The sequence below is a fragment of the Hoplias malabaricus genome, chromosome 5 (genome assembly GCF_029633855.1).
Source record: "Hoplias malabaricus isolate fHopMal1 chromosome 5, fHopMal1.hap1, whole genome shotgun sequence".
Classification (NCBI taxonomy): domain Eukaryota; kingdom Metazoa; phylum Chordata; class Actinopteri; order Characiformes; family Erythrinidae; genus Hoplias; species Hoplias malabaricus.
The window spans coordinates 25,769,024-25,829,971 of NC_089804.1; the positions used below are offsets into that span (position 1 = coordinate 25,769,024).

Sequence of the window (60,948 nt, forward strand, 5' to 3'; positions counted from 1 at the left end):
ATAAGAAAATCAGAATTGTTCCACAGACCAATTTATGAAATAATTATGTAATGACATGTAATAACACCATAACAGAGGTAAGCTCTGTGTGACTTGGATATACTATAAATTTCCATGGCTGTTGAAGTGTGTAGAGAGTTTCTTCTAGTGGCCTGGAAGCACAGTAGCAGATATATTTCTAATGGATGCATGGAAAAGACGTTTCAACACTCAGTCCTATCCACATTAATTTTTTTTTTTGAGTGCACTTAATAAGGCCAAGCATCACTCAGGCAGCTCAGTGACAATCTTTCATATTCATCAGGACCCTGGTTCTGACTGGGATTGAAGAACTGTCCGGGGTACCTGCACTAATTGCTGTGAATTAGCATGTGACTGAAGCCCATGTCGTGTGGTGGTGTGGGTGAAGACATCATCCCTGGGACTGGAGGGCTGCTTTTAGGTGACAGCGAGGGTCTCTGTGAAATGCAAATGGACAGACGAGTGGGATGAGGGCTCTCCAACACGGATGCACATTCTGACATTTAAATGGCAGACGCTGTGACAGAGGTCACTGGCTCACTGACAGTGACATCACATGACCTCTAATCACCCCCGCTGTAGCCAATCCACCCACCACCTCCACCCACACTGTCATTTAGATTGAAGTTTCTGTCTCTTCATTTCACAGCCTGGGTTTCTGAGCACTAAAAGGCCTGTGGTAACATGCAAAAATTCACAGATATGGAAGCCTTTAATAACTATGTAATTACATGTAACAATATATGTAACAACAATGTAATCACTGGTGATGTATTGATGGTTACAGATGGATTGCTGTAGTACAACTTATGTAAATATGCATATGTTCCAAATTCAGATTAGCCCCCGTTGTTATGTAACAACTATCAGGATACACTTGTGTAATAACCCGGAAATAAACTAAAACTCAGAAAAATATACATTTATTCATACTAGACTTGTGCTATATGAATTTATTTCTTGACAGCAATATACGGTTTAGAAAAAGCATAACAGTTAAATTGACCAGAACTAATTTAAATAACTTAAACTATCACAAAAATAATGAATAATGAATTAAATTAATAAATAAAACCATAAATCCCTCTGGGTTGTCTACACATTGGAGTGTTTTTTTTCATGAAAGTGCTGACGGTATTTACAAAAATAAAACGATACCAACTATCCAGCACTGTAAGTATCCCCTGTCCTCAAAGCAGTATATTCAATATGCTCACACAATTCATATTTTAATATTTTGTCGCATCCTTATCAATTTAAGAGGCACTGTTTTCGCACAAGCTTTGGTGCTTTTTGTTTTTAAGCTGTTCCCAGCAACTGCTGCACTGTAAACTAATGGCGTTTTCACTCAGCTCATGACCCACCACCCCACCCTGCTCTCTCTCTTTTTATACAGACACAAGGTAGTTTCTAGCACCCTCTCACTGTCCATGGAATCAATAAAGCATTATCTCAATTTCTTAATTCTCTTGATCAAAAAAATCACAGTGCCAGCCAAAATGGTCAGTTTTTTGGAGAGTAGAAAACAATACTAATGCAAGCAACATGATGAGATGGACCACTCTGGCTTTATTCAGTTTTATTTTGAACATTTGAGCAGATATTTTAATGTATTAATTCTGAAGTAACATTTGATGTAATTCATTATTTTTTCACATTCATTACAATGTCATTGGAACTGGACGTTCATGTGGGGTTGGATCAAGTCACCATTTCACACAGTGCTAAGAGACTTTACATCATTGTCCTCTTTCTATTTGTGTTCCCAATTTCTTATTTTTAACATTTTCAAGAAGTTACAAAGTCAGAGAAGTAGCCCATTTCATTCGGAATGTGTGGCTATGTGCTTGGACAGTGATGTTGTTTATTTCTTTGCAATTTCAAACCAGGGGAAAAAAATGCATTAGCAATCAAACAGCTAAATGAACATGTACAGGGAGTGAATCTGTTTAATCCTGTGCTAATGTACCTTCTCTTGTCTATGCATTACACATGGCTAATTTCAATTTGGTCTCCACTCTTACGGGGCTCGGAATAATACGGCATCTCCGCCAGTGTAATGGCATTGTTTTATCTCTCATCAGACATAATGACAGTTTAATTGCTTGGATAAACAGCCGGAGCAGTTTTGACTCAGTGTGGCACTCGGAGCACACACACACACACACTCACACCGTGACTGACTGATTGTATTGCCGTCTTGTTTGACTAGAGAAAAAGCAATTAAACCAAGAGAGGGGTGACACCAGCTCGGCTGAAATTGTTTATTTATCAGAATAAGCAGTCGGATGGCGTGAGGCATGAGAACGAGTGCGGCCTCCCCATTTTTCTCACTCCTCCACTCTGTTCCCTACCGTTTAACCTTGACCTGGCCAGCCAAGGCCTTCTCACAGGGGCCAGCGGTGCAGGAATGATTAGATTTGTTGGTGGAAGTCATTTATAATTAGACGCCCAGCAGGCCACTTCTTCAAGACGGCGCTTGTTACTCTGCGGCTGTCTGGCAGGGAAGCACCGGTTGACAGTTCTTCACTCACGGCTGGGATACACAACAACTTTTACAGAAACAGTCTGGTGGAGCATCAAATAGCCACACCGCCCTCTATTGTCATAAACGCTCAGTCTGTCAAAACCAAAGGCCAGAGTTTGCTTCTGTTGCTTTGCCCTGGAGCTCTGAGCTTAACGCAGCTGATCATATCACTTAGCACCGTGTGTGATGTGCATACTCTCAAATAAGACCACACAGAGATGGGTGTGTAAAAATAAGAAATAGGTGTCCTTATTAGACCTAATTTGCAAAAGTGCCACGTAGCTGGAACAGCAGTAGCAACCGTCCTGAGGCTAGAATGTCATTCCTACTTGTGGCATTTATCTACTAAATATTTCTGTCATTTTAAATCACTTTTATTGTCATGTTATCTGATTCACACACGGGTGAGAGTGATTTAAAATGTTAATCTTTACATCAGTGCTGTACAGGGTGAGTGAAAAGTCGCAGGACACCATTTTATTTCAGAAATGAAAGGGGAAATGACATATCTGAATACCCCAGTGAGTAATACTTTAGGGGCCTATCTTTTAGGCTATGTCCGAGACATGGCGGCCATTTTGAAAGCTGCAATTTTTGATTAAGGACAAGATTTTCCAATGGCAAGCACATCAAAGAAGATGAGAATGGTCTCAGAAATCGATTGTCGTCATCAGATTTACATCATCTTTTGTGGTTCAAACAGCATCAACCCAGAAATTTCAAAACTTTTTTGCTTGTTACAGGCTCGACCAGTCAGAATGAATAGGAACACTCTGTAGCATTGTCAGGTAGCGCTGAGCTTCTTTAATGTGCTCCATAACCAACCACCATCCCATTGGAAAAACTTGCCCTTCATCCAATATGGTGGCTTTAAGGTCATGGCCATGTGCCGGACAAAGCCTAAAAGATAGGCCCCTCACCCATTACTTGCATTACTTGGGTATTCAGATATGTCATTTTCTCTTTTGTTTCTGAAACAACAGGGTGTCCTGTGACTTTTGACTCACCCTGAAAACAAGAACTCTAGGAACATGCAGTTGTTTGTGGTTAGGGAACTGGGCCTGTAATCAAAATGTTGCTGGTTCGATCCCCAGAGCCGGCAGGTCATGACTGAAGTGCCCTTGAGCTGCCCACTGCTGGGTATATGTGCTCACTGCCCCTACACTCTAAAAAATGCTGGGTTATTTTTATAACCTAATTGCTGTGTTGAGCATGTTGGGTCATGATGTTGGGTTATTTTGACTTTATTTGGGTTCACCACAGCAACCCAGCAGCATTGGGTTGTGTATGCGGACGTGAAAGGGAACAGTCACATCATGCGTCGGAATAGGCGGGAAGCCGAGAAGCTCGAGCGAGAAAAGAAGAAACTGAAGCTGAACACAAGAGAAAGAAGAATTTCTTTTGGCCGTGAGAATATTTGTACGTTTTTTTTTAATTTACATAATTTTAATCTATAGTCTGGTTTGACAGCTGTGACTAAAGTCTCCCTTCCACACCAAAACCAACACAACACACGGAGTAAAGTCAGTCACAGGCTCAAATACACACCGGCTCTCTGTGGTCCTAGTGTTAAAATTGTCACCAGTCGAAGCTGATGTTGCCTTCCTTATTTATTTTTCCCCTTTCCACCTTAAATGCCATTTTCGGAAGACGTTAGCTTCTTATTCTCCATTTTTCGTATTCAAATGTTTATTTCTACCTTAAACAGGTTAGTATATGAGGCTAACATTGGTGTAATTCACTAGCCTCTTGTTTGAATTTTCAATTCCAACTTAAAAAGGGTAACTGCGATGATTCTTAGCTTTTTTATAAAAAGTCTTTTTCCTCTTTTTCTTTGTTCAAAATACATTAAATAGTGCTCGTTATATTCGTAAAACCACAAACAATGAATATCTTACCTTTTAATACCCTTTATTCCTCATGTACCTCTTATAAAACATGCACTACATTAATTTTACACCTGTAATACTGCTGTCATTCCACTCTTCCTCGTATATATCACAAAAAAAAAACAGACTTAACGGCTTTAATACACGTGTCTGTACTTTACAGAAAATTGTAACACAGAGGTGGAAGAAATATTGTAAAAAAAAAAAATACTGGTTCATTGGAGTCAACGGTCTTAAAGGAGCTGTCTTTATATACTGCTCTGGGATAAACCAGGTTTAAAATAAACAAGCAAAAACAAAACACGATGTAAAGAATTTAAAAACTGTAAGTTCCAAAATACTTTACAAATAAATTACATAAAATATGTAATCACAAATTAACACTAAAAAAGCGCTTTGTCCAGCAACAGCACACCGAGGGAGTCGACTCCTAAAAAATCAATTCCTTGACTCCGAGATGCCCAGCAGTGTGTCGACTCTTTGTCACAATCTTAGTGCTAGGAGTCAGTTCGGTTGATTCCAATGCAAGGAGTCGAGATTCGGAGCCAATTCCAGAAACAGCGAAATTCTAAGTTTCAGTTTGAGCGCTGTCCGCTACAAAGTAATACTTGATAAAATAATCAAATAATATAGGATTGTAAAAGCATATAAACTATTTTAGAAAGAATGGAAGTAAGGTATAGCAGTGAAAATATGAGCAAATGTATTGTTGTTTGTAATAGAAATTATGAATGTTGTGTTTGTTGCCTTGGAAACGACGCCACGTTCAGGCAGTTGCTGACAGCGAATCCCTGCTGAAGTCTACAGCGCATTCTGTGTGTTTTGAACGAATGAAATGAGAAATAACAGCAGTATTATTACCTGTGCCCTCTGCAGACACACTCATTTCTAGGGCTGTTTTCAGAGCTGAATATAGCATTCAGCATACCAGCTTCTGTTTTAAGTTGCTTTAAAAAAACACTAACTTTTAAGTCCTTTTCTTGGACTTAAAATGGATCATTGGAAAGACCTTGCTTACTTGCAAGGAAAGATCTATCCGGTTAGTACTGATGAGGAGGAAGTGAGGAGGGCTTGGTGGAGGATTCTGGCAAACAGTATTAGTGTGAAGTTACTGATGAAGACTCTCAGTGAAGGAATAAAAGAACGAAGGCAGCTAGATTTACTGCAGAGGCAAAATTCTCAGTTGTTCGCGAGGATTGAAGGACTGGAAAGGGTGTTGGAGGTATTATTGGCAGAAATTGGAACAATGGATGAACAGATGGAAAAGATTACAAAGATGCCACAAGAAGTGGCCAAGATGGACTAAGATGAGCTCAGAAAGGAGATACTAGAAAAGGACAACCTGATAGATGAGCTAAAAAACAGGCGGTTAAACAGGCAGAGCACAGGGAAGCAAGGGAAGAAAAGGTCTTGGAGAAAAAGAAGAAAAGTTTCTGGAAGAGACTAACTGCCATGTTCAGAAGGAGGTCCTGAATACAAAAAAAAAATCCCTGTGTCCGGGCTGGTTTACTCTCAGGGCGGCTTCGCTCGCTAGCCTAGCTCGCTAACCTGTGGATACGCTGTGCCATGAAGAGGGTACGGTGTGTGCATGGGTTAAGCAGAGCTCCAGGGAGGCAGTTTAGGGTCTCCAAAAAAAAGAGAATACCTACAAAACACATGAATATCCAACAAGCCAAATTTTCAGGTCCAGCCCTAAAAACCTTGAAGGACACTAGACATTACAGCTTCAAAACCAAATGTTCTCTAGTGCTCCTTTAAGTGGTTTGATCAGAGGAGGATGGGTCCCCATTGTGAGTCTTGGTTCCTCCCAAGGTTTCTTCCTCCAGCTTTGAGGGAGTTTTTCCTTGCCACTGTCGCCTTTGGCTTGCTCACATGGGGCTATTTTCTTTTACAATTCTGCATCTACCTTGTGACTCCTCTATGTACTAAGAAGTGCTAAACCAATAAACCTGCCCTTGATTTGACATTCATGACTAGTTTGTGTGTATTTTGTGTTCTGTCTAATACCTTTAAGATGTGTTTAGGTATTTTTTTAAGATCCAGACCTAATTCCCCATCACTGGTAAATGACTGTTCTCATGTTGTTGGCTGAATGGCATCAGATCATCACTGCAATGTTTTAACATCCAGTGTAAAGTCTGTCCAGAAGAGTAGAAGTGGTACTGTGGCAAACTGGATCATCACAGTGTCTGTACTTGTAGCTGTAACCTTAGAAAAAATGTGGAATAAGCATTTGGCCAAATAGTGTATTGTTTAGCAATTATTATCCTTATAATTAACTATTAATAATACTTATAATAATGTTGAAAGTGTTGATTCTCATCTTTTGAACTGCACTGTGTTTGTCATGGACAAAGAAAAATGTTTTGCTAATTCAAGCTCTGCATATCTCTATAATAATAATAATAATAATAATAATAATAACAACAATGATAATGATAATAACAACAACAACAACAACAACAGCAATGATAATAATAATAATAATAATAATAATAATAATAATAATAGGCAACATTTATATAGTGCCTTTCTAATACCCAAGGTTGCTTTACAAACACACACATGCACACACACACACACACACCCACACACACAAATGCACACACACACACACACACACACACGAGAAATGCTAATCCCTGAAATCAGAAATTCCTTCAGCATAAAAAAGCCTCATAAATCTTCATGCTCAGAAACATCCACTAGTGTGTGTGTAAATGTGTGTTTCACTGCACGGATTGGGTTAAATGTGGAGAACAAATTCCTTTGTGTGCAAGCACAGTGGCCAATAAAATAACTCTAAAAAAAAATTCTAACAACCACAAATAAACATTCATAACTCTTGAATTTGAAGATATGTTGATACATAGTTATTTTACGATTGCTATGCAAGTTCCCATATTATACAGGAGGTGCTGTTTTGCTACAAATGTACACATAGAGATGTGAAGCCTCATATAGACAAAGACTGAGGGTAAAAAGGAGAAATCTTGCAATAAGTCACCCTCAGAGCAATTAACTTGTAATGTGGAATGGACCGTGTCAAAATAAAAGTCACTAATACAAACGAAGCAGTAACACAACATACCGTAGCGTCAACAATGGACTTAGGCGGGATCAACTGGGAGTCAGGTGAGCCACTGTATTTGCATGCCTCTGCCCCTTTCACACTTCGGGTTTGTTTGGGACTGTTTATAGTGTGTTTAGATGTATGTTCATAGTAATTTTGGCGAATGTTCAATAACAGTAATTGAACAGTAACAGTAACAGTAATAATTCAGTAATTTGGTGTGTTCAATAACAAAGCAGCTGTTATCTCAGCGTGTCACTACATGCAGCATGTTTTCACTCTGAATTCTCTATTCACAGATGGGCTCACTCAGGTAGATTTGTACTAAGGGGCTGGCGGGATAAAGTCTGAGTAATGTCTGTGACAACTGTTACATTTACAAGATTCAAATGTATGTTATTGCCACATGAATAAAATGTGATAGTAATGTGATTAGTAATAAAAACTATTACTAAATTAAAGTGAACAATCACACAGCTCCAGGGACCTGGACATTGTGGGTTCGAGTCCCACTTCAGGTGACTGTCTGTGAGGAGTTGGTGTGTTCTCCCTGTGTCAGCGTGGGTTTCCTCTGGGTGCTCCGGTTTCCTCCCACAGTCCAAAAACACACGTTGGTAGGTGGATTGGTGACTCAAAATATCCATAGGTGTGAGCGTGTGTGTAAATGTGTGAGTGTGTGTCACCCTGTCAAGGACTGGAGCCCCCTCCAGGGTGTGTTCCTTGTGCCCGGTGATTCCTGGTAGACTCCGGACCCACCGCGACCCTGAAATGGATAGACAGTTACAGAAAATGAATGAATGAATGAATGAATATGTTAATGGTGTGATCCATTTGCAACAATTAAATTAAATACCCCCATTTTCTTCAGTGTCCATCTCTTAACAAAAACTGGCTTTATACACTCTTAAGTGTGCTGCTCTGACCTTGAAGTTTTTCTTCACTGGAGGAGTATAGATCTGTGTTAAAGTGACACAGAGCGGCCGGCCTCTCGCTGCTGGCTCTATTGATCTCTCCTCACACTCAGCGGATCTATAGCACACTTCAATCACAGCTGGGCCACATTTCTCCTCACACAGCAGGTAGAGAAAGCCCCCAACCGCAGAAGCACCAGGCCAAATCTAAGGCCCCCCCCCCCCCCGACCCACCCATTACCAAGAGTTCCATTAGTGCACAGAAGCAACAAGACCCAGTAGGTGTTGGAGTAGAATTAGTGGGATGTACAGTTTTAAATATTCAGCTGCATGCCTTTACCCCAGCTCAGTGTCAGTGTTAATGGCAATGCGAAAAAAATGGTTGCAGGCTGAAAGCCATTGTTTGCTGGTAATGAAAGAGCACATGTGTGTATTCCAGCTTGGAATACAGGTTATACAAGCTGTTATCACATGGAATACCTGTGTGCACAGTGGGTGTGCCCTTTAAAGCCACTGTCCACTCTTTTTCTGGGCCCATGATCAACCCCTATAGGTCCCTCTGAAGTGTGCTGCCTGGGGTACGGTCTGAACTGAGTCATGTTTAAAGAAGTCATTCCGCTATCAGCTACTTTAGACGGAAGGGTGGGTTTAAGCCGGGGATTTGATTTAATTTGCTGCTCCATATAAGCATTACGAGCAGTAATCTGCCGCATCATTTCATCAGCACAGCGCAGGCCACAGAGCCACACTTCACTTTCAGGCCGGGACTGATTCACAGCTCCCTGATCACGGTTTGAATCAATCGGGTGGAAATATGAACGCTCAACTCAGCAGCAAGGTGGCGCTGCAGGTGGTGTCGCTGCCACACAGCTCCAAGGACTCCTTTGGGTGACTGTTGTTGTGAATATTCGAGGTGTGGAGGTGTGTTCTCCCTGTGTCTTTGCGGGTATCCTCTGAGCGACCTGGTATCCACCCACAGTCCAAAAATGCGTTATTAGATGAAGTGATTCATTCATACTTTAGTTTTACTCCAGTAACCACCTCATCTTGAACAAGGTCATCATGTGTCTAAAATAAACCTAGAATCATTGGTCAGAAGGTAGGAACACACACAGGGCACCAGCGCACTACAGGGCACCACACAGTCATGCAGTCAGTCACACACTCACACTTCTGGTTATTCCTTTGGAGCACCCAGGTGGGACCCACAAAGACACTGGGAGAACGCACCAGACTGTGTGTGTGTGTGTGTGTGTCTGGGTGAGTGTGTGTTGCCCTGTGATGTTAAAAGGTGAGTTAATACAGGACCATTCAAAGGTTTGGATACATCTTCTCATTTACATAAACATCAATTGTTTACCTTCATATACAGTGGAACCTCTACCTACGAACTTGTACGAACCCACCCCAAAAGTCACCCTTTTTGCACTGATATATATTTATAACACTCTCAAATTAGTAAAAAAAATGCATGTAGCGTTACTAAAAATAAAATAGAAACACAGTGGTAACGGTAATAAAAAGTTTTAAGTGGTTACATATCGCTACCTTGAAGACATGACGACTGGCTGGAGGAGTAACACAGGCACTGGCTGTATGACGGGGAGACGAAGCGTAGAGACGGCATAACTTTGCACAAATTTCGATGTCTGCTATTTACACAAATGCTAAATTGCTAAAGCTACAATTAGCTAATCTTAAAAGCTCACTCAAGTCTGGGCGCTGGGAGACTCGACTATTGGGGTCAGTGGTCATTTCCAGCCGCCGGCTCGGCGGAGGCTCAGGTTCATTTCTAGAGTCATGGTTCGTTGGTGGAGGCAAATAATATTCAAATGCCCGGTTCGTATCTTGGAAAGTTTATTAGTATAGGCGTTCGTTAGTAGAGGTTCCACTGCCCACCCTCTCCGTTCCTGAAAGGAGCGCCCACTAACACGGCCAACCTCCGTACAGGTCAGTCGAGGCTATTCTCATCTCTGGTACCACGCTGGTGGAACGAGCTTCCAAACACTATCAGAGCCACAGAAACCCTCTCTGCATTCAAGAAATCCTTGAAGACCCAGCTCTTCCGAGAGTATCTCTTGCATTGAAAGTCTTTCTTTAATGCACTTATTACTTCCAGGCATATTGCGCTCAGTGTAAGGTAATTTGTATGAATTGTGCTGTAGTTTGATCTTCTTTTGTAAGTCACTTTGGATAAAAGTGTCTGTCAAATGCATAAATGTAAATGTAAATGTATATGTATTATCTACATTGTAAATGAATATGGAAGACATTAAAACTGTGAAGGAAACATATGGAATTATGTAGTAAACAAAAAAGTGTTAAACGAACAAGAATATGTTTTATACTTTAGATTCTTCAAAGTAGCCACCTTTTGCTTTGACGACGTTTGCACACTCTCTGTGTTCTCTTAATCAGCTTCATGAGGTCGTCACCTGGAATGGTTTTCAGTGAACAGCTGTGACCTCGTCGAGAGTTAATTTGTAGAACTCTTCGCCTTCTTAATGAATTTGAGACCGTAGCTAGGGTTGTGCAGAGGTAGGGGCTGGTACACAGTTCTCTACAGTTCTCTACAGCCTTATTCCACCAATGAATAATGAACAGATGTGTCCAAACTTTTGACTGGTACTGTACTTTGCACCCAATGATTCCTGACCCAGCATGACCCCTGCTCAAGATGAAGCCATTACTGAAGATGAATGAATGAATTAATGAATGAATGAATGAATGAATGAATGAATAAATACAAAACCCAAACATAAATTCTGGCAATTTGTCCAAATATCTGTGTGACTACATGGTCAAGTCCGAATTAAACAAAGCCTAAAGAAAGTCAAACACCCAGTTAGAGAGGGAAACAAACACAGTATTTACAACTGAGATCTGTAAAAAAAACAGCTTGAAAATAAATCTGGCCGCCCAAAATTTGTGGCACATTTTATTCCAACATTGTATACGTTTTCCAATCATTTCAACTGAAAAGATTAGAACCGATAAGAACGCTGCCGTATATGAAGTCGGTTTCCTGTAGAAGATGTGTTCACTTATGTCATTTGACCAGGGGCACCCAAACTTTTGCTCACGACTGTGACGTCTGTCATTAAAGCTGGAGAGGTGATCAATGAGGCGAGATCAGTGTCTGCAGTGACCTCTCCTGGCAGGAACTGGTAGTGTCTGGCGCTGTCATCAACCTGTCACGTGTAATCAAGCAGCGTCCCGTCAAAACCTGAACATCTCTATCATCTCTTCCTTTTCTAAAGCAGCTCAGGCCTTGAGGGGGTGGAGTTGAACTCCCATCCCTCCCCCCACCCCACCCACTCCCTCCATCAGTGCCTCAGGCCTGTCTGTACAAGCCCTCCTCCACCGCCTTTCCAGCGATGCTCTGCAGCCCTCTCTCGCCTCTCTCCTCCTGCGCTGATGTAAGCCTCTGTGTAAACAGTGTAACTCGCCAAACAAGCAGACGCTAAACTCGGCCTCCAGGGGGGGCTGCAGAGCCCTTGATCAGCGGGATGTCCCGTGGCAGCGGCGGGTCTCCCATGGCCTTGTTAGCGCGACGCCTCGCTTGCGGGCTCGGTGGGCTTCGGGGGCTGAGAGAAAGAGGCTCGTAATCTGTCGCGGGGAATTAAAAAACATGAGGCTTTTGGGGTTGCACTAGGCAGGTAGCACCGGGGTCAAACAAAGTTCAACAGAGTCAATTCGGGACACTAATCGGAAGCAAAGGAGGCCAGGATCCGTGCGCTCGGCTCCACTTGCGCTGAGATAATGATGAGATGCTATTAAACAGGCTCCGGAATTCCAACTGAAGTGCGCATCTTAAGTAGAATCCATTGCCTCTGCCTCTTTTCTTGGCGCTAGTCATTAAATCGCTACCTCTGCACCAGCACGACTGAGCTCATTACGGCTTATGTTTTATGTGTTTGCAGTTGGGGTTCGAGCTCAGGCCGGAAACGATGCCGATGCCATGATTATTTCATCAAAAGAAGTCTGTTTTACCAACCTGAGAGGACCCCAAAACCCTGTTTTTTCCCCTCCTCGCTCTCATTGGCAGCACAGCATGAGGTTTGATGTCTTAATTGAATATGTTTATTTGCAGAAAGCAACTTCCTCTTGAAGCTCTCAGTAAGTGGGTTACCCCTGTTTAGGCAGCGAGGCGGCGTCCTCTGGTTCACCCCGAAAATCTCTCTCTCTCTCTCCCACTCTCACTCTCTCACACTCTCACACTCTCTCTCTCTCTTTCTCTCTCTCTCCCCACAGCCGCCCCCTCCCCTCTTTGATCCTTCTCAGCAGACGGCGGGAAAAGATGACAGCTCCTCGACGAGCGAGCGGCTGGAGGAGAAAAGAGGAGAGGGCTTTTTGAAATTTTTATCAGCGGGTGACATGTATGGCATCAAACAGCCTGCAGGATGGGTTAAGAATGCCTCAGCCTCCAGAGCGTGCACACACACACACACACACACACACACACATATATACATACATACATATACTGTTTTTATACCTTATCTGAATATGGAATCATGTATCCATAGCAATCCAATAATAGCTTTTACATGTATAATACATATGTATCTACCTATAAGTAACAACACGCTGGGTCTGAAAGGATGTGAAGCTGCCATAAAGTAGCTACTGAAACAAAGGAAACAGATCTTTAAAAGAAAATAAGCTTCAGAGACTGAATGGATATATGGAGTAATGTTTTAATCAACATCAAAAGGTTTCAATCTTCTGTTCTGGAACTGTCCATTCAACTCCATCCCATCCAGGGTTAGGAGGCTACGAATGTGACTGAGGTACTGAGATACACGAGATCAGAGGTGGGTAGAGCAGCCAAAATGTTGCACTCAAGAGTATTTTTACTTTAGAAAAATATGACTCGAATAAAAGTAAAAAGTAGTCCCCCAAAGAGTTACTGGAGTAAGAGTAAAAAGTGATATAAATACTGAGTAACCGCTGAGTAACCTCTTTGTTTAATAATCAGGACGTCACATAATACACCTCAATACACAGAAATATAAAACAGCAGTGAAAAAATCCAGAGCCGGAGAATATCTCTTAAACAACTAAAACAATAATAAGTAATTAAATCTTTACAAAGTAGCATAAATAGAAGTCCATCAAAACAACTTAATATTTAAAAATCGGCTCAATAGTTAGAGGTTACAAAGAATACAAACAAGAAGAAAAAGGCAGTCTGTACTTAAGTTAATCCATCCATTCATTATCTGTAAGCGCTTATCCAGTTCAGGGTCGCGTTGGGTCCACAGCCTACCTGGAATCATTGGGCGCAAGGCGGGAATACACCCTGGAGGGGGCGCCAGTCCTTAACAGGGCAACACAGACACATATTCTCTCACACATTCATACCTACGGACACCTTTGAGTCGCCAATCAACCTACCAACGTGTGTTTTTGGACTGTGGAAGGAAACCCACACGGACACAGGGAGAACACACCAACTCCTCACAGACAGTCACCTGGAGGAAACCCACATGGACACAGGGAGAACACACCACACTCTTCACAGTACTTTAACCATAAACCCTGTGTGTGTGTGTGTGTGTGTGTGTGTGTGTGTGTGTGTGTGTATGTATGTGTATGTGTATGTGTGTGTGTGTGTGTGTGTGTGTGTGTGTGTGTATGTATGTGTGTGTGTGGGTGTGTGTATGTGTGTGGATGTGGGTGTATGTGTGTGTGTGTGTGTATGTGTTTGCATGTTCACACCGCGATAGTGACGTTGTCATGTGACGGCTTGTCTCGGTCTGATTGATGAAACAGAGTCAAACGTTGCTAGTGGCTACATTTGATTGGTGAGACGTAGTCATATGACAAAGCCTCTGTTGGAAGTCTACACAAAACAAAACAAAACAAAGAAATGCTTTGGACGGATCGATAAAAGAATGTAGTTCAATGTAAGAGTAAAATTACAGCTTCTTCTTCACAAATTAAAACTACTCTTATAAATATTTTTTTTCTAAAAAGTTACTCAAGTAAATGTAACGAAGTAAATGTAGTGTGTTACCCACCTCTGCACAAGATACACATCTGAGAGCTGCTTCTTGCCGTGTAACTGATGGACACACACTTTTTGTAAGAAGAATTTCTGAAACCTTGGTCTGGAGTGCTGGAGGTCAAACAGTGCCTCATTACAAGCAGTTCTGGACGTTCTGATATGAAACATATGCAGTTCAAGTGCAACTAAAGACAAACAAAAAGATGCCTTTTATTCCCAGAGAGTTCAGGGGGAAATGGAAGCATGTCGATGGCTCAGATGCTGGTAAAGTTATTTCAGATGAAATTTAACATGTCCAGGACAGCTGTTAGTCCTGCTGTATATCAAGGCAGATGTTCAAATATTGTAATAATTGCTCAGGGGCTCCATAGTGGGTCAGGGCCCTGGACAGATGGCAAAAAAAAACACTACTTTATTCCAGGCCTAATTACCATCCATCGTTTCGAAATTGGTGATCAACCTGACAAGGAATAACTCTAAAGTTTATATATATATATATATATATATATTTTTTTTTTTTTCCTGATAGCCAAGAACAGCACAACGTTTAACTGCATTTAGCTTCTGTCAGTCTGTATCACTACATTCTAAACTGATGTTTAAAATACTGTAGGTTGTGGTGACACATACATGGAGTCATGGTTCTTATGTCACAGCCATGATGAATTCAAATGGGACTGTTTTTGCAGCCTATATATGTCCAGAGACAGGACCGAATGTTTTGAAAATGTTTAAACCTTGATTTAAAGCAAGGATAAGGGATATGAGTTGAAGAGGGTAAACGGTCCAGGTTTGGGGGCAGAGGAGGACGTTTACTGAGTCAGTTTGATTTTGTAAGGACAGGTTCAGGTGCAGGTTATTCTAAAGAAGTGTAAAGACCCCCTGATATTCCACTCTCTCTCAGCGTGATGCAGAACAGAACATAAAGGGGCTCCATGGCTCTGGAGACCCGCAGTGTCCCGCAGCTGAACTCAGCTACTGCGCTTCACTCAGCACTGTGGGGAGTTTATTCAAATCATCATCCTCGGCGGGGTCACATATCACACACACACACACTAAGAGGTTACTGTGTGTGTTGTGAGTCTTTTTTAAGTTGCATGTTTTATTACATATGAACAGTGCTGTGTAATGTATTTAGTGTTTTTAATTTCACAGTAATTTATTCCTTTTCTGTTTGAAGGGAATGTTGAAGGAACTAACTTCTAACAACCATGCATGACCTCATCAGTTAAAAAATAATTTAAAGCTTGTAACTTTGAGAACCAGTTGCTTTAGATCTGAAAATAAAATAACTGAGAAGTTATTATACACTAAAAAATAAATAAATAAATCAGGTCATGTGACCAGTCATGTGGCAGTTCCAGTTATTTTATCCTTTAGCTTGTTAAAGTAAGCTGCAGTGTAAAGGTATTTGGTTGGAATTTGTTGAGTTGGAATGAGCATTTTAATATTGAGATTAATACCTGTTGAGAACAACATAAACCTACCACTGAAAAATAAAAATGACTCATGACTCAGTTGTTGGTGTTTTGTTATGGAAGCAGGAAGATCATCAGGTGTCCATCAAAACACTGTGTCGCCAGCTTTCTGAACTGATCCTGAAAGTGCAATTACTAACTTTAAGTGTAAATCTGTGTACTTTTCATCTCTTTACTAAACGAATTCTAGTTAGTACATCAAGGTTTCAGAAGCATCTGACAATTTCACATAAATAGGTCCCTTTTTTATTTTATAAATATTCATTCATTCATTCATTCATTCATTCATTCATTATCTGTAAGCGCTTATCCAGTTCAGGGTCGCGGTGGGTCCAGAGCCTACCTGGAATCATTGGGAGCAAGGCGGGAATACACCCTGGAGGGGGAGCCAGTCCTTCACAGGGCAACACAGACACACACTCACACCTACGGACACTTTTGAGTCGTCAATCCACCTACCAACGTGTGTTTTTGGACTGTGAGAGGAAACTGGAGCACCCGGAGGAAACCCACGTTGACACGGGGAGAACACTTTTATAAATATATAAATTAATAAATAATAAACAGAAGCCTAATTGGGTTTTTTTCTAAATTCATAGTGGGGTGGCAGGTCGTATAGACAGTGGCAAATGTGGCAAGTCAAGTAGTCTAATTATATTCTTCGTTAACTGAAAATGCTGGTACCCATTAAATATTATCTGGTGCCCATCAGCTGTTTAACCTCAAAAAATAGAGATGACATTTTCTTATATAGTGAATACAATTTTTTAAGAATATTTATCATGATTATTTGTATTTACAAAGTCTAGTTTCAAGACTGAATTCTTATTATTCATAGTTATTTTGAATGAAAATATTTTATATATAAACAAGTGGTCTCTGACTTTTGAACGATGCTACACAGAAGGCATGTTGTACAAATACATTCACCTCCAGCACACAGACCCTCATGAATATGCATTCACGCAGAACACCCTGGAGGCATTTCGGAATGTAATACTACGTTTATTTACTGTACACGCATCTACTTATTTCCTGTAAGATCCCCACTGGGAAACGAGGTGAGATTTTCTTTCAGCAGATGGCAAAATAATAATCTCCCACTGCACACTGTGACACATTGCCATATTCAATTAAACAACTTGGTTATAATAATGATAAGTCTTAATAAAACTCATAAATCAATGGGAATTCAGTCTGACACCTTTGATAAATGACAGGCCGCTAATTTTCCACTTAACAATGGAGGAATTGGAGTTCTCTCAACCCATATGAAAGCAGATCAATCAGTGGACAGAGATTTTGACAGCTGATACGTTAAGACACCGTGTGGTCATGTGCCCCCTAAAACGCCCTTGGGGGACACCCACTCAGACACGGGGCCCACAGCTCGCCTACCAGTGAATACCTGGTATTGTTGGGCACTCCCTGCACAAGCAGTCAGTCCATCACAGGGCAGCAGATTAATGGTTTGATTTCATTTCAATGTTCTTTTGAACCAGTAGTGGGTGCTTTCAGACTCAAGATGGATTTCTGCTTCTGCATCCATGTGGATTACTCTGTGTGTGGTACAGATGTTTACATTTCCAGAGGTCCTTGCTTAATCTCGACTAAACTCGATTCGTTTGTTCAACTATGGACCTGTGTGGCGTGTAGATACATGGTTAAATATGAAGTCGTGTGGTGGTAATGAGTCCCGTTTTTATAGTTTTTGGAATGTTTCCTGAACTCTGATTTTGGAAACTCTTGCTTTTTCACTTTGACTTTCCTCTTCCTTATCTAAAAGGCCACTGATGGAATTCTAATCTGAAATACTGACGTATCCTGAATGCAGATGGAGAAATATCTTCATTTATGTATCAACATGAATATGTGCCTTTCCTTATGATCACTGGAAACAGTTTCATTCCATGATCTCCCCGCTCAAAGCCACACTCTTAAACCTTTACTGAATGAGCGTTGGTTTCTAATCAGCGACTCAGAGCTCCAGATGACTCGCGGTCGGACTTTCAAAGCAGCGCAAAGAAACGGCTAGAAATGGAGAAGCCAGCTTCCACACCCCCTGAAGACACTCATTTCAATAAGAACAAAGCTGCATGAGGGATGAAACATTTCTTTCAGCCAGGGGCCTTATATATTCTAGATTAGCTTTAAGTTGCACCATTAGAGTTCTTTAAATCAGCTTGAGCTGGGGTTCTTCCACCGGTCAAACTGCACAATGATTCAGCAAAAATAAAAATAAAGACTAATAATAATAAAGTAATATTTGTGGTATTGAAGAGACACTCTTATCCAGAGTGATACTGTGAGTGTCACAGATGCAAGCAGCATTACCATAAGGCTTGTAATACACAGGATAGTGCACCTAACCTCACGGCCACACACCTAACACCTAACCTCAACACTAGACATCACCCTAAACCTAACCCTACACTTTTAAAAACTCTTAAAAGTGCCACAAAGATTTCTTTGAGCGATGCCATTGAAGAACCACTTTTGGTTCCTTAAAGGACCATGTTTGCAAATAATATAAAGAATCTTAGAATTGAGTAAAGCTTTTTTAAAACCTTTAAAAGATTCTTCACACTCACGCTTCTCTAAAAAACTTAAAGAAACAAGGTTTTTTATGGAACCAAATGTGGTCCTTTATTTTTAAGAGTGTAACATTATATCAGTATATGTATATGCAGTTTAAGTAGCAGCATGTTCATCCCAGTAAACATTTAGCCGTTGATTTAACGTTGAGATAACGTCTAAACAACGTTCTCTTAAGGTTGAAAATGAAAGTTGAAAAGACGTCCAAACACAGACATTGAAAAGACGACTATTAGACGTATTTTGGACGTCCATTGACGTTATTAATTGGTCCCGAAATAAATTACTTGTATAAAACACATTTTGGACGTCCACTAACGTTATCGATTGGTCACCACTTAACTAACTTATTAAGATGGATTTTGGACGTCCATTGACGTTTAAAATATGTCCTTGACGTACAGACTACTTTAAGACCTACGTATCCAGGGACGTTCCTTGTTTACTGGGATGTCACACTAACGCAAAATGTATGAATTACACGTTACAGGTGTCATACCTGATTGAGGCATATGCCGTCTCAGAAGTCTTGCTCAAAGACTCCTATTAGTACAACTTGGTGTAGTTACCTGGGCTGGGAATTGAACCCTGGCAGTGTTATCCACTACACTACACCAAACACCTTTGTCTCCAGTCTGCTGTGTGAACTCAGACCACGGTTCTGTGCAGGAAGACTCAGTACACTGTTTCCAATGAAAGAAAGTAAATAAATAAATAAATAATAAACATAAATAATATACATCTTCTATGTTAATGTTTCAGTGTTTTAAAAAGTTAAGTTCACACTTTAGTCCATTAGTAATTCTATGGTTCCCAGCTGCAAAATCAGCTTGTTTTGATGTCACAAAACTGCACATTTGCATTTAGACCCATCTCCAAAATAGTAGCTTTGTACGAGAAGGAAAAAAACCTTCTTAAATTTCAATGGAAGTCCATTTAAAAATATTCCTAATCATTTTGGAGCCTTTCTATTGGTCAATTCATCATTATTTTCACACGGTCGTGAAGGACAGCTGATGTGTTAAAACGAGGTATTAAAATAAAAATCGACAAAAATGCAAATACTTGTTTTCTTTGCACCGCGACCCTGAAATGGTTTCAGACAATGAATGAAAAATGAATGAATGTTTTCTTTGGAAACACTTTAGCTCCAGCTTTAAACACTATGACTATGAGACACATTCATTCACATTTATATGTACTATATGTATATGAGTATTATGCAACTCTTTTGCATGCACTGTTATTAAATGATTATAGAGTGACTGCGCCTCACATTCAGCATCACATTCAGAACAAGCAGGAAACCAAGCAACTAATACATTCTTATGTGAAATATAGCCAACAAAGTCTGAGAAAGTTAAAACTGCCTTATTTATATTTGTACACACGCTATTTCATGCAGAATCAAGACACTGTGAATAATGGATTAAGGAAGATAAGGGCATTTATAGGCTGAGTTATATAACACCATACTGTGAACTTGTGGCACCCTCACAGAGATCAGTAACAGTGACTTAAGCAGTGTTTTCCTGACACCTAGTGGATAATGAGTGAAACTGACATTAAAACAATGAAAGCAGAACACCAAATTCAAAGAAACCTTATTTTTTCCACATATGCCTGTTTTTTCTTTAGTGGCATAGAGAAACTCCTCTAGGGTCACGGGACATTTTAGATAGTAAATAAATTAGCTTAATTGTGATCATAACCTGGTTCCTGTCAGTATATTTCTCTACCATTATTCATATAGTGTCTATAACCCTTATCCAATTCAGGGTCACGGTGGGTCCAGAGCCTACCCGGAATCACTGGGCACAAGGCAGGAATACACCCTGGATTGGGTGCCAGTCCTTCACAGGGTAACACAGACACACACACACATTCACTCACACACTCACACAGACTGACACTTTTGAGTCTCCAATCTACCTACCAACGAGTGTTTTTGGACCATGGGAGGAAACAGGAGCACCCGGAGGAAACCCACACGTACACTGGGAGAATACACCAAACTCCTCACAGACAGTCACCCAGAGCGGGACTTGAACCCACAATGGTCCCTGGAGCTGTGTGAGTGTGACACTACCTGCTGCAGCACTGTGCCGCCACTCTACCATCATAATAATTATAATAAAGTTATAATAATAAGTTCATTTCATACAGCAGGCTTTACAGCCCTAAGGAATCTTTACACTGAGTAAAGATAAAAAATATATTAAACACTAGATGGTGGTGCAGCAGGTAGTGTTGCAGTCACACAGCTCCAGGAACCTGGAGGTTGTGGGTTCAAGTCCCGCACCGGGTGACTGTCTATGAGGAGTTTGGTGTGTTCTCTCTGTGTCTGTGTGGGTTTCCTCCGGGTGACTGTCTGTGAGGAGTGTGGTGTGTTCAGTTCAACATGAAGTTTTCAGTTCAACATGAAATTTTAACAGTGCAACTGATTACATTGGGTCATCTCAGTTAATGAAGTTTTCAAATTATGCCAAAAGATATGTGTAAGAAGATGCAGGGTCTAAAATGTTTTGCAGGAAATAAATAATATTAAAAAATGTTTTAACTCACTAACTTTCCGAAAGCTTATCTTACTCTTTAACCCTTACAGTACATATATAGAAACAAAGCTGCAAAGCCAGTTGTTGTAATTTCACTGTTTTTATGACATCACCAACACAACATTTTTGCATTCTCAACATCTAGGCAGTTGTGATATCAGAAGTCTTGTCCATTGATTATTACTGGTGTTGTCATGTTACCCACTACACTACACCAACCTCCATACACCAAGGGATACACTATATCCCTTGAGTAGCCAATCAGGACAAAAGTCATTTACACATCAACTTTAATAGAAACTGCCTATTGACGTTTAATGGATAAAGAGAGGTGGGATGAAAGCGAACTAAATATGATACACAACACTGGGCTACAGTGGGTCTTTAAAATCTTAAATGGTGTTTTTGCATGTACAACTACAGCTGGTTGTATATTAACAGCAGTGGGTCGTTCGCTTATTTATTCAGTCACTTTGTACTTTGTGGCCTGGAATCCAAGTTGAAAACGATGCTATTTATATAGCTGTTTATGAGAGAAAATATTAAGACCACGCAGCAAATGAGGCACCAGCAAATTCAAAACATTACATCCTCGTTTGCTGAGCCCTTCGAAACGGAATGAAGGTCTTTTCAAAAAGAATAATTAGATAGATGTCTGAGTGTAGTTACACAGCTTGAATGTTTTAATCATTTGTCATTCAGGGACCTGAGAAATTCAAAAGCGGTTTTAAATAGTTGCATTAATGTGCACATTTTTGGCATTTTGCATGAACCTCTGTGATCTTTCTGCTTTTTATTCCAGTTTCAAGATTTCACTTAAGTTTAAGGTATATTTAATAGTACCAGGATGTTTTTTTTCAAAGGCACACAATCAGTCATAGGCCAATGTGCAGGGTCCTTGATCAAAGAATGGTTTTGTTTACTCTCCGAGTAAAGAGAAATAAATATATGCATGTACGTGCTCTACAGGAAAAATTATCGAGGTGTGATTCCTAATAATAAACTGAGTGTAACAGTGGTAGAAAAATAAAACACAGTTGTCACAACTCATACACGGAGCCATGACTTTTGCAGAGGCCCATTGGAATGCTTTATTATTCTCTATTGCAATGAATTCACCAAATAAACCGTGATTCTGCATGCAAACATGTTCACTTTAGAGAAACTGTATTTATTTATAAAATTCAGATATTATCTAAAAGTAGACGCTCAAACTTCTGCATATGACTGTACAAACAGCATCACAGACCACGCTGAGTATGTAAATGAGCTGTCAGGCAGCTGTTAGAGGATCTTCAGGAGTCCCGGTGAATTCCATCTCAGATCAGATTTCTCATTTCTCTTGCTTGTCTTCTCCAGTGCTTTCTTTGAAAATAATTACCTGTGGATGAAAAGCTGTCTTAAAGCATTATTGAAAGAGTCTTAAATCCAGCGCAGGAGTCCAGGTGCTGTCCTTCATGTTTCCAGGAAGCCCCAAGCACGGTTCTGACTTCCGTTCCTCAGAACCAGGGATGGACCAATGATGACATTTCATGTTTAATAATTAAGTGTGGGCCAAATGGTAAAAAACGCCCAATTTCAAAAATGTCAAAAATGCCTGATTAAATCAACTCTCTAAGCATTTTGATTCCTGGTGATTACACAGCCATCCAATAGCGCAAACCTGGCTTCATTCTCACTAGCTTTCTCTCTTTCCTCATAATGTCTGTTAGGTAATTTAACAGAATCAGGCAGTTAGTGTTCTCATCCAAGTGTGTTGAGCTCAATTACGTTGCATAGGCAGCAGTTCAAAAACAAGATGGCAGGTGGGGTCTGGCTTCCTGTCTCTCCCAGATTGGTAGCACTGTAGGAGGAGACCTGGGTACTGTGTAGAATTAGAAATGATTAAATTAAGAAAAATAATTGGGCTTGAAAACAAATCTGTTAGTCTAATACACTGCTCTAACAATACACATCCGTGGAAGCATGGCTTCTAAACATCACCAAGTGTCTTTGGCTCAGCCCTTGATATATAGCTATCTTCATTGAGCAAAATCCAATTCAGTGTGACTTTGGCCTGTAGATTGTATTAGACCAAGATGATTCTTCCCGCTCTTGTGATACCGTGTGCAAATGGTCAGAACAAAGCATGTGTAGTCTTTAACAGCCTGGGATTTTGGAGCTGGAGACCTACAATAAGGTCTGTTTGAAGGTTATGGAAGGTTAAAGAAATGCAAACAACACAGAGATTGAAAAAAATAAGAGAGAGAGAGAGAGAGAGAGAGAGAGAGAGAGAGAGAGAGAGAGAGAGAGAGAGAGAGAGAGGGAAAGCACTGCCTCACCTGGTTGCCATAGAGACATTCCCTCTCCTCACTTCAGTGCCTGTAGAGCAATAAGAATTCCACAGCCAGAGAGAGCTGAAGAGCACAGAAGCATCAATTTTTAACCCTGCCCCTATGACACGCCAAAAGATAATGGCTCGTGCTGTTTGTTTTCATGGAAAAAAAAAACAACACATTTTTGAACACACGGATTCTAAACACTGAGGGCATGGGAGGATCAGATGAGCATAATGAACTCCCTTCACTGCTCTTTTTTCACAGAGTATAGTTTGCAATTTATATTCATGCACATATCGCATGTCAAATGTCAGCTACGACAGCGACCCTCCTGAAAATGCTCTCCAGCTGGCCAAAACAAACTCGGACCCAGATAACAAACACAAGATTGATGGTCACCTTTGGTCACCTTTGACTTACACTCTTAGTTGTGTCAAAATAAAAGAAACCAAAAAAACAACTTTCCTATGATTTATTTCTATAATTCTAAATACAGTGTGATTAGTCACAGACTATGATTTTGCAAAGACTTTGGATCAATGGACTTTAACTCAATTGATTGCAATTATATAATAATAATGAATGTAAGAAATTACACACTGTTGTTTTTATCAGAATTTCACTTTGAGAAAAAGACTGACTTGACTATCCTGACCACATATAATGTATTTGCAGTAAAACTGCTGGAATATATATCAAAGGCAGACATTCATGATTTCGACAGGGAACAAATTTAAGTGAGGCCTTGATCTGCAAATTGTATGCCCATATGTATGTATGTCTATGTATATGCTGAATTTTTAATATTTAAGAAAATAATGATAATATATAACTTTTGCATGGATTGCTTTATGCATTTCTCCAGTATGGTAAATTGGCTGAATTCAATCTGAATTTATATTAAATAAATATTCGACTTATAAAATAGATAAAGTAAATATGAATACATTGTATATGGAGTGAACAATCATTTGGATTCTGTTTATTCGTATTATTAGCTTTTCAGTTGCCTGTTTTTTTTTTCTCTGTGCACCTCATTCCAAAAGATTGAAACACTGATGTAGTGCTCATTCCAAATTAATTTAGCTGTAAATCATATTAAATCAATTATATTCAATCTGATTTAAAGTTCTTGAACTTGTGAGGAAGACATGATTTTCTTCCATATGAAGCTGCCTTTGCTAAGCTAATTATTGCTAAGTAGGAGTGCCCAAGTATTCATCACTATGTAGGAAAGCATGTCTTCATGATGATGGAAAAAATCATTATTATTTTGATATACTGGGGTAAACGTTTTGTTGTTCTTGAGAGAAAATGTCATAAATAGAGACAAAGGGCCAAAGAATGAACTTTAAGGTGAAAATCTTGCTACAGACACATACAAGGTGCTGTACCCCACAAAGGTAGAAATACACACACGTGCTGTGTGTCTGCGCGTGTGTGTGGCCTTCTACTATGACCTGTTCAAACCAGTTAAAATAGGCTATAACATCCGTGATAATTTACAGGGGAAATACATGTCAAAAATAAAATCATTCTGTTTTATTGAGGAGTTATGAATATAACAGGGTAAGCCTAATGAAGACTTGTGCCCCAAATGGCCAGAATAATACAATTTTTTCAGTTTTGCCTCCACTCAGGGCCTCTTTTTGTTTTCTAAGCAGTGTCTCCTCAACCTACCCGCCTTAAAAGGGGGGAGGGGAGGGGACGGATCTCACTGCAACCGACAGATATACCGACCAATCGGGGAGAAGGACGCGCGTTCAAATTGACCAATCGCTGCTTCGCTTTATCTAAAATGGGCAGGACTTTTGGTGCAAAGCCTCGCCCACTGCCCGAGGGCGTTTGGTTGCGCGAGGGGCTGCAGTTTCAGTTTGTTTTATTCACCATTTTGAGAAGCTGAAGGTAAAAATAAAATTAAATTCAAGCCCAAACCCTTCAGTAGCACGGAGGCTTTTTACTCTTTTAGTTTTAGAGGGGGTCGGGGCTTTTTTTCCCTCCAAAGCGACGTCGCATTGTCTCAGTTTTGCTGAAAAACCCGTTTTTGTTGCTTTTTTATTTTCGTGGTTCTTTTTTTCTTTGCTTTTTAACCTCCAACAGAATTCCTGCAGAAAGACAAAAAATGTCCAGACCCGTGAGGTACGTGTGTGTTTGTTTCCTCTGTCCTCCTCCCCCAGGGCTGCATCGCATGCAATGCAACTCGTTTGAGTGTGTTTAGCTTCACGCGCGTGCATTAGCTATATTTAAATAAAAAATAGCACAACGGCCGTTTATTCCGCGATGCTTCGCGCTCGTGCTTTGTACGTTTGCAGCGTGCAGTGGCGTTAACTAAGGATTAGCATGGGCCGGTTTTTCAGTCGCCGTTTTAGGAATCTGTTGTGTGTGTGGTCTGTTTTGGTGGGTTTTATTTTTTAGCGCGCGCTTCTTCTTGTAATCTCCAGCATCTCCGCGTGCATGGGGGAGGGGGTTACCACCTCTGCGGACCCCCAAAACAATGCACAGATATTTAGGTGTAAGGGACAGAAGAGAGGTAGATATAGGTGTAGAAATGTCGGACAATAAAACGTAATCAGCCTCAGTGGCAGAGCTTAGAGAGAGAGAATATGGCCTCCCATTCATCCTGGCAAGGCGGTGATAGAAAAGGGAAAAAAGAGCATACGACTCAAGCTCCTTCCCCATTGGCTCTCTGCTGCGATTTGTTTGTTTATTTATTTATTTTTATTGAGCTTATTTATTAATTCGTACCACAGTGTGCTTCGAAATGTCCGTTCGCTTCGTGCCCGTAAGAGTCACTGCTTGTTGCATTTTCTGACGCTGTTTTAGAAACAATGACTGGACCATGTTCTGGTCACTGGAGGCCAGTTTTCGCTTTAAAAAAAAGGCGGAAAAAAGGCATTTTTTTCTACGTTAACATTAACGACGTGACGCAAAAGGTGGGCGGATCCGGACTCTTGGCGACCACGCCCCCTTTGCGTTTGCATCTTTTAAAGATTTTATCAGCGAGCGCCAAGGCCCAGCAGATGTGGCCAGAGTTTATAGACGACGCTCATCCTCCATTTCTTCTGAAATGGAGGCTGCTACCAGCCTCTAGTGTAGGAAGGCTTTAGACTAGGTGCTGGGACATTTCATGGGAATTTGATGGAATCAGCCATGAGGTCATGAGCTGGTTTTGATTTAATTAGCCTATAAGATTTAATGTCAGTTTTAGATCACCTCCACCCCAACTCAGTCCTAAGGTGCTCAGTCACCCCAGAGAACACCCTCCCCCTGCTCCTCAGAGCAGTGCTGGAAGGCTTTATTGCGCTCTATAGCCATGTCTAATGATTTTTAGCGATATGACCTTAGACTAACATCGACACTTTGCTCATTTGTTCTTTAATTTTTTTCGTACAAGGGGGTTAACTAGTGAATACGACTTCTCTCAATTCAGGCGCATGTCTGAAGATCTACACACAATGTGTAGTGACACAATGTCAAATGATTAATTATCACCAACTGCTGTTCTCAGATAATAGCAAATCTGGTCGTAATGTATTTTTATCTATAGAAATATACGTACCAACACGATTCACAGGCAAGTTAACATTTGTCTTTGGGAGAAGGCGTAAAAGGTCGCAATATATGTCACTTTTCATAAACTCGTGTATTGTCTACTGGAGAATCCAGAGTTTACCGTTAGTAACTATGACGTCTAGCACAATTTTTTTTAGGTGGGAAATCTGACATTTTCTTGTTTCCAAAACCACTTAAACGCAGCATTACTTCTGCAGAAATATATTTTTTTTTTTTGTGGTTTTACCAGGGACGATGTAGTCCCAGTTAGTACACTTTCTAAATGTTGATGTAATTATGGTGTAAGAATATATAGAAATTACGTTTTAAACATAAAAATACTTCGATTTGTAGTGGTTTCAGGGTTTTTTTCCCCCTGAAATTTCATGTGTCATGTGTAGACACAGTTAGTTTGGCACAGAAATCGTTTTCTCATTCTGATGTCAGTCGTTCTAAATGATCTTAACGTTTCCTTCTCTGTGCTTTTATTGGAAAAGATAAAATCTTGTTTGTAAATGATTAGACCTAGTGTGAAAGTCTCAGCAGTTTTTTTTTTTCTTTTTTTTTCAGCAACAGAGTGGAATCCCATTGCCCCCACACACCACCTTCTTCAGTTAGCTTTTATGCCTCTCATCATTTTTACATTGACATCAGTAAGGCAGAAACAAACAGTGTAGTGGTGTTGCCCGAGGAGACAGTGGTGGAAGAGGACTGTAGCAGGGGCTATCCTTTTTCCTGTAATATAACCCTCTTGTTAAAGGGTTTTATTGAGGCAGCACTGCTAACATATCACCGTTATTGGGTTGGACGTGGTGTGACTTAATTACTCCAGCAGGGCCAAAGCAGTTGCGGTCAAATGGTTTGCACTTGTGCTAAATCTTTGTTTGCCCTAGTGGTCCAGGAGTGAAAGAACAGATAGTGCTGGCCATGAGGGGGGAATCCCTCATTTTCTTGAAAGAGTGGAAAGGACACTGTTAAGGTTACAACATTCAAATCTTTTGTACAGGGGGTCTGTCGTGTGCAGTTTTTGCTTGTCTACGCTCATAAATCTGGAGACGCGTTCTATAACTGAGACACTAGTTTTGGATTTGGGTGAAATCAGGAAAGCTGTTCTGAATAAGGCATTTTTACTTCGGCCATATCCCATCAGGAATGTAGCTGGTGAAAGGGATTTTTGTGTTAGAAAGCTCTAATGATTGTTTCCTCTAAACTGGATTTGTTAATAGTTCTCATTGAATTTTGGCTCGCAGTTTCTGACTTTCTTGTTTTTGGCTTCATAACTTTCCTCCCCAAGTAGCCCGTGGCTAATCGTGCATGTTGAAAAATGTTGTTTAGCGATACTGACTAAATAGGCCAAAGCTTAACTTTTAATGAAACCCTAAATGAAATGGTAATTGAAGAGCTATTTTGACAGTCATTAATTACGGTTAATGGTATGTAGGTATGGTAAATGCTCACTTGTAGTCTATCAGTCTGCTGCTGTGCTACTCTGTTGACTTCTGAGCTCTCTTACTATTGCCCCCAATTCATCCTTTTAATGATAATGAATTGTGTTTACTCCACAGGAACCGGAAGGTGGTGAATTATTCGCAGTTCAATGAATCTGATGATGCAGGTAATGTCTTTTTTTAACAGTCGTTTCAGTCGGCCATATTCTGTACGCAGAATGAGCCACGTTTGAATTTCCTTTACTCTGTAAGAGAGAATTTGTTGTAAAATTGACTCAACTGTATAACATGGTAAAATAAAACATTACAAGTTCAGGAGAATATCTTCAGGTTACTGTAGTAACAATGTTATACCAATCTTTATAAAACATGCTGTTTAAAACAGAAACGGGTATTATCTGAGCCAGTACCTTACGTTGATAGTGGCCTAATCAGATCCAATGCCGTCCAGTAAATTAATGAAATTAATGAAAAGAATGAGCCAACTTTCAAACAACCTCTTGTTATGTAGTAGCTATGCAATGGATGTAGTTTATAGACCCTCCATTAGAGATTTAAATCAGGATTTCCAGATAAACAATCTAGAATAATGGTTTTTAAGCTTAGTAATTTTGTTCAGGCCTAACTTGCGCTGCCTAGAGATGGAGCAAAATGTTCTGATGATGCTCCTAACATAATAATAAATGTGTACAAGTGTAATATATCACAATAACTGTGGCATGTCATATTGCCCACCAGTAGCTGGAAGATTTTAATCCCTGAAAGATTATTCCCCTCTCTATTTGGGTTACAGTAACAGCAATGAAATCTAGTCCCAGAAAAGAGAAATGTAAAACAGACCTTAATGATGAGTTGAGTTTTGAGGGCTGGTTGGCTTTTGCCATGTGGGTGTCCTCTGCAGAGCCAAGTAAAATGTTTCATTTGTGCCTCTTCCAGAGGAGTACGAGAGAGGCACTGAAAAGCCTAAGAAGGTACGTTCAGCTCCACGTGAAATCAAGCACAAGAAATCCAAGAACTCAAAGGAGGAGAGGTAAACGGCCCTTCTCGGTTTTAATACCCCAGTATTCACAAATAATAGTGCTTAAGCACATCATCTAAATTGTTCTCCCCATTATTGGAGTAGTTTAATGCCTGCTTGAGCAGACACTGTTGCCAGTGCTAATTCTGTTAATGGTGTGCAGGATTATGAGTCTTTAAAATCCACTTCTTGCCTCTGACCCACATAAGTGGATGCTAATTCTAACAGTACAGTCTGCTCTAACTGCAGCTTCAGTATGGAATTCTCTTCTGTTGCTCATGCCTGTGTGTTCTCTTTCAGTGACGAGGAAGATAAACTCTCCAAATCCAAAAATGATTCAGCAGGTAAGATACATGTATTTGTGATTTGTTTATAAAAAAATATTACAGTTGTAGAGCACTACAAGTATGTGTTGACTCAGAAAGAATTCGAAACAGAAAACACAGGCCTAAAAATATAATAATTATATAATAATACAACATCATAAATATAAGCAGTTATCCATAATGGCCATATTTTGTCCCAGAAATATTTGTGCTAAACAATGTTATTGTAATTTTAAAACAGTTTTATGCCATCAATATTATGATAATATAATGGCATAATAATGAAGTTAAATCCCTTTTAAGAAGACTGAACTTTTGATTATTAAGGGCAAAAAATGGGGTAAAATATCCTAAAAAAAATTCATAAATGAACCAAAATCAGTTTTTAAGCAAAACAGCATAATGGCTTGTATGAAAATGAGTAAAAAGCATTGCAAATCTTGCTAAAATTCTGCCAAATACAGTTACAATATTTAGTAGTATTTAGGTCAGCAAAATATTAAGGTAATAGCAGTACAGGAGGTCCTCGGGTTACAGCAGTCCCGAGTTACGATGTTTCGTGCTTACGACACATCTCCCATGTGCGAAGCCGTGTTTCGACTTAAGTGGTTTTGCCTCGTAACACAAACTTCGTGTTTGGTGTGTGCGGCGGAAGAATACACGGTTATGCGGCTCGGGACCAAGGAGGATAGGTGTTAGGATAGGATAAGTGCTTACAGTATGTTATTTACGTACAGTATGTATGTATGTTCCGACTTACACCGAAAATCGGTTTACGACGCGACATAGGAACGGATCAACGTCGTAAGTCGAGGACCCCCTGTATGTTGTACGATAAGTCGATAACGTAATTATTATGACAGGCCAAGTCCCTAAAAACTTACCTGCTAGAAATATAATGGCATATGCCATAAAACCCAGTGATCCAGAGTCCAGGACAACATAATGTTTGGTCATTCAAGCTAGTGAGGTCCATGTTTTTGTAGGTACACTTTGATATTCGCATTGTCATAATTTCAAAAATTAGGTCAAACTGAGGTGGGAAATTTTCAAGACAACGTCCTGATAAATTTACCTTAACATGTTTCAATATGGCTGACATTTCTGCAGCGGTTGTTAATAGTAGAAGTTGCTGATGGTTGATTTAAATGAAACAAGGCTCAAAATAACCTGGACTCATTTGTTTTTCCTTTCAGATGATTTTGGAAGTGATGAAGACAACGACTTTGGAGAAGAGGAGGAAGAAGATGGAGGAAGTGATTATGAAGCTAAAAAGGGCAAAAAGGGAAAAAAGGGCAAGGTTGAGAAAGCTGGCAAAAGGTCACTGAAGAGGAAACGAGATATAGGTGGGTGCCAGATATGTCAGTTCTTATTAAAGACATTCAAGATGAATGAATACTGCTTGTTGTTTCGGTGGAGAACAGCAGTTCTCACCTTACAGATATACTCTGTTGGTAAAATTCTGCTTTGTCATGTTAGAAAATCAGTATTTCCATTGTTTATATTGTACATGGTTGTAAATATAATTTTTTTTTTTTTTTGATGTTGGCTTATTTACACAGCAAGTCTGTTCTTGCTGCACATCCTGTCAGCAACACTAGTAATAATATATAACTATCTTTGAACATTGCCTTTTACGTCAGCATGGATACATGAGTTTTTTTGACAGATTGTAATGTCAGTAGAAGTTAAAACATGCTCTTTTTTTTTCGGCAGATGACAGCGATGAGGACAGAGAGGTGAGCAGGAAGCCGAGGCAGGTGAGGCAAGCCGCCTCTAAAGCTGCGTCCAAACAGAGGGAGATCCTGCTGGGAGGTGGAGGAAGTGAGGACGAGGAAAAAGATGAGGAAGAGCAGGCCTTTGTTGATCGTAAGTCTACTGAGTTAATGAGGGGTTGTCTTCCCTACCTCAGCCTTGAATGCCTTTATTTTTACTTAAGCACTGTCACTTTTTTCAGATCTATTTATTTTTATTTTTTGATGTTGTGTTTTGAGTTATCTATCCATGTAGCTGGTATAAGCCTTGACCCCCAAAAATGTTTATATTATGTCATTTAGCATGGCTCTAAACCAAAATGGTAGCATTTTAGCTGACATAGTAGAATTGGACAGTTGGTGTCCTCCTCCAAGTGTGTTGCAGTGCTCCAAGGGCAGGATTGACTGGTTCAATCAGAACGACGACTGGACATGACCTTATTCTGTCTGAGGTTTGAGTAACGCTGTTGCCACATATTACAAGAATGTGAGCGTGTGAGGTAAAAGCGGAATGATTCATTGGCGTGAACAGGGGCTGTCAGTATTTGCCTTTGGCATGAAATTAACTTCCTCCTGGTGTTCTTTCTTTTCGCTTCATTAAATAATTGCAACATAATGAACTCTTTCCATCCCATTCTTAATGATAATTAATTGTGTAGTAGCTCTTTGGAAACCGGGTATTTTCAGCTGTTTCTGTACTATTTCCTTTCTTTAGTTAAGTGTAACCATAAACCCGCCTGCCAAAGTTATGACATATGCTAAAGTTATGTGTGCTCTAATGCCAGGAACTAAAAAAAAAAGTGCAACTAAGTAAGAGTGCCTTCCTGTTTACAGTGAAATCTTTATTTGGGATATTTTCATTGTGGGATTGTAATGTTTCTATAAAATGTAAATTAAAATAAATACTATGTTGCCATAATTAGCTATTCACGCCTACGCAATCCCTACATGTTCTGATACTTTCATCAAATTATTTGAATAATTAACACGTAACCTCCCGTTTTATATAGAGAAACACACCACATCCCACAGAGAAATGTGGTCCTACTGGAATCTTGTAATATTGCTGTTGCTGGAGGAAGAGACACACATGCTTTAACACCTTAAGCAGATGTTTATTGTGTAAAAGCAGAAGCCAAGGGCAGTGCTTCTCTGAGATATACATTTCCACAAAAGAAATGGTGCCGTTTCTAGGCCCATTTTAAAGCCCCCAAGTCCTGGTTGATCAACATGAAAGTGGGCTGTGGTAAGTTTTAATCCTCATTACTTACAAAGGGATTTGATTCTATTTTACAGAAGAATCTGGCAGTGATGAAGACTTCATGGTTGATGACGACGATGACAGCGACTATGGCCGTTCCAAAAAGAAGGGCAAGAAAGTGGCCCCCAGAGGACGGAAAGTGGAGAAGAAGGAGAAGAAATCCCCCAAGCCCAGGCTAAAGGCTACAGGTTGGCATCACATTTCATCTTGTAGACATTTGGAAGGTTTTACCCTCTACAACACGTAATTCAATGTTCCTCCGACACTCCAGAAACCATAGTTCCACTGCTCCACAGCCATCAGATGGGCTCGGTGATGCTAAGATTATATGGACCAGTTTCAGCCATGACTAAGCCAAGGTTCCCAAAAAGATCTTAGTGTTAGGATCATCTTTACAGGGAGAGTCAGTGTTCAGTGTGATGCTCACGCTAACTCTTTTTGTTCTAAGATTGTTTTGGGAAACCTAGCCCTGTTCTATTCCATTTCCTAGGCTATGGATGTTTGAATCAGACTGGACAGATCAATGTAGTGACTTTCAAATCACTATCCCTTTCATATTCTTCCCCTAGTCACCCCCAGTCCCATGAAAGGCAAAGGAAAGGGTCGCCCCAGCGCAGCTAAAGCCCTGGAGAAATCCTCGCCCAAAGAGGAAGAGGAGCCCGAGAGCCCTGTGGAGGACGAAGAGGAAGATGAGGTGGAGAAGAAGGACTCTCCGCCCCCCGCCAAGAAGAAGGAGGATGCCCCCGATGATGAGGAAGACGAAGAAGAAGAAGACGGCTCAGAAGAAGACGCTCCCTCTGGCGAAGACTAGCCAGGTTCTGAATGGCAGCCCCACATTTCTCCTTTCTCTTTCTCTCCCTTTCTTGCTCTCTCCCTCTCCTATCTTTCTCTGTTGCTTTACTTCTCTTCCTCAGAGTTCTGTTTTCAGCGTCTGTGGTGACCTGGCTCAATGATTTGAACTTTTGAATTGTGTGTTTTGTTTTATTTTGTTTTTTATTTGTTTGGGTTCCATATCAACTGCATTGTCCCAGGACACAGTAGACCTTATGACATGTATGTGCTAGAGAATGTGACAGAGTTGGTTTTATTTATCCGTGTGAAACTGAGGACCCCTGCCCCATGCTTTGGCTCATCCACTGATTAATGGGCTGCTGCTTAAGACGGTTATTTACTCGTGTCCTGATTCTTACGATTTTCTACTAAAGTCCTTATATGCTCACCTGTTTGACAAAAAAAAAAAAAAAGCTCAGATTTATTGGGATATATCCCCATTTTCACTACAGTGAATTGCTCGTTCCTGGTTTTAGAGAAACACAGGATATTTGAATGTTTTCCCTTGCTCCGGGAGGGAACTTTGAGGGCCAGGATTAGAAAACACTGGTGGCTATAAGGCTTGTTTTGTTGTAACTTTCCCCTATATCAAGTAGATTTAGACTTTACTACATACAGTATCTTAGATTTATTCCTTGATTTGTTTTTATATCTCTCTGTGATCTATAACAGCATTTCTTCAATCAGTGACTGGGGTTTCCACAGCGAAATTCATGTTTTGACTTTAATTGTCACTCGATGCGCTCCTCCAGTTTCAGATCCTGGATTTTGTAATTATTACTTTAACTTGCCACCTTTTTAATGATTACAAAATCTGTGCCTGAAACTGAACTCAGGATCCGGGTTTGAAGACCTCTACCCTACAGCTTCCATATGTGAAATCTTAGATCATGTTTGCATCAAAGTTGAGGTTGCTCTTGGCAAGGTACTGTCACTTTAGCCATCTTCTCTTCTCAGCAGTTTTAAATTCACCTTCTTAAGAAAACAATTGTTTTTTTTTTGTTTGTTTGTTTTTTTTGTAGTTTGAACTGTGCTGTTTGAGTGAAACTGTTAAATGGATTGCTGTCACTTTTTTTTTTTGTTTTGTTTTTTAATAATGTTATTATTATTATTATTTCCTTTTCTTTTTTTTTAACCACCCACCAAATCATCTCATGTTAGGACTGCTGTATCAGGTTCTGACGTGCATAGCATGAGTGTGTCTGTGTATGTTTGCGTGTGTGAAGGTGGAGCCTTAAGCAGTGTAACTGTGTGGGAAGTGTTCAAATGAAGGTTTTGTGTGCCATGTTTGCCTTGTAAAGCCTGTTTTGTTTTTTTTCTTTTTTGCATATTAATATGCTGAATGGAGCCCATGCCAGCTTGACAACATCCAGGTTTAGCCAGATATAGTAAATATGGAATGGTGGGAGAACGTGAACTCCAATGCCAGCACATTACAGGAATGGTTTAGCAAAACCCAAATTTTACCAAATTCTCCACTTGACCCCAGATCTTAAAATTATAGCTGTCGTATAAAGAACCACAGTTAACAGTATAATTCTTTTCAATTATACTCTATAATAGACTGCATTGTCTTATTCGTAGCTTTGCAAGAGCTCCTAACATGACCGGAAAAGCTCAAATAACAAAATATTACTTTTAATTGCCAGAGTGTTATTGTATCAGTCAGATTTTAAAATGTCACAAACATATTTTAACCTTGATTTAATTCTCAAGTGTTTGCCTGAAAACGAGCTCATGTGTGTTTTGGTGTTATGTAAACATGATTTTATAGGCCAACTATCTTGAATTTCCCCTGGGGATCAATAAAGTATCTATCTATCTAACAGCAAAATATCTGCAGCCAGTGGTGTTCAAAATAAATGTAATCAGGCAGCTAATATATGTTCGGACTCCAGATTTTGCTGCTTTAGGATTGGAGCTACGAGGCTGATGTTGAAGACAAACAGCAGAGAACACAAGATGGTGACCCAGATTGTTTTAATCAAACTATATGTTTAATTCTTAAAGTTACAGAGCACAGTATGAACCAAAATGTCTTTGGTACTGACAGCCATTTTAGGTAACACCGGGACTAGTATTCACAAAGGAGTACCATATTAGAAACTGATCCTAGATCAGAACACTGTATTTTATTGTTAATGGTACAAAAACTGGCTTTATAAAACTTTTCAAAATGGCTGCCTGAAGCGTTCAGTTATATGGAAATATTTTGTTTATTCTGTGCTCTAAACCACGCCTACAAGTCCTGGTCCTGAAGTCCTGGATGTGACTTGATTGAAATGATGTTTCAGTAATGAGGAGTCTCAACAATAAATGTTTATACTTTGGCTTCAGTTGTTTGTTAGCAGTGTTAGCCTTTCAGCCCCATTGCTAAACAAAATTTGAGCTCCAAATATTTCTCGGCCAAACGATTATAATAATGGGGGAAAGTGGAAAATAATATATATATCTATTTTGCTGAACTATTCCTTAATTGACATTCTACATGCTTAGAACAGAAATATTCTGAATGAATGTCTGTTGAAATGTCATATTTGGAACATGTCTAATCTCGTGTTAATTTCATAACCCTAAGTAGTTTTTTAACTAGCATCAATTTCCCTGTGGATATGAATATGGATAGATGGAGTTCTTATCTATGTGCTGTTTATTTCTTTGGTGTGTTTGCTCTTGGATCTTTTCAATAGCGGCTTTGTCCAGTTTCAGTGGGTGCTTTAGGATGCCTACATGTTTGTATAATGAGGAGTGTCCTGATTTCACTGAAGTTCACTGGACGCACAGGGCTTTGCTTTTCCATATGCATGAACACCTTAAGGCAAGACTAGCATCCTGACATGGTTCAGTCTTTTGTGCCAGGCATCGTGGAGTGTTTCTTTCCCCTCTGTGTGTTCTCAATTGGTTTTGAATTCACAAATGGTTTAAAAAACAAAAAACAACAAAAAAAAAACTTTTTTTCCTTTTTTTTTGTCATCCTCCAGAATTTTTTGTAATGTTTGTTTTTTTAAGAAAAGAAATAAAAATGTATCTTGATTTTAAAGAGAAAATGAACTTATCTATGTCTTTTACTGGTGAAAAAAAAAAAAAACATTTAACAAAAATAGAGTGCCTCTTTTACCCCAGCTGAATTCAGTAGCCCATTTCTAACTCTTGGCATTGGATGTCATCAGATCATGGTGAATCGCTCGCTGAGAGTACTTTCCTGTAAATCTTGTTCCAGTGCAAGCACCCATTGATATTCCTACTTTAGCAAAAGTCACGTATTTATTGGTACACCTATTGATTCACCCTGATCTGTTAATCTTTTCAGTTTTGGTAAGTGCTTGTCTGGTTCAATTATGTATACATAAATATAGAAGCCATAAAAATGGGAAGAAATGTATAGTATCACAGATTGGCAGTTCACGTAAAATCCTGGATTAACCACACTCGGCTGGGCCCATTTTGTATTTGAACAAGTCCCAGTGGTTAACAGCAATTGAGTGCAGATTTTGTAATCTGTCAATGCAAATATTTGGATAGCATGTGATATTTCTGGTCTTAAAGTCTATTCTACAGAGTTGCTTTGCATTGTCCCAACACTGAACTGCTTAAATACCTACTGTGGTGCATTTTATTGTTAGTTTGATCCATTGTCAGTGGTCATTTTTCTAGGCTGCTGCTTTGCCTGCGGTCAGCTAATAAGCAGCACCATGAGGTGAAATTTGTCGCAGATACAGCTGCAAGTTGTTTTATATTTTAACGTAAGACAGAAGTTCGCATTTTGGAATCAGTTATGTAATTTTTAATCCACCTCACTGAATGGCTGAAGGTCCATGAGCTTTACAAAGCCATTTCTCCTCAGCAGCAGAGTCTGACTGGGACTGTACATAAAAACATGTTTTTAAACAACTTTTTTTTCTTTCTTTCTTTTCTAAATACAGTTTTAAGTGGACGCATGCACATCAAGTGGACAGCCGATGGAGCATTCTCATTGTATATTCTTGATGGGTTTTGTTTTTCCCCATTTACAATGTCCAAACCTGGAGATTCCAGTATGCTAATATACATTTTGGGCTAAGTCTGTGTCTGTGGATACCTAGCTTGTGATTTTATTTTTGTTTTTATTTTTAATTTTCTTTCTTTGGGGTTATTTTTTGTTGTTGTTGTTGTTTTGGGACGAATTGCGATCGATAGTGTATATATAGGCTAAAAATGTCCCTGTTGGTCAAAGCTAAGAGACTTTGTCAATGGAAGGGCTGTGCATGCTGGGAAGTATAATGTGAAAATGGCAGTAATGGTATTTGAACACTGAAGTGACAAAGATGATTTCTGGTCTAATAAAAGCAACATAATTTTTATACTGTTTTAACTAGTTTGTGATTCTCAATTTTGTGTTTTGCTACAGAAGTACGTCTCAGATATTTTAGGGGCTAATATTGCTAATATTTTAGGACTTTTATATTTTTCTGAATCCAGTTTGGTTACATGTGCGGTATTTAGAGAAACTCACAATGAAGCGTTAAAATCACACTAGAGAGGATTTGGTGTCTTTGCTCCTGGGCTCCCTCTAATACACTTTTAGAGCACAGTCCTGAAATTGAGGGGGAGGGTGGTGTCCTACCTGCCTCCAAATTTGCACAGTGCAGTTTTTGTTCTGAGCCTGGAGTAGTACAGGTCCGAGAAGCATCACTATCATTTTAAAGCTGTAATTTTAAGCTTTTAAAAAAGTGTTGCTTTAAATGCCTCTAAAAATGTCTTCAGTAAGTAATACATTTCTAAAATTTTACATTGCACTTTAATACAACACTCAAATATGTTGACTTCTCACATTCATGGGTTATAAGAATTAGTGGAATTTTCTTTTTCAAAACAAAAATAGTCAGGGCATATTTGGTATCTGAAGTGTGCTTGTTCCTTTATGGGAAATGTTGCACCTATTGTTTATAGGAGATGCTAGCACAAATAACTCATTTAGGAACTGCTCCAAAAAGCAGGTGTTATTCAATGCACTTGTTAGCAGTATAGTCACATTTAATTAAAAATATAATACTATAAACACCATACAATGTTGGAAAGTTTGAGTAATTATGAATAAGTATAGTTTAAACCACTTGTGTGGTGGTTTAAGTTACCTTCTCTGCTACATTAGCTTTTAGCTCCAGGGTAAACCTAAAGACACATAATTCAGACACAAAATAAAAATGAAATAAAAATATTTAGAGTAAATTACTTCCACTGAACTAATGTGGAAAATCCCAAAATGTAAAATTTTCATCACAATATTTCTAAAGTGGACACATAAAGTGGATGAATGTACTTTAACCTGGTGTTAAACCTTTAAGAAGGTTTAACACCATTCTCTAACTCGCCACATGGTGTCGCTCTCACAAACGTTCAGCGATCGAGGCCACAACTCTACACACACAGAGAAGGAGAGAGACATCTTAATCGATTATTATTTTTGGGTGCAGACTAAAGTAGCTGAAGTCACAAATACAAAATAGCAACACATTCCACCACATCCTCACAAATATTAAAGTTCATTATCAGCAAAAGCTGTCGCTTCCGGCATATGTCTACACTTATATCTCTCCCAAAACTGTTCCTGGACATCAAACCAAAAGTAAATGAGTTTTAGAAAAGTGGAGGATGTGAGAGGAAGGAGGCAGCAGGATGTTTTTGCTCCATAGAATGAGTGACTGTCCACAGAATTGTAATCCAAGGGAGTCGGTCTAATAGCAGCGGTTGTGTGTAGAATTGAACTGGTCAGAGTATGTTTTGTTGGTTTTTAAGGTGAAAGATCACCTTAAATCAGGTTTTTAATGTTTTAAGGGAAGTAAAATGTGCTATAAATGTCATACAGACCACATTTTATAGCATATGCATCGAGATCGGGTGTGGTCAATTAGTCTAAAGCCACTTTCTGTGGGTGGGGAGGCTGCTTCAGATCCCTTACAGATGATAAAAATTCAGCCAATTTATCAGATTAGGTTTTAGTACGGTGACCAGATCTGAGATGGTGAAAAAGAGGGGGGGGGGGACGTGCAGACTGACCAATTAACGTGCAGACTGACCAATTAAATGTTTACAGAGAAGGTTGTCGACCAATAACGGTACCTCTACAGTCAGACCTTCCAATCAGAAGATTTTAGGCAACTTCACCACGCCCTCTTCTCAAGCGAACCAATCGGAGTAGGGGAGGGCGGGACTAGTTTGTGACCGAAACTTCTCGAACTTTTATGTAAGCTCTAGAAAAACAAAATCCCGGACATTTGTGAAATAGCGCCCGGACATTTTGTTAAGTATAAAAAAGAGGACATGTCCGGGTAAAACAGGACGTCTGGTCACCCTAACTATTAGCTAAAAATGAACATTTTCACACATTTAAATATTGCTTGTTTCCATTCTTTCCACTGCATTCTTAAGTCATTAAGAACTGAAACTAAAACTCTTGGTTTTGATCCAGGACCTGTTCTATAAGCCAGCCGAAGTAGAAACTACAGAATATTTCACAGTTACTGCAGTTTACGTCTTCAACATTTGTCTCTTTAGATTTCGAAGCTAGCTGTGCTTTGCCTGATGCCTGAGATGTTGTTCCGAGGTAAGGTTTTAACCTAAAGAAATATTTTTACGTTCATGAACAAAGGAAAAATACATGGACATCATTCAGATGCCAAAAAAACAACTAATATTTACCACTATTTTACTGTTATCAACAATACATATAAAAATCAGAAGAAGTGGAGGATCAGGTTGATTTGAATGGCAAGTGATTGGAGGAAATAATATTTATTTTTGATTTTATAAATTTATCAGCAATTATTGTAATAGGGCGGCACGGTGGTGCAACAGATAGTGTGGCAGTCACACAGCTCCAGGGGCCTGGAGGTTGTGGGTTTCCTCCGGGTGACTGTCTGTGAGGAGTTTGGTGTGTTCTCCCTGTGTCTGCGTGGGTTTCCTCCGGGTGCTCCAATTTCCTCCCACAGTCCAAAAACACACGTTGGTAGGTGGATTGGCGACTCAAAAGTGTCCGTAGGTGTGAGTGAATGTGTGTGTGTGTGTGTGTTGCCCTGGGAAGGACTGGCGCCCCCTCCAGGGTGTATTCTTGCCTTGTGCCCAATGATTCCAGGTAGGCTCTGGACCCACCGTGACCCTGAACTGGATAAGAGTTTACAGATAATGAATGAATGAAGTAATTAATTATTGTAATAATAACTACAGGAACACAGGATCTTAAATAAGTAAGTATTCCGTCTGCTTGAGGTTAATCCTCATCATGTGTCATATTCACCTCTGGTTTGCCTCAAACACACTGCACACCAGATTTCTGTTTTTTTTGTTTTGTTTTGTTTTGTTTTGTTTTTTTTCTGTGTCGTGGTTATCCTTTGTTTAGACTTTGGAGAAGGTTCCGTAGGCCAGTGTTTTGTCTTCATGGGGGACTGAGATATTCAGCAGAAGAAGTGGGTTCTGGCTGTAAGTGTATAAACTACAGGACAACAAGCTATCTGAGTGATGTGCTATTGAGACCTCATCAGTATGTCCTATGCATGCCTGTTCTAAGTGGCAAAATACCATATAAAGGCCAGAAGAAATTTCCATCTAGTCATTCCTTCAAAATCTCCCTTAAAGATTCTTTTTTTACGTATGGAGACTGAGTGTTCCTGGAGAAGGACGCAGGGACATGATAGTTTAGGAACTTAATATAGATAAGAAGATAAGAACTTGTTTGGGTTCATTTTCAAGCTGACAGAGCAGCCAAAGTGTTCTTCATAGTCATTGGAGGTCATCAAACCATTTAAGATGTTAGACACTGCTTACATAATCATACTGATAAAATGCTGTGCTGTGTTTTTCTTTTATTCATTGTGTTAAAATATATTCATGTTAAAATTGAATATGCCTTAAAGACTTAGTCAAAGAAATATGGATAACTTTAAGCGTAATATGCAAATAAAATGTCACGTATCTGATCATTTTAACTGATGTATGATGTGTGTTGCTGGCAGCACAGTGGCCCAGCAGGTAGTGCCACTGTCACACAGGGTCCTGGGGTTGTGGGTTCAAGTCCTGCTCCGGGTGACTGTCTGTGAGGAGTGTGGTGTGTTCTCCCTGTGTTTGCATGGGTTTCCTCCAGGTGTCTGTCTGTGAGGAGTGTGGTGTGTTCTCCCCGTGTCCACGTGGGTTTCCTCCGGGTGCTCCGGTTTCCTCCGACGGTCCAAAAATACACGTTGGTAGGTGGACTGGTGACACAAAAGTGTCCATTGGTATGAGCGTGTAAGTGAATGTGTCGCCCTGTGAAGGACTGGCACCCCCTCCAGGTTGTGTTCCTGTCTTGCACCCACTGAATCCGGGTAGGCTCTGGACCCTGTACTGGATAAACAGTTACAGACAATGAATGAATGATGTGTGTTAAAGTATAATTGTTTGAGAGCAGAGAGAAAGGATGGGGAAACAGTGCAGCTCTGATTTTCAACTCAGGTCAGTGTTTTATGGGCATACAGGGTCTCAGAGGGTCCGGCGCCCACCTGAAACCCATAATCCCAGGACCCTGGATGTGTGTGGCAGCATCACTGTTGTACAATCATGTTGTCCACACTGAATATAATATAAAATAATAGCAGTACAATAAAAAAGGAAACATTCATTCATTGTCTGAAACCGCTTATCCAGTTCAGGGTCGTGGAGGATCTGGAGCCTACCCGGAATCACTGGGCCCAAGGCAGGAACACACCCTGGAGGGGGCACCAGTCCTACCTGCTGCACCATTGCGGGGATTGATCACTTTCATCACGATATTATTAGATGGTCCTACGTTACTCCAGAGAATGAAGTTCTACTGAACCGCAACCTAAACCTATGTTTAGCTCATCCCGATTTTACCAGAGATCATATCAGCTGTGTATGCAGGCAATGCATGCGTCTTAAAGGAACAGAAGTCTCTAATTAAAAGGGACAGTCCACACACTTCTGGACATGTAGTGTTGTTGGTAGCACTGCATGGCAGTGCCATTTGAGGTCAAACCTCATCTTGTGCCTTGATCGAAAGGAAATGAAGCTGCTCAGTGTTCTTTGCCCACCCTTGTTTTTTCCTCATCCTTTTTCAGGGATGCCATATTTTTTTTATCCAAACGGGGTTATTATGGCAGAGCAATTGTAAAAGCAATGCAAAAATTTTTTAAAATACTATCAGAGAATATGGCACAAATAAAATGTATGGCCAAAAGTTTTTAGACACCAGTTGTTTATCATTTCTTCTGAGAATGGACGGATTCAATAAAGAGTCTATCCCCCTTTGCTGTAGTAACAGTTCCCACTCTGAGAAGAGTTTTGAGTAAATGTTGGAACGTTTCTGTGTGGATTTAAGCCCTAAGAACATGGCAAAGATCAAGCACTGATGTGGGGTGATTAATTGAGGATCACTTCTCATTTCAGAGGTATTTGAGAGTGCCACATTATTCCAGGGAATATATGGTGTGGAGTGCCAATACTAGATAACCCAAATACTCCCACTCATTTTACTTGTCATATATGAGAGAGAGAGAGAGAATCTGAAAATGCTGAATATCAAGTTCTAGAACTCTAGTGTTGTTTCCCTACAGTCATGAGTGATTCAGATCATCTCATTTCCTCCTTGCTTTTAGACTCCTCCCCTCTTCAGGCTTCTTGATATGCACTTTCAGCTCTCAGTCATATAGGGATAAGGAAAGTCATATAGGGATAAGAGCACCGGAGACAAGGAGCCTCATCACACTCCGTCCTGAGGAACCTGATATGAAGAGGTGAGTAGTAACAAGTTACATTTACTCAGATACATGTATTTTCGTGAAATAGTGAGGGATTTGTTGGGAATATTCAAAACTATATATTAACTTCTACACACATTTATTAGTAGAATTAGTCAGTTATATTTTAGCTTCTGATTACTACTAACCCATCTTTTAGGTTTCATTTCATTCTGTTTTATTGGCGTGACGCCTGGTGACTTGGGCACATCGCTCACTGGGGAGTTTCAGTATTTGATTTTGGATTAAAAGGATCCTAAAGGAGAAAAACAGAGTCAAACACACACTTCAGTTCCTTTCCTTAAACATGCTGGTTGTTCTGCTGCTGTTACTCAACACTTAAGGAGTTTTTTAAGCTGTCACGTCTATATTATATTATATTATATTATATTTTATTTATCTTTTTCTGTATAGTTTATTGTGTTTAAAACTCTATTCTCAAATTGTGATGGGTTGTTAATCAGTTTTCATTGTGTTTTTGCAGATTCTTTTTGTATTTTGCTCTTAAACTGTTAATGGATTAAAGGATTTTTCTTATTATATACACTATAGGGTCAGAAGTTTGGGGACACACGCTCATCCCTTATTTCCTGTCAAATACAGAGTGTTGCTAAGTTCTACTATTTTGGGGAGGCTTTATACTTTATGTGGGAACATTAGGTACAGACAGGTGTAAGAATTTGCCTATTTTTATGAGGTCAGTTATGACATATCCCATCCCAACTCATCCCCATGGTAATGGATGGCCATCATTCGGATGTTTGACTGCTCTACAGTCCAGTGCTCTAGGGCTTTATACCTGTCTAGCTGACACTTTGCAATTGCCATGAAGTGCTTAAGCTCACGTTCATCTGCTTCAGATCATCCCATTCTACTGACAGTACCTTTATATAGAGGTAATACAAATATTGTGTGCACTGTTTTAACGTCTGTGTCAGGAGAGGGTCCGCATTAAAGTACCAGAGCTCACTAACCAGGCATAGACATGTCTATCTGATAGTGGAACTGATAGTCGCTTTAAGTGCGTTTAATGTAGATGAAGATATCCTGACTCATTCTGGCCTCAGGTTTATAAAAATAATACCAGAAAATGTAGAAGTTTAATATGCCATTTTTAATGGATCATGGAAAATGAAATCATAAGTTCAGACTGATGTTATAATAACACTTCTCGCCTGGAGGAAGTAATTACAGCCCGTGACAAAAGTAGCATGTCAAAACCAGCCTCGGATCCAAAGCCTTTTCCATGTCAACACTACTGTTCCCCATCTTATCCTATTGAGCAAGATTATTTCATTACTGTAAGCCTGAAGTTACGTGCTGGGTTCAGAGCTGAAAGAAAGAGTGTCACACCTACGTTTGCAAATAGACTGTAAAACACAGGTGTTCTCTTGCCGTATCAGTCTGAGTTCATAGCAACCTGCTTTAAAGAGCCCATATCACGGACAAATGAGTCTAGTGTAGGGCAGGGTTTCTTAATCACAGGTCCTTCAATGGCACTTTGTATTAGAAATCAATAACTGACAGAGTTTACATCTTCACAGCTGTTTCAGAAAAGTACTGTTCACTCCCCAAGTCTTAGTATCTGTGTTTGTAAGTTAAGCTGCATGAACTGCCTGTTTCCAATTAATCATTTTATAATGTAATTAAACCTATGCAACCTACACAGATGTATATATGCTTATGCACCTTAGAGCAATTCAGGCCGTCGAGGGGTCATCAGGGCAAACGAAATAAAATAAATAATGAGGGCAGGAGCAGCACTGTATCCTCCCTCAACATCCTTGGCTAAGGGGCCCATTAGCAAGGCAGGTGTGTGTGCAAACTAATTTCACATTTGCAGTAATTTCCCTATTATCTGTGCAGCTCTGCCAGATACATGTGTTCATTTCATGTTGGACAAGGTTTACAGAGCAATGACAAAGTCACTGACAAGTCTTTTAAAATTTAAATAATAAGCCTTCCATTGTGAAGCAATGGGATTGGGATAGTAATTAAAATATAAGCACTTATTAGGCAGTTAGTTTTCTCTTTAACCTGATTCAATACAATGGACATTTTATTTGGACAGGCCTAGATTCCTTTTTTTTTTTTTTTTTTGGGGGGGGGGGGGTTGTGTTACTGACAGCTATTTAAAAATAAATAAAAAAAATCAGGGGTGGCATGTTGGCGCAGCAGGTCATACATCTCCAGGGGCCTGAAGGTTGTGGGTTCGATTCCCACTCCGGGTGACTGTCTGTGAGGAGTTTGGTGTGTTTTCCCTGTGTCCGCGTGGGTTTCCTCCGGGTGCTCCGATTTCCTCCCACAGTCCAAAAACACAGTGTAGGTGTATTGGTGACTCAAAAGTGTCCATAGGTGTGATTGTGGGTTGCCCTGTGAAGGACTGGCGCCCCCTCCAGGGTGTATTCCCGCCTTGCGCCCAACGATTCCAGGTAGGCTCTGGACCCACTGTGGCCCTGAACTGGATAAGCGCTTACAGATAATGAATGAATGAATAAACAAAATCAACCAAAAGAAAATCAGCACAATTAGACAATTTGGATATTTTAATCTTGTACATCTGCGAAAATATTCACCCCAGGCATTTTAGAAGGGAAGGTTGATTCTAGCATACATAAATGTCACATTTTTATCTTTTACACAGCAGGTACCTGACTTCCTTTATGACTGTCCACACTCTGCTGTGTGCATTAGCTACAGTGTTTACACAGTGTGCCCAAGTGTGACTTGGCAATAAGTTGACCAAATGGGTGTTTTAAGCTCTCTGTAGCTGTTACTCACTCTAACTTCCTGCTTTAACTAATTTAAGCTCAGCCTACATTACTGAGTGGTACTGTCCTATTTCTTTTTATTTTATTTTTTTAATCAGAAAATTAGCATGTGATTAAATTTTCACACTGAAAATATCTGAAGGTTGTCAATATAATTTGAACATTCAGGTTAATAACCCAGCTTTGCCTGGTGAAGCGAGAATCAATGAATATGCTGTCGTTTCCTCTGAACATTAGATAGTGCGCGTATAAGTAAACCTTTTAATCAGTTGACAGAGAGTACACTGAAACCCGAAAAAGCTGCTAATCAGTTTTTGCTAACTGCTTTGCTAGTCAGCAAATAAGCACTGTCAAATAAGAAAAAAATAAATCACGCTTCCCTCAGCAGACTTCAGTAGGATGGATTATGGAGTGAGATCACTGCATTTTATGCGAGAGCGCAAAAACAACACTAAATCGAGCAAGTCAGACTCAACGAGCGCACAGAAACATGAAAACCAAGCAAAAACAGCAACAGCTATGAGACGCCGACTAGGGCAAAATACAATGAAACACTTGCACACCATACACTGAAATTTCTTATGTGCACACTACACTGAAACACTCGTGCACTACACTGAAACACTCGCGCACTACACTGAAACACTCGCGCACTACACTGAAACACTCGCGCACTACACTGAAACACTCGCGCACTACACTGAAACACTTGCGCACTACACTGAAACACTTGCGCACTACACTGAAACACTTGCGCACTACACTGAAACACTTGCGCACTACAGTGAAACAAATGGGCACTACACTGAAACACTCATGCACTACACAAACATTTGCGCACTACACTGAAACACATGGGCACTACACTGAAACACTCGTGCACTACGCCTGTACAGTGCCTTGCGAAAGTATTCAGCCCCCTTGGACTTCTCAAATTTTTTGCGACATTTCAGGCTTCAAACATAAAGATATAACATTTTAATTTTTTGTGAAGAATCAACAACAAGTGGGACACATTCGTGAAGTGGAATGAAATTTATTGGATGTGTCAAACTTTTTTTAACAAATAAAAAACTGAAAAGTGGGGCGTGCAATATTATTCGGCCCCTTTACTTTCAGTGCAGCAAACTCACTCCAGAAGTTCAGTAAGGATCTCTGAATGATCCAGTGTTGTCCCAAATGACTGATGATGATAAACAGAATCCACCTGTGTGTAATCAAGTCTCCGTATAAATGCACCTGCTCTGTGATAGTTTCAGGGTTCTGTTCAATGCGCAGAGAGCATCATGAAGACCAAGGAACACACCAGGCAGGTCCGAGATACTGTTGTGGAGAAGTCTAAAGTCGGATACAAAAAGTTTTCCCAAGCTTTAAACATCCCAAGGAGCACTGCAAGCAATCATATTGAAATGGAAGGAGTATCAGACCATTGCAAATGTACCAGGACCCGGCCGTCCCTCTAAACTTTCATCTCGAACAAGGAGAAGACTGATCAGAAATGCAGCCAAGAGGCCCATGATCACTCTGGATGAACTGCAGAGATCTACAGCTGAGGTGGGAGAGTCTATCCATAGGACAACAATTAGTCATACACTGCACAAATCTGGCCTTTATGGAAAAGTGGCAAGAAGAAAGCCATTTCTCAAAGATATCCATAAACAGTCTCGTTTAAAGTTTGCCACAAGCCACCTGTGAGACACCAAACATGTGGAAGAAGGTGCTCTGGTCAGATGAAACCAAAATTGAACTGTTTGGTCACAATGCAAAACGATATGTTTGGCGTAAAAGCAACACAGCTCATCACCCTGAACACACCATCCCCACTGTCAAACGTGGTGGCAGCATCATGGTTTGGGCCTGCTTTTCATCAGCAGGGACAGGGAAGATGACCAAAATTGATGGGAAGATGGATGGGGCCAAATACAGGACCATTCTGGAAGAAAACCTGTTGTCTGCAAGAGACCTGAGACTGGGACAGAGATTTATCTTCCAACAAGACAATGATCCAAAACATAAAGCCAAATGTACAATGGAATGGTTCACAAATAAATGTATCCAGGTGTTGGAATAGCCAAGTCAAAGTCCAGACCTGAATCGAGAAACTGGAAAGAGCTGAAGACTGCTGTTCACAAACGCTCTCCATCCAACCTCACTGAGCTCAAGCTGTTTTGCAAGGAAGAATCGGCAAGAATTTCAGTCTCTCGATGTGCAAAACTGACAGAGACATACCCTCTCTACTTGCAGCTGTAATTGCAGCAAAAGGCCCACTTTTCAGTTTTTTATTGGTTAAAAAAGTTTGACACATCCAATAAATATCATTCCACTTCACGATTGTGTCCCACTCGTTGTTGATTCTTCGCAAAAAATACAAATTTTATATCTTTGTTTGAAGCCTGAAATGTGGCAAAAGTTTGAAAAGTTCAAGGGGGCCGAATACTTTCGCAAGGCACTGTATGTCACTGTATATCTATAGGAAGGTAGTTTCTGAAGAACTGAGCATGCTCAGTAGTACAGAGGGAAGTAATGTTTGATAAATTCCTCAGCTTTGAGTTTTTTAAGAAATGAACAAATATTTCCCCCTCTCAGTTTATGTTGGTCTGTGCAGGTGACAGAGCAGGTGCTGAACCACTGATCTAAAGTGAACGACTGTAAACTGCGACCAAGTGAGTGCTGTGGCCGCAGACTGCTGTGAGTTACTGCAGTCCCCTGTAAAACAGAGAGGAGTAAATGTTTGTTCATTTCTTAAAAAACAAATCTCAAAACCCAGGTGTTTAGTTTTGTTAATAACCCAAGTCTAGTTATTAACAAATATAATTTCTCTCTGTGTTACTGAGCATGCATGAGTGAGCATACATTTTTCGGTGTGTAGTGCGCAAGTGTTTCAGTGTAGTGTGCAAGTGTTTCAGTGTAGTGTGCACATAAAGATTTTTCAGTGTGTAGTGTGCAAATGTTTCATTGTATTTTGCCCTAGACGGCCTCTCACAGACAGCGATGTAGCTCTGCGCACTCATTTCACTGTTTTCACTACGTGCTCCCGTTTTTTTCCTCGCTTCGAATATTTGAGCTTGCTCTCAATTCTCAAAAATCTGCTCGCTTCTCAGTTTTTCTTGCTTCAAAAATTTGAGTTCGCTTCTCAAATATCTCCTTGCTTATTGGTTTTAACAAGAAATACGTCACAGATTCAAAACCTGGTGACCGATTCCTAGTGATGGCACTCTTCAATCTGAAAATGGTTAATTACTCGAAGCTTCGTGACACCGTGCACGTAAGTGCTATCTGGTGGCCAAAACCTCAAAGTGCTTTGTGTATCTCGCGAACAGATGTCACATTTTACAGTTTGGGTGCATTACAATACATAAAACTGTAATATATTAGAAATAAGTTTAGAATACACTCATAACACATCTTGATGAAGCACATTGGGAAAACTATACTGTTGTAATTACATTCACAGTGTTGCAGGTTGGCACTTCTTATTATGTAATTATTCGGTTAATATCTAAAATTATAATGTTCTTGCAGAAACACTTGAGCAGGGCTTTTGATAATTCATTTACATTTATCACAGCGCTAATCCATTGCCTGTTTTTTTCTATAGGCAATGCTCATGTGGGCTTGCTTTATGAGGTATTTAACATGAGAGAATTTTGTGTGCATGACTTAAAGCTTCAGATTCAGGAGTGCCATCACTAGGCATCGGTCACCAGGTTTTGAATCTGTGACGTATTTCCTGTTAAAACCGAGAAGCAAGCTTAAATTTTTGAAGAGAGAAAAACCGAGAAGCGAGCAGATTTTTGAGAAGCGAGAGCGAGCTCAAATTTTTGAAGCGATTAAAAAACGGGAGTGCGCACTGAAAACAGTGAAACGAGAGCGCGGAGCTACATCGCTGTCACTGTTTTTGCTCGGTTTTCATGATTCTGTGCGCTTGTTGAGTCTGACTTGCTCGATTTAGTGTCGTTTCTGCTCTCTCGCACAAAAAAAAAGACAAGGAAAACAATAGCAAACAAATGGAAAAAGTCTTCAGAAAATGTTTGTTCAGCTATGCTAGTTGCAGCTTTAGATTGTATTTATAATCATGAAACTTTTGGAAAATCCAAAGTTGTTAGCCACATTTATAATTGAATAATTGAATTTATCTCCTATTGTGGACATAGCACATGCTAATGCTCACTGGAATGCATCAACCTCTAAAATCTTCCCAGAAGATTTGAAGCTTTTACTGCAGCAACTTAATTTTAAGGCTCTTCAAAAGAAAATTGTTGAATGAACATGTGTATACAAACAGTTGGCCATATTAAGTACTTTCCATGCATTACAAGTAATGCACTTTGCTTCTTGGCATCTCCAAACAGGTTGAAGCACTCAAAGCAGATCAACACTAACCTATTTAAGATTTTATTATGATAAATTATGAACATAGCCTGTTGTGAAGGGTACATTTGGGAACTGTTCCAACTGATGAGATGCATTATGAATAAGAGGAAGGGAGAGATGGACTGGCATCAGCACAGTGTGTGTGGTTTTGATAAGTTAAATAAGTTTGTGTGTTATGAAATTACAGTGTAGAGTCCAGTAGCTATGACTGCCATTAAAAGCCATGTCACAGGTGTCCATAGGGATTTACTTTATTTTGTGATAGAGACACACACATGCTTCAGCTTAAGTCAGAAGTTAGTAAGCTAAGTAGTTTAACTTAATTAGAGTTAGTCTTCATTTAATACTACTTTAATACTACATTAACTAATTAATGTGACAGCTCAGAATTTATTATACACCATTGATCTCTTTTCTTCCCCAAACAAGCAAAAGCAGCTTGAATGTTGCAAGTTTGTTTCTTTGGATCTGAACCCGAGCTACGAGGCTAATGTAACAAAAGACTAATGGAAGCTAATCCCTCGCAAATTAACACTACAAGCTGCATACCTGAAACAGCATGGAAGCTGTGATATAATCCCAAATAACATTTACTCATGTGTTTTCTGACACATACTGGGCACACTGTTAGCTATAAAAATGGACAAAATTGACTAATTCAGTCTTCAAGATGGTTGCTTGTTCTCCTTTAGCTATGTGCCATAATTTGGTCAGAAGAAAGACCACACGTTGGGCTATTCATGTTTACTTAAAGTACGTACTTAATGGTTTAAAGCATGCAGTTTGCACAGTGCTAACGCATGGGTGTAGACCTCAGTGTTTTGCTAGCTAAATTAGCCTCATTAGTCAAGTACAGTACCAGAGAAGCAAACTTTAGATAACATCTTGTCCAAATGAACATACTTTTGCTCTTTGCTAAAGGGAATGTTGCATAAATTTGATTGAGGGCCAAGTCCTGTTAGCACACTTACCTGCAAAATCCAGCTTTGTAGGTCTTTATTCACGGTAATTCCACACACACACAAATAAAGTTAATCTTAATAGCCTTAAATGTTTCGTATTTTCTCTGCAAGCTGTGGTCAGGATATTCACCAATATTACTCCAGCTGTTCTCCCGTGTACTTCAAGGACCTAATGACATTCACTAATCACTCTTTGCCCAGTCCCCAGAATGAAGACAAAATAAACAAACACTATGCACCACAACTAACTTGCATAAGGAATATTATCATATCCATAGACACACATGTTTTGAAAGTGATCATAACTAAGTTCTCTGCTTTTCCAGGCAGCATGGAGGAAACATGTGGGAGTTACACCTTCTATGACTTCTGACTCTCAGTCATTTACATTCGCCATCACAAAAGCACTTACTTGTAAGAATGGCCAGAGAACTCAGTTCCCAGAAGCAGTAATAGGAGGAGAGACTACCAAGTGGAAAAGTAGAGGTTCTGGCCATGCGAAGCCGGCTCTCTGACCTGTTCCTGGTGAACGTACTCACATGTGGGTTGGAGGTATGCATGGCCACTGGAACCATCTACATCCCTCCCATGCTGTTGGAGGCTGGGATGGAGGAGCGGTTCATGACCATGGTACTGGGTAAGTAAGGTCACGTCAGAGCACAGGTTTGGCAATATAGTACTGTCGATATTGGACAAGTTAGCTTCTCGGTTAGCTGGGTAAGACAATTGTTGGGTGGCATCCAGGACATGTTTGATGTGCAAAGTTAGTTCACTAGTCACTCACACACTCAAACCACCCAGTCACTCCCAGCAGCTGGCACATTCACACGCCCAATTCAACTACCAGTATGCTTTTTTGGAGGATGCTGGGAGAAAGCACCTGGAGGAATCCCATGGACCTCACCAAATTCCTTACAGACAGTGACATGAGGTGAGAATGGAGAAAAGAGCTGAAGGTCCTCACTCTGGGCTTAACTCATAAATCCTTCTTTGTGGAACAGGCCCAAGGTTAACAGATCCCCTGTGCTGTTATGCATATCATCTTAGCATTTCTTCTGTTAAGTACAAGGAGGTATATCCTTACAGGTGTTGCTTACATGTTTAAAATAACATCACTGTATTAAGTATCTGTGCCTTGTAATTATTGTTTTAATATGCAAATCTAGATCCACTCCACCTGCTGTGGCTGTTTGTGGACCGGTTTTGACCAGGACATTTTTGTTGATTCATCCTGTTTACATGAACGCACCTGCAGGAAATTGACCGTGTTAAATTATTCACAGAAAGATTTATTTAAAAACAGGTTTTGAGAAGCCTAGGGAGTTACGTAATCTGTTGTCACTAAAAGTCCCAATATGTGACATTTAACAATATGCCATAACTTTCCATGTTTCATGAAATTCGGCTCATTTTTCGCACCGTTCTTCAGTGCTCAGGGCCCCCACGGGGGTGGTGGATCATTCTCAGCACTATAGTGACACTGACATGGTGGTGGTGTGTTAGAGTGTGTTGTGCTGATGCGAGTTGATCAAACACAGCAGTGCTGAATTTTTAAAACCCTCAGTGTCACTGCTGGACTGAGAATAGACCACCAGCCAAAAATATCCAGCCGATGGCATTCTGTGAACACAAACTGTGCAGCAGTAGATGATGTACTATCTCTGACTTACAGTGATGATGCTAATATAGAAAATGACTTTTTTTGTAATGGAATGTTTTGACATTGTGCAAAAGGAAATGGCTCAGCATGGTGTTAGGCAATCTGTAATACACTTGTTTATGCGATTACTGTAACATTTTAAATAGAGGAACCTAAACACAGATGGCCTCAAGATGGCTGCTCCTATTATTATGACATAGCCTCTTGTTGAACATTTTGTCCATATCAGTAACAATCAGTGGCGGATGCTGGTCTTTCAAGGAGGGGAAGCTCACTTTCGGCCTACATCATAAAATGTGTCGGGTTATTTATACATAACTTCTACCCTCCATTCCTTTTCAAGAAAATGATCTGTGACCCTGTTGTACCAACAAGGCGTCTTTTCCAGGGACTTGACTAGTGTCCTCTCAATGGCCAGCAGAGCTAGGCTGCTTAAACGGCCTTGGCCCATGTGAAGCGTGTCCGCCTGTGAGTGCTTGAGACGGTGGAGGGGCTCAGCAGCACCCGCTGGACAGAAACTGCGATAGAAGTCAGAAAGAGTGATAGAAGTCAGTCTCCAAACACAAGCAAGCAGCTACAAAAAACCCACCAGAAATAGAAGCTCGATTTGTCGATAGTCGTTTTTAACAAAGGGAATGCCGCTGAGAGGTTTAAGAAAGTCTCAGGTTCAACTCAGAACAGAATGAAAATGTAATGCCCCCACGGATCTTTACACCAAAGGATCGCTGATTCGCTAATTTTGCTGTCAATCAAAAAGGGATTCAGCCTCAGACAGATCATCCAATCATCATGCAGAAGCTGAACGTGCGGGCCAGCCCAGGCCAGCCCACTGCCCCATAGACCCCCAGAGACACTGAGCGTCCAATGGGCGGGACAAAGCCCAGCATTTATCTAATGACTCGTCTCGTTTCGCTGCACTTCACTGCTTCGCTATTGAACTCTGTGGACATCCACACTGTTTAAAGCACTGTGATGCTGCGGGAATGGTTGAGAGGAAAGCCGCGTCTTTACCAGTGATAAGAAGCTGATTCTGAACAAAAGTTGAGCGTGTTGTAGTGCATATTTATTCAATGACATGTACACGCAACAGTATATATTTGATCACTTATTTTTTTACATTTTAGGGGAAGCTGAGCTTCCCTTGCAGTCTTAGAGCAATCGCCTCTGGTAACAATGCCAAACAAGGTCAGGAACAACATAAGTACTGTATATGTTTTTTTTAAACCTATTCATTTAAAAAATAAACAACAAAAACATGACTATTTGAGAGTACTTAAGGTCTAGTGAAAGAGTGTGCTGGTGTAGCCAATGTGATTTGGTTATTCATTTCCAATAACTTTCTAACTAATTTGGCCACAAGTTCAGAGCAAAACTAAAGAAGACAACTCAGTCATTTATTCATTTTCTATAACAGCTTTATTCATTCCAGGGTCATGGTAGGCTCGAGGCCTACCTGCAATCGCTGGGTGCAAGGCAGAAACACACCCTGGACAGAGTGCTAGTCCATCCCAGGGCAACACACTCTCATACATTTGCTCATACCTATTGACACGATTCAATAGCCAGTCCATATATGTATTTGGCTTGTGGAAGGACACCCACACAGACACAGGGAGAACACACCAAAACTCCTCACAGACACCTTACCTTACCTTAGGTGGGGAAAGCTAAATTATTTCTTGTGCAATTGCCTGTTTGAGAAGAGAAATAATTTTTTTCTCTTATTTGTTTGCTACTTTAGGCTCAAAGCTAACTTAAAATAGCCTAAAAACTGTCTTGAGTTTAGGAGGAAATAAGGTAGAATTTTGCTATGCTTGAATCACGCGTTTACCTGTAGGAGCTTTAACCTTCTTTACTTTGTCCCTTTTTTTAACAGGTGTGGGACCTGTCCTGGGGTTTATTTTCATTCCTCCTCTCGGCTCGGCGAGTGACGGCTGGAGCAGTCGATATGGACGCCGGCGTCCGTTTATCTGGGCCTTATGCGCTGGTGTGATGCTTGGACTTCTGGTCATCCCCCATGCACCCCAGCTTGCTGCACTTTTCTCTGAAGAGTCCCACCAGCGGCTGGAGGTTCTACTGCTGGTGGCTGCCATCTGTGTCTTGCAGTTCTGTGGGCAGGCCTGCTTCACTCCTCTGGAGGCCCTGGTGTCAGACCTCTATCCTGGAGAAGAGGAAAGCCGAAGGGCTTTCTCAGTTTACTCCTTGATGCTTAGCCTCGGAGGCTGTGTGGGCTACCTGCTGTCTGCTGTGGACTGGAGCACCCTGGGGGCCACTGCTTACCTGGGGGGTCAAGAGGCTTTCATTTATTCCCTCCTAATCATTATATTCCTTATCTGTCTGATGTCTACAGCCTTCATATCAGAGGAACAGACAGCAGAACACCTCGGAGGTGGATCGGAGGCCGTTAGAAAAGCGTCAAACACGTGGAACTTGTGCAGTTGGCCGCGAGGAATGTCCTCAGTGACTCAACTCTTGCACCAGAGCCTGGCTAGCTTCCTCTCTGTGGTGCCCAGGCTTTATTCACTGTGCCGCAGCATGCCCAAGGTCATTAGCAGGCTCTTTGTGGCCGAGCTGTGCAGCTGGATGGCTCTTATGACTTTTGTGCTGTTTTATACCGACTTTGTCGGGGAAGGCTTGTACAATGGCGTACCAAGTGCGACGCCAGGGTCTCTGGAGAGGCTCCGCTATGAGGAAGGTATCAAATCATGCTCATGCAAATACACTCATTGTCAAAAAATAGTAGCACCCAGAAGGAAGTGTCAGAAAGGAAAAGTGTCAAAAGAAAAATAAAGGTTACCGGGAACAATAAATTATTGCATAATTAGAGTCAGAATGGAAAGCATGTGCAATTCGCATGTCTCACAATGTCAAACTTACCCACCAAGTTTAATTCCTGTCAGTTGATCCCTTCTGAGTATATAACTATTGTTTTGACAGTGAACATATACTGATAATGTTTCTTAACTCAAGTACTCCTTTATGATCTCACAGAGGCCATGACGATATCTGACATCTCATGGATTTGAATAGCTGTTCCTATCTCCAGTGCTTGCTAATACAAGCATTGCTATCTGTGTTAGCAACATTAGCTCTGTTGTTAACCTAACTTATACATACAGTATACATAAGCACAGCTATAAATGAACAATAGGTAATGTGTTTACCTTTAAAACTACAGCTTCAAAATCATTGTGATGCTTCACTGAACTGTAATAGAGAATAGAGCCCCTGTTGTTGTTGCTACTCCGGGCTCTGCATTGCAGAAACTGCACAATGTAACTGAGTGTCTACATGGTCTCCCAGGTGTGCGGATGGCCAGTCTGGGCCTGTTCCTGCAGTGTGTAGCGTCTGTGGGCTTCTCTCTGCTGATGGAGCGCATGGTGGCATGGCTGGGGGCAAGGACGCTGTATTTGAGCAGCGTGGCACTGCTCGCGTTGACCACAGCAGTTATGACCATGTCTCATAACGTGGTTCTGGTCACTGCGATGGCTGCTGCAACAGGATACACTTTCTGCACTCTGCAGGTCCTGCCTTACACACTCACCTGCCTCTACCACTCAGATAAACAGGTACTGCGTGGGTTCTTTTTTATTTTTGTAAAATTTGTGTAGCTATTTTAATCATCTAAAACATCAGGGGGTATGATCTGATGAATATTTGTAACTGAAGCTTATCAATCTACTCAAGCATTCTGCTACAACACAAGAATAAATACACCACTAACGACATGACATCACACAATGTGAGCGAGTGCTATTTCAGGACAGATTTGTTATTCGTTCTCAACATTTAGGACTGGAATTAATGTATCCTCTCTGATCTAGTCTAGGATTTTCTCTTGATAGTGCAGGTAGTGCTGCAGTCACACAGCTCCAGGGGCCTGGAGGTTGTGGGTTCGATTCCCGCTCCGGGTGACTGTCTGTGAGGAGTGTGGTGTGTTCTCCCTGTGTCTGCGTGGGTTTCCTCCGGGTGACTGTCTGTGAGGAGTTTGTGTGTTCTCCCCGTGTCCGCGTGGTTTTCTTCCGGGTGCTCCAGTTTCCTCCCACAGTCCAAAAACACACGTTGGTAGGTGGATTGGCAACACAAAAGTGTCTGTAGGTGTGAGTGAATGTGTCTGTGTTGCCCTGTGAAGGACTGGCGCCCCCTCCAGGGTGTATTCCCCCCTTGCGCCCAATGATTCCAGGTAGGCTCCTGGACCCACGCGACCCTGAACTGGATAAGCAGTTACATATAATGAAAGAATGAATGAATTTTGAGTAGTGTATGTTTCAATTTATGGCCTAATACTTTAAAAGGAATGTATTCTACCCATTTTCAGAAGCTCAGTTTCTACCCTGGGGTCTTAATGAAACAATTTAATGACATGCGTTGGTCAAAAAACCACAAGGATCAAGCACCACAACACCTTTCCTTACATGTCTAAACAACCCTGTTCAGAGCGATATTGGAGTGTCTGTTGCTTTAAATGAAAATGAGCCACAGTTTAACCCAGCCCCAGTGCACAGGAGTGAGGAGCAGAAGCTCTGGCTTCTCATATTCATTCATACTCGCTTAGTTCTCCATCTTCTCCGTTCTCGCTTTCAGCACATTTAACCAGTACTCTTATATATCCGTACCTGTTGCGTTTGTTTTCCTCCATTTTACTTCGACATAAATGAGAATGCAGTGCTGTGATTGGACAGACTGAGACAAGGGGACGGGACAAAATAAGGACTGTTCATTTTATCCTATGTCGACTAACTTAGACAGCCTACAGTTAACAGACAGGGTGGTCTTGTTTCACAGTGTGTAGGTTGGTAAGCTCCAGATTCCCAAATGCATTGAACGGTTTATTTGTTTTTCATAATGTCTCATTTAATATCTTTTCTCAGGTGTTTTTCTCCAACAACAGAGCCAAGTCCCCGGTCAGAAGAGACGAGCTTGAGAAGATAAATTCTTCCACCAAATACAGAAGCTCTAATGGGTGCGTCAATGGACATCCAGTAAGCATACACAGCAAGCCTGCTGTGTCTCCATCACTTAATGTCCACGTCTCTGTGCCCATGGACATGTCCCCCTCACCTTCCCAGCCTCCTAGAGGCATGTGCCTAGACATAGCCATACTGGACAGTGCCTATCTGCTCTCGCAGGTAGTTCCCTCTCTTTTTATGGGCTCCATCGTCCAGGTCTTCCACAGTGTGACCGTCTACATGGCCAGCGCATCTATCCTCAGCCTGTTGGCGGTGTACTTCGCCAGCAAGATCGTCTTTGACAGGGTGGACATGGAAATGCTAAAATGACTTCGTGCAGCTGTTATGTTTAATATTTATTGATATGTTTAGAAAGTTGAGAAAGAAACGTGTAACAAGAATTTACTTCATACTGTTAACACATAACACACTCGGTCACAGAGAACACACTTCTACACGTTAATGGGTATAAATGGGCCCTGGGTTCAATCTTTTGGCTCAACCTGCAGACAGTGAGGAGTTTGGTGTGTTTTCCCTGTGTCTGCATGGGTTCCCAACATGTGTGTTAGGACTGTCAGTGTGTGTGAGTGAGTGAATGGGTGAGTGTGTGATACCCTGATACTGACGGGCGCCATGAACAGGTTGTGTTCCTTCCGTGCGACCAAAGGTTTGGGGTAATCTCTGGACAGACCATGAAGCGGTTACAGTAGATCGATGGTTGAATTAATGTATGATAGAAACCAAGAGGCAGCTGCTTTAGCAGGGTGTTTGAGGAGAAGGGGTTTTTGTTTTGACTCATCAAAATGAATGAAGCTATGTTTAAAATGATGAAGTATGAAATGCTAAGCATCCATTTCATTTGTCAGATTTAATATTTTATATTTAACGCATCAATGTCTGTATAGGTGGCGCAGCAGGTAGTGTTGCAGTCACACAGCTCCAGGGACCTGGAGGTTGTGGGTTCGATTCCCGCTCCGGGTGACTGTCTGTGAGGAGTGTGGTGTGTTCTCTCTGTGTCTGCGTGGGTTTCCTTCGGGTGCTCCGGTTTCCTCCCACAGTCCAAAAAACACACGTTGTAAGTGGATTGGCGACTCAAGTGTCTGTAGGTGTGAGTGTGTGAGTGAATGTGTGTGTGTTGCCCTGTGAAGGACTGGCGCCCCCTCCAGGGTGTATTCCTGCCTTGCGCCCAATGATTCCAGGTAGGCTCTGGACCCACCGTGACCCTGAATTGGATAAGCGCTTACAGATAATGAATGAATGTCTGTATGTGTTTAAGAACTTATTTCATTGTTTTGTCTTTAGTATCACGTTTTGAAGGATACAGAACAGGACAGGTTTGATAAACGGGAGGGGGGTAGAAAACTCAGCATTGAATGTTATGTTGTGTGTCCACATTTCTTCAGTTGCTTCCTTCCCTCACTAATGTGTGGGATACATGATATAAATGAAGTGAAAAGGTGAAGAGATGTCCTCTACAATGACATTTTTGTTTTAGTTCATTGCTCAAGCCCCATCTCAATTTTTGATATTGAAGCTTTAATTTCTAAGCATTTCTCTGATTATATTTAGTAGGTCAGGGTCAGCAGACATTAAATCAGAGGTCTGGCAGCTTTTGTAAACTTTCAAGGAACTGCATTTCTTGTCGTAGCATCCATATGAAGACAACGTAGAATGGCATCATGGGAGCACATCATTTTAGCATTTTTTTTTTTTGACGTGGGATTTGTTCTACAAAACGGGTTTGCTCAGTTTTGAAAGAAAACTTAACTGTGTCCAACAGAAAAAAGCTATCTATCTAATTCATGAATGCTCCTTTGTAGAAAAGCATGCAGGCTGTATGTGGTCCAATGAGGGGAAAGACTGAATGCTAAACTGTTCATTGGTTATTTATTGATCGTATGGTAATGCAGTTGTGCTTGAGTTAGTTATTGTTTGCTTAATTTCACAATTTTGGATTTGAAGTTTAAATTATTTTGAATCTTATTTATTCAGTCGTTTGTACCATGCTGGACTGTGGACCTGGACACTGAGACATACTGAATGTTTTGCTTGATATATGTGGAAATGTATCGTTCTGGGTTTCTGGGTCTTGTGAGATTTTGCTCATTAGTAGCAAGTTTCTGAATAAATTTAAACTGATCGTAATTCCATTTGCCTTTTCATCAATATATTTGGCATCACTTATTGGTCACTTTGGTCCTGGGATTTGTATGAAATTAAATTATTCCTTAATTCTCATCCACAATTAAATAAATAATTAAATAAAATTTTGAATTCAATTCAAAGTAAGAGGCTATTTATAAAACCAACATGAAAAGTTCTAATGTGTTGGGCCCCACAGCTTTAAGTTCATTTTCAGACCGTTATAGGCATGAAGTTTCATGGCTGAAAAGGACAGACAGTTGGTGGAAAATGTTTAAAATATTACAATCTTAATTTAACAAGTTTACAAGCATAATGGAGTTTATGCCAATATTTAAGAAGTTCCATCCATTATCCACTGCTTATCCGGGTCTGGCTTGCAGGGGAAGCAGTCGGAGCAAGGAAACCCAGACCTCCCTCTCCCCAGCCACCGTCTCCAGCTCCTTCGGGGGTATACCGAGGCGATCCCAGGCCAGTCGAGACATGTAGTCTCTCCAGCGTGTTCTTGGTTGCCACGGGGCCTCCTCCCCGTTAGACATGCCCGGAACACCTCACCAGGAAGTCGTCCAGGAGGCATCCGAACCAGACACCCGAACCACCTCAACTGGCTCCTCTCGACGTGGAGGAGCAGCGGCTCCACTCCGAGTCTCTCCCGGACGTCCGAGCTCCTAACCCTGTCTCTAAGGGAGAGTGTTTAAGAAGTTCTGTACATTAAATCTCATTTGGTAGACAAAACTGGAAATCTCAATTGAAGAC

The 60,948-nt window shown here is 40.5% G+C and overlaps 2 protein-coding genes across 4 annotated transcripts; both read left to right on the top strand.

The window, feature by feature from the left end:
- Positions 1-25,238: 25,238 nt before the first annotated feature.
- On the top strand, positions 25,239-37,894 carry nucks1a (nuclear casein kinase and cyclin-dependent kinase substrate 1a). Its single transcript, XM_066672144.1, has 8 exons — positions 25,239-25,519; positions 28,498-28,547; positions 29,317-29,410; positions 29,699-29,742; positions 30,921-31,070; positions 31,441-31,593; positions 32,775-32,927; positions 33,309-37,894. Exons 1-8 carry the CDS (start codon positions 25,503-25,505, stop codon positions 33,548-33,550), a joined length of 903 nt encoding a protein of 300 aa, XP_066528241.1. The 5' UTR covers positions 25,239-25,502; the 3' UTR covers positions 33,551-37,894.
- Positions 37,895-39,836: 1,942 nt separating this feature from the next.
- On the top strand, positions 39,837-60,180 carry slc45a3 (solute carrier family 45 member 3). 3 transcript variants are annotated; one of them, XM_066670073.1, is made up of 7 exons: positions 41,012-41,025; positions 41,687-41,783; positions 43,194-43,331; positions 51,768-52,078; positions 54,978-55,796; positions 56,405-56,670; positions 57,973-60,180. In XM_066670073.1, exons 4-7 carry the CDS (start codon positions 51,937-51,939, stop codon positions 58,378-58,380), a joined length of 1,635 nt encoding a protein of 544 aa, XP_066526170.1. In that variant the 5' UTR covers positions 41,012-41,025; positions 41,687-41,783; positions 43,194-43,331; positions 51,768-51,936; the 3' UTR covers positions 58,381-60,180. The 3 variants fall into 3 exon arrangements, with proteins under 3 accessions (XP_066526171.1, XP_066526170.1, XP_066526169.1); XM_066670074.1 differs by lacking the exons at positions 41,012-41,025; positions 41,687-41,783 and adding an exon at positions 39,837-40,153; XM_066670072.1 differs by lacking the exon at positions 41,012-41,025 and having other exon boundaries at positions 41,535-41,783.
- Positions 60,181-60,948: the final 768 nt, after the last annotated feature.

Coding starts and splice junctions, on each gene's coding strand:
- nucks1a (XM_066672144.1), top strand. Junction 29,743..30,920: donor ATCCAAAAATGATTCAGCAG/GTAAGATACATG, acceptor TTTTCCTTTCAG/ATGATTTTGGAAGTGATGAA. Junction 32,928..33,308: donor GCCCAGGCTAAAGGCTACAG/GTTGGCATCACA, acceptor TTCTTCCCCTAG/TCACCCCCAGTCCCATGAAA.
- slc45a3 (XM_066670074.1), top strand. CDS start 51,937: ATGCGAAGCCGGCTCTCTGACCTGTTCCTGGTGAACGTACTCACATGT. Junction 52,079..54,977: donor GTTCATGACCATGGTACTGG/GTAAGTAAGGTC, acceptor TTTTTTTAACAG/GTGTGGGACCTGTCCTGGGG. Junction 56,671..57,972: donor TCTACCACTCAGATAAACAG/GTACTGCGTGGG, acceptor ATCTTTTCTCAG/GTGTTTTTCTCCAACAACAG.